The sequence below is a fragment of the Rhododendron vialii genome, chromosome 13a (assembly GCF_030253575.1).
Source record: "Rhododendron vialii isolate Sample 1 chromosome 13a, ASM3025357v1".
Classification (NCBI taxonomy): Eukaryota; Viridiplantae; Streptophyta; class Magnoliopsida; order Ericales; family Ericaceae; genus Rhododendron; species Rhododendron vialii.
The window spans coordinates 21206984-21276904 of NC_080569.1; the positions used below are offsets into that span (position 1 = coordinate 21206984).

At 36.6% G+C, this 69921-nt stretch overlaps 9 protein-coding genes across 11 annotated transcripts in view; 4 read left to right on the plus strand and 5 right to left on the minus strand.

The window, feature by feature from the left end:
* Nucleotides 1–1188: 1188 nt before the first annotated feature.
* On the plus strand, nt 1189–6738 carry LOC131312888 (uncharacterized). 3 transcript variants are annotated; one of them, XM_058340902.1, is made up of 8 exons: nt 1189–1312; nt 3590–3852; nt 3931–4184; nt 4330–4518; nt 4637–4729; nt 4818–4922; nt 5014–5371; nt 6310–6738. In XM_058340902.1, the coding sequence occupies exons 2-8, from the start codon at nt 3600–3602 to the stop codon at nt 6363–6365; spliced, it is 1308 nt and encodes a 435-aa protein (XP_058196885.1). In that variant the 5' UTR covers nt 1189–1312; nt 3590–3599; the 3' UTR covers nt 6366–6738. The 3 variants fall into 3 exon arrangements, with proteins under 3 accessions (XP_058196885.1, XP_058196884.1, XP_058196886.1); XM_058340901.1 differs by lacking the exon at nt 1189–1312 and having other exon boundaries at nt 2373–3852; XM_058340903.1 differs by lacking the exons at nt 1189–1312; nt 4818–4922 and having other exon boundaries at nt 3541–3852.
* Nucleotides 6739–7518: 780 nt separating this feature from the next.
* LOC131313979 (protein FAR1-RELATED SEQUENCE 5-like) lies at nt 7519–9065 on the minus strand. Its single transcript, XM_058342474.1, has 2 exons — nt 8818–9065; nt 7519–8353 (listed from the first exon to the last, which is right to left on the minus strand). The coding sequence occupies exons 1-2, from the start codon at nt 8976–8978 to the stop codon at nt 7519–7521; spliced, it is 996 nt and encodes a 331-aa protein (XP_058198457.1). The 5' UTR covers nt 8979–9065.
* A 19467-nt stretch (nt 9066–28532) lies between these two features.
* On the plus strand, nt 28533–30655 carry LOC131312885 (protein FAR1-RELATED SEQUENCE 5-like). The gene is made up of 2 exons (XM_058340897.1): nt 28533–30099; nt 30318–30655. The coding sequence occupies exons 1-2, from the start codon at nt 28573–28575 to the stop codon at nt 30396–30398; spliced, it is 1608 nt and encodes a 535-aa protein (XP_058196880.1). The 5' UTR covers nt 28533–28572; the 3' UTR covers nt 30399–30655.
* Nucleotides 30656–31976: 1321 nt separating this feature from the next.
* LOC131312889 (putative ubiquitin-like-specific protease 1B) lies at nt 31977–34129 on the minus strand. The gene is made up of 8 exons (XM_058340904.1): nt 33922–34129; nt 33723–33825; nt 33536–33631; nt 33231–33335; nt 32994–33131; nt 32411–32593; nt 32229–32332; nt 31977–32126 (listed from the first exon to the last, which is right to left on the minus strand). The coding sequence occupies exons 1-8, from the start codon at nt 33957–33959 to the stop codon at nt 32027–32029; spliced, it is 867 nt and encodes a 288-aa protein (XP_058196887.1). The 5' UTR covers nt 33960–34129; the 3' UTR covers nt 31977–32026.
* LOC131312890 (uncharacterized) lies at nt 34129–35111 on the minus strand. Its single transcript, XM_058340905.1, has 2 exons — nt 34832–35111; nt 34129–34708 (listed from the first exon to the last, which is right to left on the minus strand). The coding sequence occupies exons 1-2, from the start codon at nt 35088–35090 to the stop codon at nt 34263–34265; spliced, it is 705 nt and encodes a 234-aa protein (XP_058196888.1). The 5' UTR covers nt 35091–35111; the 3' UTR covers nt 34129–34262.
* A 57-nt stretch (nt 35112–35168) lies between these two features.
* On the minus strand, nt 35169–36654 carry LOC131313981 (uncharacterized). The gene is made up of 5 exons (XM_058342475.1): nt 36590–36654; nt 36450–36501; nt 36232–36363; nt 35527–36138; nt 35169–35351 (listed from the first exon to the last, which is right to left on the minus strand). The coding sequence occupies exons 1-5, from the start codon at nt 36652–36654 to the stop codon at nt 35169–35171; spliced, it is 1044 nt and encodes a 347-aa protein (XP_058198458.1).
* A 4805-nt stretch (nt 36655–41459) lies between these two features.
* On the plus strand, nt 41460–43398 carry LOC131312891 (uncharacterized). The gene is made up of 2 exons (XM_058340906.1): nt 41460–42561; nt 42861–43398. The coding sequence occupies exons 1-2, from the start codon at nt 42132–42134 to the stop codon at nt 42893–42895; spliced, it is 465 nt and encodes a 154-aa protein (XP_058196889.1). The 5' UTR covers nt 41460–42131; the 3' UTR covers nt 42896–43398.
* A 20475-nt stretch (nt 43399–63873) lies between these two features.
* Nucleotides 63874–66556, plus strand: LOC131312892 (cytochrome b561 and DOMON domain-containing protein At4g17280-like). Its single transcript, XM_058340907.1, has 3 exons — nt 63874–64718; nt 65204–65458; nt 66018–66556. Exons 1-3 carry the CDS (start codon nt 64104–64106, stop codon nt 66327–66329), a joined length of 1182 nt encoding a protein of 393 aa, XP_058196890.1. The 5' UTR covers nt 63874–64103; the 3' UTR covers nt 66330–66556.
* Nucleotides 66557–66762: 206 nt separating this feature from the next.
* LOC131312893 (inositol-phosphate phosphatase-like) overlaps nt 66763–69921 on the minus strand; it is a 5717-nt gene continuing 2558 nt past the window's right edge. The window contains exons 7-12 of the mRNA XM_058340908.1: nt 69811–69865; nt 69638–69681; nt 68515–68583; nt 67992–68092; nt 67859–67915; nt 66763–67132 (exon numbers count right to left, since the gene is read on the minus strand). Coding sequence (XP_058196891.1) covers nt 67036–67132; nt 67859–67915; nt 67992–68092; nt 68515–68583; nt 69638–69681; nt 69811–69865 — 423 coding nt within the window. The 3' untranslated portion in view covers nt 66763–67035. The remainder of the gene's footprint in view (nt 67133–67858; nt 67916–67991; nt 68093–68514; nt 68584–69637; nt 69682–69810; nt 69866–69921) is intronic.

Consider the following 69921-nt stretch of genomic DNA (forward strand, 5'->3'; position numbering starts at 1 on the left):
ATTGTGGTAAATTTGTTTCATACTAACAGTAAAAACATTTTGCGAAGACATGTGATGGTTGCAAAAAAGTTCAACAAAAAAACATGAGTATTATTTAAGGGTGACCCTTGGTAGTTTTATACTATTTTTGCCCTTTTTTAAAATAAATGTCATTATATCTTAGTTTTGCCAAAAAAAAAAAATTTATCAGAATAATATTACATTTTAAATAATATTTCAAGGTTTTGTGAAATATGGATTAATTAGATCATTCATTACAGTTAATCATGTATTAATTATTGTACATCAACAATTGAACAAGACTTTGTTTACCATCAATTGTGTCCTGATGAAGGGGCTTTCTAAACTCGATTGAGTAAAAAAAATTTACATGATTGCTATAATCAATAAGCCTAATAAAATCAACGATCTCGATCGTCATGATTGTGTCACGGTCGCGTGGCTACCATACATTCAACTACTGCACAATATTTAGTTTACTATCAAATAAGTTGAACGTATGGATTATAAAGATCATTGTGAAGTCTATTTTTGTAATGGTCGATCTAAACTGTTAGAATTTCACCTTTTACTGATTACATCATTTCTACTAAAATTTGAGATCATCGGATATTGATAATCACATGATCGGAAGATATTAATGCTTCTGGAGGCATTAAAGTCTTTATGGTGCATCACTTGAGCCCACATTGAGGTCATTTTTTGCCATCCGAACTGTCTATCTTTTTTAAATAATATGAATTCAATTATTTTTATACCAGCATGAAGTTAATCAAGTATCATTAGACGTTTGATCTAACGAAACGTATCATTTTATTAATGAATTTGTATCCCGATTGATGAAGAGGTTTACTGAACTCGATTGAGCCAAAAATTTATGTGACTGATTTCATCAACAAACGCAGTGAAATTAACGAGATCGATCGTAAAAAAAATTTATGTGAGAGATTGTGTTTGAATTGTTATATATGTAGCACTGTTGAACCAGAAATCAAATTCACAAAAACAATTCATTCAGCGAGGAATAATTTTCGTGTCATTCGTCCAAAAATTTCCAATTAGGAATGGCGGGATTGGGAAAAAAGAAAGGCGCGGGGGAGGGAAAAAAAAAAGCACAAAAGGCGCGGCACTTGGGCATAAAAAGGGGAATACGACTCCTACTCGCCTCTCTCTCTCTCTCTCTCTCCTCTCTGATGAAGTTGGTGAGAACGATGAACTCATAACGCACACTGACTTATTTTTCAATCGGAGCCTCAAGCAGCAGAACTGGGTTACTTTCTAATCGCTCGAGTCTGAGATTTTAGGTACGGTGGTAAGTTTCCATCTCTCTTTTCCCATATCTTCCTCCAAAGATCCTAAATCCCAGTTGATTTATTGTGATTATTTGGGGCAAAGGTCCCATAATCTTATACATACATATATATATATATATATATATGTTTGTACATGAATCTGTGTATATATATGCACTTATATGTTAGTATTTCTCCAATCTATAGTCACAAAACCCCATCTCATATGCACCAACGAGCAACCCAAGCCAAATCACATAAAGTAGGGGTTGGGATTAGGTTAGGCTTTACATTAGAAGACCAAAAATCCCAACTCACAATAATGAAAAGCTGAACCTACTGTGTGGAAATCAAGAATCTTGAAACTATATTGGAGAAATCCGTTCGGAGAGACCAAACATGCATGGAATTTATTTTTATTTTTTTGCTGATCATGAAATTAAGCACATGCAGGAGTTGCTTAGAAAAGTAAAAAATCTTTATTTCCTTCAAATAGGAGATTGTTCACAACCTTGACAAAAGCTGATTAGGAAAGTGAAAAATCTCTAGGATCATGAGGAATCATTTCCTAGGGCCTTTACTTTGAATGTCTTGAAGAAACTTTGTTGCCAATATTTATTTGAAGGTATATTGTTTGATAAGTTTTTGTTGCGGGACACTTCCTAATGCCCATAGTGAATTGAACTGAAAGAAAGTGTGACAACTATGATGGGAAAAAGGGCTATTGGCCCCTAGGATTTTGAGGCATATAGGGAATGACTTCGAAGTTCCAATTATGGCTTCCAAAAAAGGTCTGGCTATCTGAATAGAAACTTAATTGTAAGGAGAATTTACTTGCGTGACAATTGGAATAAGGTGAATGTGTTAGAAAAATATGTAAACCCAATTTGGGTATTTCCTTGTTTTACTTTTTGGGGGCTTTCATGTAATATCTTTATATTTTTGTCCTTAGTATGTAATAAGTGAAGTGTGTGTCTAGAATCTTGTACAGAAATATCAAGTGGATGTGTGTGTCTTTTGTCTTTAAGAAAAAAAAGAAAAAAATGTGAGAGACAGAGTGAGAAACAGAGAAGAGAAAAGGAAAAAGTGGGTTTTGTGTGCTCGTGTGGGCTGTGTTTGAAAGGGAAGGAAGAAGGCTTTGTAAAGCTTGAATCAAGTGAAGGAAAATCAGAATTTTTTGGTGCCCAGATAAGTTTATTCACTGCTGTATTTTCTGCTCTGTTTTGTGGCTGAAAACTGCATGTTTGTAGCTTGATAGAGTGCTGAAAATCTGATCTGTTACTGCTGTGTTTCTGCTGCGTTTCTGCTCAGTTTGTGACTGTTTTTTTGGTGATATTTGTGTGTGCATTTGGGCCCTTGTTCCCCCCAACAGAATGTCGTTTAGTGTTTTGTTTACCTTTCATATCTTCAATGCTCAACATTTAATCATTGATATCATTGTGGCAAAGGAAATGAGTGGAACATTCAAGCTAACTGCAAGAAATTTATATGGCGCAACGTGATGGGCTTTACTTTCCGACATTTTTTCCGTAGACGTATAGGGAATGCTTAGCTTATTGAAATTCCCTTGAACGAGTGTCTTCCATTACATTTAGTCAAACTACAACTGTAATCTTGCTCTCACAAAGCTTTCCCTGCTACTGGAACTGGACTCTTAACCGACGGGCCCCTAGTAGTCACTGAGATCAATTGCAGTTCACATAGCATTATCATTAGTGTTGGTTACAACTTATATAGATCTATGCCTCTTTTTTGCTAGTTGCTCTCCTGAAGATGAAATTTGGGTGTGTTATGTAGAGTGGCATGGAGGAAATAGGATCCCATGTTTTTCACCCCATACATTGTACACATGCGACTCTCGTTTACATGTCCTTTTGTCTCCTGCATCTATTATGTCTTGTGAAGTATCGTGACCTACCTCCTTTAATGTTTCTCATAGACTTCGTAATATGTTTCTTGTTTTAAAGCATGTTAGAAATCATGTTCAAGCAATATTTCTTTTCATACTTTTAATGCTTGGATCAGAGCTCCATGTTACTTTTTATATGCCATTGTAATGGAACTTTCGTGATGTTTGTATACCAAGTGTGTGCCTCATGAAGAAATCATCTAGATAAATCTTGGGATGTGCCTCACATTCACGAGAATAAATTATCATAATTTTTTCAGTTGGATGCTTTCAAGTTCAGCCTTTTCTTTGCTCGGGATTGTTTTAGACAAGAAGTAGGTATTACTGATTTTGCGCATCTTTGATGTATTTGATGGTTGGTCTATTCTTATTTTTTGTCGTCTTATAGATATGCAAAGATGTCTACTAGAGGTGGAGGACGAGGAGGACGAGGAGGTCGTGGAATGACAGGTCATGGAATCACTCCTCATGGTGTGACTACAAGATCAGTGCTTACTCCTGCTATGCCATTTACGCCAAATAATGGTGTGACTACAAGATCAATGATTACTCCAACTGTGCAATCTACGCCAAATAATGATCCAGAGCAAAACTCATCTGCCGCTCTGCACATATCTGAGTCTGAGCAACCAAATGAATCCTTGACACCCGGTACTTGTTAAAGAATGCATTTTTCACTTACAATTTATACAATGTAGTTTCATACAAATCTATATTTCCATTTTTCAGAAGATGCACCTGTAACTAAGCAAGTACGTGGGAGAACTAAAGGTTTAGCGCTAGCTAAAATTCGAAGGCGTGGAGAGAAGGTTAAGTTGGGATTTTCTAGAATGCTGGGACAACCAACGAGTGACAACGAGGATGACTTGACTAGGTACACCACAGAGTTAGGTATTATTATTCGGCAATTTGCTCCTTTACAGGCAAAAAGCTGGAAGGTGGTGCCCCAAGATGCAAAGGAAATGTGTATTGCACACATTCGTGTAAGTATTAGTAGCATTCTGACGTAGCTTTGATAGTTCGATGAAAAACATCGCACATAAGAAAGATAATGTGAATCTTTTACTTGACATTGAATTTGCTGTCTCTATATATGCATTTGACTGGATGAATTTCTGGGACAAATAGGAAAAATTTGATCTTCCTGAAGCAACTTATGTAGACAAAGCTATACTGCAAAGTATGGGTAAGCGATACTGTGATTGCCGATCCCGCCTCAAGAAGAAGTTTGAGAAAGGAGCTGTCGATTGCCCTACACACATAGACGGGGCAGATTGGGGATATCTGTCTAACTTATGGCAAGACAAAGACTATCAAGTATGTAGTACTAATTTACTCTAGTTAACATTTGGTAATATCTTCACGACCCCAACTCTTACTATAAATTCTAACATATAGATATTGTGGTACTCCTAATTGGCTATTGAAAATGCAGGAAAAATGTGACAAGTACAAGGATAGTCGATCTAAGCCTAGGAATCACCATGTTGCTGGATCAAAGGCTTTCTACAAGGTCAAAAATCATTTGGTATGTCTATTATTTCCTTACGGGTTTCAATATTTGTTGAGTACAAAAAAAAGTATGTGATTTTTTTTTCACGAACCTAATTCCCCAGAAAAAGAAAAACAATGGCTTGAATCCTGACCTTCCCGAGACTTGGATGAAGACTCATTACAGCGAAAAGAGAAAATGTTGGACAGATGGTTCAGAAACCATATATGTAAGTGAAAAACATCTCATAATGTATTAGTTTTATCTTCTAGAAAAATTTGTTTTCATTGTCAAGGCATAATTTACTGTGATATTTGCAGAAAAAGTTAAAAGATGTTCAGGATCAAGCGATGGCAAATGGATCTGTTCCTTTGACAGATGAGGAGCTCTCATGTACAGTCTTTGGATCCAAACCAGGATACATACGTGGTTTAGGACATGGTCCCAAGCCTAGCTTAACAAAATCTGGCCAAACTTCTCGAGCACAACTTATAAGAGATGCTGAAGAGGCTAGAGAAGAAACAACAGCAGCGCAGAAGAGGTGTGAGGAGGCTCTAGTTGAAGCAGCATTGGCTCGTAAAAATACAGAGCAACTAGCAGAAACCGTGGCTAATATGCAATCCCAATTAAATTTCTTGTTACAGCAAAATGGTCACAACATGTCTTCCAATGATGCTAGTGAGTATCTATTCCTCACTTTTTTTATTTTTACTTTTATAGACTTGTAGTTGGGCAAAAAATTAGTGACGACATAGTTTTATTTGTGCCATAGTTGAACATCTAATAACATCGCATACTAGACTAGACTGAGACTTATAACATCTAATAATATTGCTCAGTCTAGTAAACCCATGATGATATTCCTTGCGCTCTACCAACTTTAGACCTATCATAGAAAAGACTTCAAACATTACATACATGAGCTAAGCTTCTTGTTCATAAACCTACTTAGCAACTAAAGAAAAAAGCATGGAAAAAAAATCAGCGCAAGAAATATAAATAGGCCTTGTGTTGTGGTACATAGTGAACAATTGTTGCACAACTAGATTTAGCTGAGCAGGGTGTATAATCTGAGCTCTCCAAAGAAGGTAGTTTGGGTATAGAAACCAACATATATGAATCATGATCCTTTTAATATCATTGCTTGGAACACAACAACAAATGTGTCAAGCACATCTTTAGTGTGCCTTTTCAGACACTTCGCGCTTGGGTATCACTTGCTAGCTGCCGCAACGTTTAACTTAGTAACGCAGTTAAACCAGCTATGTATAATCTAATACGCGCCCACCAGTATTTAGTTCAGCCAGGGATGTCCAAAGTTTCAGTCCAACTAATCGAAACAGCCATGGTCCAAGAAAAAATCCACAAGCAATTACGACCAATAATTACAAGAGTTTCAAAAAACGCTTAAATTTACCCCTACTCTTTGATTTCTACATTGTTTTGTTGGGAGTCGAGGGAGTGCAACCCGACAATGGATCAATTATTGTTCGATATTTTTGGAGTTTAGAGTGGTGTATATATAGGTTTGGCCTTTTCTTTTTTTTTTTCCTCGCTTTCTTTCGTACATGGTGACTAGAATTTGTAAACCTTTTCATTGTGTAACATTTATGTAGATTACTCAACAAACGATGGTGATCGTTTGGTGGATGAAGATGCAATGGAGTACTAGATGGGAAACCAATTATATCTTTTGGTTGATGCAATAGAGTACTAGATGGGAAACCAATTATATCTTTTGGTCGATGAAGATGCAATGGAGTACTAGATGGAAACCAATGATGTTATCTTTTGATGGATGAAGACGCAATGAAGTGTTAGATGGGAAACTAATGATGTTTGGAGGACAAAACCGCTTCTTGCCTTTTGTTTTTTGGGACTTCTAGATGGAAGAAGGATATTGGAAGGATGCAATTAGTTTTTGGTATATAATAGTACATAATATAGTACTTCATTGCAGTTTTTGTAAAGATACTCGACACATGATATTATATTTTGGGGATTGAAGTACCAGGCTATGACATTTGTGAAATTATTTTAATGTTCCTGCTGTTAACTTTGAGTTTGATGGATTGTGCTATTTGAATTATATAGCAGATTATTGTATGACAGGAAGCAAAAAGTGTTATTTGCGAGGATGAGTTTCCTTGCAAAAATGTATTTCCTGTTATGGGACAAAACTTATTTCCTAGCCAAAAAGTCAATTGTTTGCAAGGGAATTTGTTTTGTTGCCATTGAGTGCACCATTTTGTGAGGAAATGTTTTGTCGCTATACATGTATATTTTGCGATGAAATTTGGATTGTTGCCATTGAGTGCACCATTTCGCGAGGAAACGCTTTGTCGCTAAACATGTATATTTTGCGAGGAAATTTGGGTCGTTGCTATTGAGTACACCATTTTGCGAGAAAACATTTTGTCGCTAAACATGTATATTTTGCGAGAAAATTTGGGTCGTTGCTGTTGAGTAAACCATTTTGCGAGGAAATATTTTGTCGCTAAACATGTATATTTTGCAAGGAAATTTGGATCGTTGCTATTGAGTACACCATTTTGCGGGGAAATGCTTTGTCGCTAAATATGTATATTTTGTGAGGAAATTTGAGTTGTAACTATTGAGTACACCATTTTGCGAGGAAATGTTTTGTCGCCAAACATGCATATTTGGCGAGGAACGGAATATTTATAGCGACTAATTTGTTTTACATCAGTGTCAAATGAATTTCCTCGCAAAATGGTTCACTCAATAGCAACGAACCAAATTTCCTTGCAAAAAATAGATTTTTGGCGAGGAAAATTATTTTTGTTGCAAAAAAGAATCAGAGACTACCCATTTGCGAGGAAAAGACGACGAATTAAATTTCCTTGCAAAAATGCTTTTGCGAGCAAAATATTGTATTTAGCGAGGAATATGCTTCCTCGCAAAAGGCTTGATTTCTTGTAGTGAATCATCTCATGGTCAGCCCAAAAAATATTGGTTATCTTCTCATCAACATCCAATTGAACCGCATAGTAGAAATATGGATTTTGAGCAGATTGATTACGAAAATATCCCAACAAAGCCCCCGATTCACCATACTTTAAGCTCCTTTGTCTTCTCGAACGCAAATAATTTTTTTGGTCCTCCCGCGTGAACCCTAAGCATTCCTTCCCCCCTGCTTGGGCACTTAAGAGATCGTGCGATGCCTTAAGCGATAAACCAATATCAGCAGCTATATCAATATTTATAGCCTGAGCCTCGCTTACCATTCTGTGGGATTTCAGCAAATGGGAATGTTCGAGAAGATGTAAAAGATGGTTGTGGTTTTCTTCAAACCTTTTCACAACCCATTTCGAAGTTCCTCGGTCCAATGATACAAACAGGGATGCAAGACAATTAATTCTGGTGTCTTTGTGAGGTCGTTCTACAACTAAGTTCCGTTTATCTTTTGCCTTTTGTCCTTCCTTATTACATGCAAATTTTCGACTAATCATAACGCCATCTCTCTTGCTTAAATTACTGTAACATATTTTAACACTGAAACCGGTAATCCTTGCATATTCATTGTAAAACTCAAACGCCGCTTTCACCGATTCAAACTCCATCTTAAGACATGGAAGGTACTTTTTGATCAATTCCTCACTTTCTTTGACATTCTCCTCACGCCCATCATCCTCCATTCTAACATCCAAATATATTTATCAAAAGTAGCACTAACATGATAAATAAATAACAAATTGAATGAATTAAAAAGTCAGTAATGATTCAAAGAGTTCTAAGTTGAGTGGAAACAAGTTAAATACTTTTTCTCAAACCATTTAAGAAGTCATTGTCACATTTCCTCAATAGAACACAATATCTTAGTAATAATCATTCATCCAAGTTCTGACAGCTTGAAATACTTAAATGCAAAACAGGAAATCTTTGATTATATTGTCTAATGGCACAAAAGAACAGAAAGATTGAAATAAAAATCTATGAAACCGAAGCACACTTATCACTCGGCTCTATTTAAAACAATAAAACAATGTTTTTGTTCTACTCTGTTTAGAACTCCTGTTACATGTTCTTGGTCAATAAAACAATCATTTTTCTTTTTCAAAGAACAACAATATTCTACAGCCAAATAGAGATGGATGCAATACCTGGTGGGAGATGATGATTTCGGCAATTCCGAAGGTGGATGATCGGCGAGACCTAGAGGGGATAGAGGAGATGATGATTCCGGCGATTCCGATGGTGGATGATCAACGAGATCTACAGGGGATGGAGGAAGATGAGCCATGGATGTACCTTCAAAGTCCATCTCAACTTGTGAAGCCCTCAGCCCTAATCGTTTGAATCGTTTCGTCGTTTGAGCGCGAATGAGCGGAATAAGGGTTTTGTTTATTTCCTTGGCTCAAAACGACGTAGTTTAGATGGCTTTAGTGACATTCCCATTTGGCACCAAAACGACGTCGTTTTGGTGCCCTGCAGTTCCAGCAGTTCTGCCTAGCTGCTGGATCCCCGGATCCCTCTCAATAGGCTCAATCGATATCTCATTATTGTGATCTAAATTGTTTAGATTATAAAATTCATTTTGTGGATTATTCAAGAAAAAAAAGTAATATTGATTGAATATCATTAGTCCAATAGTTGGACAACATTATTTACACAAAAATGAATGGTCAATAAAATTTCAAAAATATACTATAAAATTCCAAAAAATACTATGAGACAAATGTAAGGGAATGATTTTCACTCCCCTTGTTTTATACTGCAGTATATTTGTTGTCTTTTAACGAAAAAATTACACATAAAAGTTGCACTAAAATACAAGGAATGAAATATAATCATAAAAAAGGAGAGTGTAAAAATCATTTCCCCAAATTTATATTGATCATGTGAATATTAATGTCCGATTCTAATGATTTTACATCAAATTTGATGTTTAATGAACTCTACAATTGAACGGTTCAAATTAAGATAACGAGACAAGACGTTTTGGTCGACATTAGAGAGAGCACGGGGCTAACTCAATCATTCTTCCACCAAGACCCTCGTTCTCTCCCACTTGTAAATTTCAAAGAAGCAGAAGTTACGTTTATAAATTCACAAAACTTTGAAAATGTCAGAATTAAAAGTTACGTTTATAAATTCACAAAAATTTGAAAATGTCAGAATTAAAAATTACGTTTATAAATTCACAAAACTTTGAAGATGTCAGAATTAAAAGTTAAGTTTATAAATTCACAAAACTTTGAAAATGTCAAAATTAAAAGTTACATTTATAAATTCACAAAAATTTGAAAATGCCAGAATTAAAAGCTATGTTTATAAATTCACAAAACTTTAAAATGTCAAAATTTAAATTCTCTTTCCAAAAGATTTAGCATACCCCTTTTCTTTTTGTGAAACCATATGGCATATAACTTGCGAATGATATAAGGTTGTATGCAAATGCTATGGTGTCCCCTACCCAAAAGGGAACACCGGTTATGCCTTTCAAAAAAGTGTTATGCCTTCTAGTGGTTTGTTATGCTATTTTTGAAAAAGTATTATGACCTAATATAATAATAATAATAATAATAATAATAATAATAAAATGTTATGCCGTTTTAAAAAAATGATATGTCATTTTGTGGTTTGTTATACCGTTTATAACTGGTGTCCCCTTTAGGTATTCGAAAATATGTCCTAATAGCAGTATTTGTTTGAGGTACTGTATTACGGGGAAATGATTTTTATACTTCCTTATTTGATGAATACATCTTCATTTCTTGTCTCTTAGCTAAGTGAAACCCTTGTATGTACTAACTTTTTTCATTAAAATACATAAAAATGAGTACATTTATTAAAAAAGGGAGTGCGAAAATCATTACCTTTATATTGAAAAGTGTATGGTCCTACACAATGCCGAAGCACTAAGGTACAACTGGTGTAACTTGATCCTATCCATAGTTTGAAGCCAAATTTTGTTATCTTGATCTCACGAAATAAAATTTTAATTGTCGATCCAAACTTGCTTCATGTGTAGGGAAATCTCAAACGCTATGAAAATACAAGTATTAGAATTACAGCAAATTGGAAACAAGTCCACAATCAATCAATCACTAAAAGTTCAACCCAACTAATAGTTTTATTAAAGGGAGAAATAATCTCAACAAATACAAGAGGGATACCACCCATGTGCTTGGACCCCTGACCTTCTAGAGAGATCGATGCAGGTGCTCTAGCTAGCCAATTGAGTTAATCTCAATTGATGATACTCCCTCCGTCCCTAAATGTTTGGCACTTTTGGGAGTTCTAACTTTTAAGGAACAAATATTATTGTATTGTGCAAAAATCAAGTGTCCAATCTTACCCTTCTAGTGTACTTTGAATAGTACTTGAAAATTTGAATTTGAAATTTGGTACCCAAAAGAAAAGGGTAACATAGGAAATTTATCATATTTTGCTTTTGACTTTTCAAAATAGACAAATAATATGGGACAATAAAAAACATGAAAGTGCCAAACATTTAGGGACGGAGGGAGTAATATATAATGAATGAGGCCATAATTGATCGTTTTTTTATAAGTCATTCAGACTATTTGTAAAGCACCATAATAGAAGCAAGGAAAGGGAATTTTGAAAACGAGAGCGTAGAGCAAAGGGAATTTTATGGAAGAATTATGCAAGGGACAAATGTTATGCCACAGATTTTAACGACGGTGACTGTCGGCAGAGTGAGCAAGTGATGCTAGCTAGCTTTGGCCTATCGAGAAATTATTTTATGCTCCTGGTCATCCCTAGAGGCTAGAGCATGGCTCCACGTACAGGGGCATGGAATGATGACTCCGTTCCGTTAAAACGGAGTGTCGGCATGCAGTTCCATCTGAGACGAGACGAGACGTACGTCGTCTCGTCAAACCTCACTCACTGCCGCTGGGTGAATGATTCAGTACGTGCTGTGCTGTGGTTGTCAACGACAGGAGTCCGGTCCAGAGACAACGATCGCTCTTAAAGGGAAGGAAGCAAGGAAGGAACACGTGGTGCCACAGCATGCCAACTGGAGGCGATAAATGTTCCCATCTTCTCTGAGTGCCGTTGGTCTGATTAACCTCGTGTGCCGACTGAGCTCTGAATGAATGAATGAACGAACGAGAGAGGTCACACCCAACCGTGGGGCCTTTTTTTCACCTGTGGTGGGTACTACAATACTGGTGCTGTGCCTTTCAGTTTTACGCGAAAAGCACACTCAGTTCAAATCAGAATCCGGCAATCACAGGGTCCTACCTACTTTACTTACAAAACTTAAAAGCGACTAAAAACATAGTATAAATTTCGTAATTAAGCTTTTCATTGGCCTATTTACCATCAAAAAACTGCACATCGACGCATATCGGTTCGGAACTATTGGCTGTGAGTAAATCCTAAATGGTTTATTGGTTTCGGACAAATTTGTGTCTTAATGTGTGTACGTAGAACGTGAGTAGATCGATATGTACTGAAACTATCGTAAGAGTCGGCGTTAGTTTCAGACTTTCAGTACATATTTACTCTTATCGTAGAAATCATGCCTTAATTTATACTCTCTTTGTCCCAATTTATACTTCATCGGTTCCAATTTAATAGTCCCTCATTTTATTGTAATAATTTTTTTTACAATCTGGATCTTGTTTGATAGATATCGATGAGATCTTCTGAACAATACAAAAAATTGAAAAAATTATTTTCGTAAATACATTATTTTTAATTTCAGAAATGGCAAATAAATACTTATTTTTAAAAAACCCTTAGCAGAACATAACAGTTGCTTCCGTAAAAAATGAAAGGTTGTCCTATCCAACTGATTTTTTGCTTTTACAATTATTTTAAAAAAAAACTCGAATGACAGATATCAAAAGAGTTTATATATCTCAGGTCATCTCTAATCAATATCTATTTCTACAAACTACTAAAGAATGGATGTGATATATTAAGAGAATATTTTGTAATTTATCCCATCTGTTTTCATTTTTTGTACTTTTTTGGAGAATTTTGGGGAAACCCATTATCATAGAGATTTTGGTCTCCAAAATTTACTTTTGGATCTCCAAATATGGAGAGACCATACTTTCATTTTAGAGATCAAATCTCTAAAAAATACAATGAGTCCTTCAAAATTCTCCCAAAAAGTGAAGAAGATAGGGAGTAAATTACAAAATCTTCCCATTATGTCACATTCATTCTCTCTTTTGAAGAAATAGAAATGGGTCGGAGATGCTCTAATAGCCAATAAATCAACTGTCAGCGAAATCTAAAAACTTGGCATACTTTCAATTGATTGATTTGGTTGGATATGTCCGATAAATGTTCTACAATAATTTAATTTGTTTAAAAAAATGTAAATGTTTCTTTTAACATTATTAATGCATACGAAACATAGCTTCCCAGGTATAGTTTGAGGTGGAGGGTCAATCACAAAATTCATCCTAGTTAATCAAAGCCATTTGCTTATGAAATACTAAGATTTACCTTGATCGATCGGAATCAGATCGTCGAGATCGATAACCACCTAATCGAATCATTTGTCTCTTGAAAAAGGGACTATCTTTATTTAGCATTCATAAACTATTTGGGAGATCTAAACGAAAAACTACTCAAATCATCGAGATAGAAACCGTCATGACCCATCAATACAATTGCAACAAGTAAAAACATAACTTGAATATGATTGGAAGCTCATTTCTAAGTAATTCAAATTCTCAACAATTAAAATCTACTACTCTTTCCGTCCCTAAATATCAATCACGTATGCCACTTCTTTTAGAAATTGTGCTTTTTTTAATCGGAATTCTTTTAGATCTATTACTATATATATATACAGTATACGAGTTGTCATTTGTCGATAAAACTAATTAAACTAGGGAAAGTCTTCAATACACACCCCTTTAAGGTGTGTACCATATGCACCTATTGTGTGGTTCATATTGTGCCACCTCATAAAAAATTACTTGTAGGACCGGTCATTCATAACATTTTATTTCGTATCGTAACTTTTATACTAAAAATTCGTAACTTTTCAACAATATGATTCGTAACTTTTTAGCAATAGATTCGTAACATTTTTGAATTCATAACATTTTGGTGTATTTTAATAAGGGTGCATATGATACACACCCAAATAAAGAATGTGTATTGTAGCACTTCCCATTAAACTATTTTACAAAGTACCCATAAATTAAAAATTGTCATGAAAAATGTTGCAAGTGATATGTTGTTTTCTAGGGAAACATGTTGCGTAATAAATTACATATTCTAATGCGAAATGAAAAAGATAATAATAATGTTGGTCCATGTTTATTATTTTAATTATCCTTTTGAAAGAGTAGGTAAACTGTAGGATTAACCCATGCTTTACCACACGTACAAGGGATCATACGATGGTGACATGTCAATTGCTTTCTAACGGGTAACTAATGTACGTTGTGAAAATTTACTTGACAAGTCGTTAGTTTTCACCTTCGAATTTAGACTTGGAAAATGTCAGGATTTAATCCAACTACGTTACAAACCGATAACGGATGATATTATAACTCCAACCAAATATTACATCAAGATGAAAACTCGTCCTTAGATAAAAGACCAAGTAACCACGACGGCGAAGATTCATCTCACAGACTATACCCCAAACCAACTTGTAACAACCCGGATTTTCGACCCTATTTTTTTTTTTTTTAAATAATAGAGTTAATATTATTAATAGCATTTATAATATCATAAAAAAAAAGTATTATTCGTATTAATAATATATATATATATTTTTCCTTATGGATATATACAAATATAATTATCTTATCTTAATTATCTTACTATTATTATTTTTTTCAAATTACATGCATGCATGCATACGAAATTCCTTCCATCTCTTCCTCTCCTACTCAACCTCTACTTCCTCCCTAACCCTATTTTTCGTCCATATTCGGCCAAGAGTTTGAATCCCATTAAAACACAATTTTATCACCCTTCTTTAAAAATTTTCCTTTATATATACCTCATTATCCCGACCCTAGGGCATACCACGAAATTTCTCACGCCCCACCAGTCCATAAAGAGAGAGGAATCGGAGAAAAACCGAACTCCAATCCATGGAGTTCTAGAGAGAGAAAGAAAGAGAGAGAAAAGTGGGTTTCGTAGCCACGACCAACCGAGATCCGAATTGACCATTCCAATCTCTTCCTTCAATCCCAAGCATCCCCAAGCATCATTCAATTCGAGCCCAAAGTCCCCCGATCGCCAAAACCGTAGTCGTCTTCCCCAAAAGTTCAAGTTTCGGTTTTAAATCAATTCAATCCAATTCAAGGTAGTATAATCCCTTCCAAACACTCCTCTAAGTATATTTAGTGTTTTTATGCGTAACCCAATAGCCCTTATGGCTCCATGCATCGAAAACCGAGCCCAAAATAAAAAAAAATACGTTTTCTGCCTTCAACCTTGCGGCCGCAAGGTTCGGGCCGCAAGAACCAGAGCCAACGTTGCGGCAGAGGATCCAGCCGCAACCTCTGACCGGTCCAACCCTGCGGTTTTCACTGTTTTGGTTCGAAGCGACTTTTCGACCTTCCGAACATCGTTTTCGACCCCCGAACTATTTTTCCTAGACTTTTCACACTCCAAAGATCATAACTTGTTAAGGTCATATTTTTTTTATTTAATTATCTATTTATTAAATTATTTGTTCGTTATCTATCAAAGTTTACAAACGAAAAATAATGGTGACCTTTCAAATAATATTTTTAACATCCACACTATTTTTTCTTGATTCCTCACACCTCAAAGATGATATCTTGTTAAATTAATATTGTATTTATTTAATTTAATATTTATCGTTATTTTTATAGCGTTTCCAATTAAAAATTCTTTACGACCTTATAACCTTATTATAAATGCCCGAATAATTTTATTTAGATTCTCTATATTCTGAGGATGAAATCTTGTTAACAGTAGCATATTTTAAATTTGCAAATTATTTATTATCTATTTAATTCACTTTCGGCCACTTTATTTAAACGTCTTTATTTAAATTAATCCCGTGACCTTCCGGACCCAACTTTTGACACTCGACTAGTTGTATAGGACCTGTAAGACTTTTATTTAGGTCACGATAAATGTTTAAATATTTTTATCCAATTAATGTATTTAATTAGTTTTTAATTAATCTATTATCTTAGAATTAATTAATAAAAGCCTAGAAAATTTTCCTTTTAAATTCCTTTTAAAACTCTTACTTTATTGTTGACATTATGACTATACAAGATTAAGGGCAACGGCCCGTTCATAACAAGTTGTGTGATTACGTTGTTTAGTAATTGTTTTAATTATTATTGATTTGTTGTATATTGCATCGATTTGAGTGATAGATTGGACCCTAGAGACATGGGGTGGTATGCGAATAGAGTTCACATAGACGATACTAGATAATGGATGAATTGGAAAGTTTTATTTCTAGATTGCCTGCAGGCGTGATGTTGAGATTTGTGATGAGATTGAAACTGGCGGGTGTCCAGTGATAAATTGATAGACTGGCAAAGTAAGCCCAGTGTTGATCGATGAATTGAAACTGGCGGGAGTCTAGTGATGATATAAAACCTGGCAAAGTAAGCCCAGTGATGTTTTGATAAAACCTGGCAAAGTAAGCCCAGTGATGTTTTGATAAAACCTGGCAGGTGGTCCAGCGATATTTTGCGACAGTAAAACCTGACGGTTGGTCAGTGATGTTTGTGATGATAAAACCTGGCGGTGGTCCAGTGATATTTTCTGATGATAAAACCTGGCGGTGGTCCAGCGTTGTTTGTGATGATAAAACCTGGTGGTGGTCCAGTGATATTTTCTGATGATAAAACCTGGCGGTGGTCCAGCGTTGTTTCTGATGCTAAAACCTGGCGGTGATCCAGTGATATTTTCTGATGATAAAACCTGGCGGGCGTCCAGTGATGAATTGAAACTGGCAAAGTAAGCCCAGTGATGAATGTGATGAATGATGATTGGCAAAGTAAGCCCAGTGATGAATGATGAATTGAAACTGGCAAAGTAAGCCCAGTGATGAATGTGATGATTGTGAAGTGGTGTATAAGATAAGCGAACCCTAGTTGTGATTCAGGCATGATAAGCTTTCCCCTTGTTGTAGTGATTGGGGTGCACACGCTCGGTATAACTGCGACAGCAAAGGGAAGTGATCTCATGAGACCGAGCATGGCTAGCGGCTAGGGAGGAAAGATCCCGTGGATGAGATCTTAGATCGCACGATAGGATAATGGATAGTAATAAATCAAGTTATGTGAAAAATCTTTGTTTTACTTTTCGTACCATATTTATCCTGCTGCATGCTAACTGTAAAGGAGGGGTGATTGGGTTGGATTATATTACGGGGTGAACTTTTTCACTCAGGCACGGATTGTCTGGCATCCGTGTCAGATTTTGCAGAGAATCAGGTAGAGACTCAGGACCCTGAAGGAGGGCGATATTACCTAGAGATGAATCCGGAGATGGAGACTGAGCAAGTATACGCTTGGGATCCGTATCAATCCTAGAAGACGGCTCTGTTATTTTGTCTAAATTATTATCACGAAGACTATTTTCAGTATTCCGCAATGGTTTGTAATAGATGAATCTTTAGGGTGAATTATCTGTTTGAGATTTTGAATTTAATTTAATAAATTTTCAAAAAAATTAATATTTAATACCTCCGATTTTATTTCCGAAAATCGGGGCGTTACACAACTAAACCTTTTTTTCCTGCATAAACAAGAAACAACAAAAAACAACCCAACTGAGAGAAAACCTCCACAAAAGGGAGAAGAATACACAAACCAACAAGAAAATGAAAAAAAAAAAACCTCGTCATCATCATCCACCAACATAGATCTCCAACTCTGGTAACCCAATCATGCACAAAAGTTCCACACCCACAACCGCACATCTGAATCACATCACTCGAGACGAGTCACTGGCAAATATGATGGAGGAGGTTCGGCGATAGAGGAACCAGAGAGACCAAGGCGTTTGGAGGCAGGAGGGGACGATGAGGGTGGAGAGTGATGAAAGGAGGGAAAAAGAGATTCCGATCGAAAGTCAACGGAGAAAAAAATCTCCATAGGGGAGATTGTGCCCCCCTCCCCCTCTTTTTTAGGATGAAAATCCTAAGGGGAGGGAGAGGGAGGGAGAAACAAAGAGGTGCAATGGCTAAGATTAGAGAGAGAGAGAGCCGCTTGCACTTGTGTACTCCACATACATAAATTCTTAGAATCTTGAATGTTATGATTCTATGAAACACAGAAAACAAATCAGAGAGAGAACAAAACACACAGATATACAATATTTAACAACTGCCTACTCTACCAATTGGTGCTAGCGTTCAATTGGCCAAAACTCTTGCATCTCATTATGAGATCAGGAATTCGAATCTTTCCACCTGCGTGTGGGTATTTTTTCTTTAGAGAGACTTTTTCTTTTTTTCTTTGTACTTTGTTCTTTCTCTATGATGGTTTTATTTCTGGTATTAGGCCCCGTTCCAGAAACCTTTTTAAAAAATAAGCAGCTTATTTCATATTTTCAAACTCAAAAATAATGTAAATAAAAAATAATTTTTTAATTTTTTTTGCACTGTATTAAAGATCTTGATGAGATCTATTAAACAAGATCCATATTGGTAGAAAAATTATTTGCGTAAATACATTATTTTTGAGTTTGAAATTGTCTTTTTAAAAAATAAGTACTTATTTTACGTTCCAAAATAGGGTTTTAGTTGAATTGTTGGACTTGGTTATCCTTGAAAAATTCTAAACCGACCTCGCTTTTAGAGTTTTCTTTATTGTATTTCCCTTCCACATAGGCCCTCATGTTGATGTGGACATATATTATTACCTTTTTGCATCACAAACTTTGCAATGCAATATCTTTTATTATGTATATTTATTTTTTGTGCAATTTATATTTTTAGAACCTATTCAAGAGATCTATCAAACAAGACTCATATTAGATATGACATTATGTGAAAAAAAATTACGAGTGTGAATTGGCTGATATAGAGGGTGCGAATTACTATAAATGAGTGTGAATTGTGTATAACAAGATGTGCGAATTGTGTATAACAGGATGAATAGTCTGTTATTGTGGGTGTGAATTGTTGTGTATATTTTGGGTGTGAACTATTTGTTAAAAGCCCTGTTATTCGCAAGGAAGATTTGTAGAGAATCACGTAAGGAAAAACGCGTTTGGACCCGTTCTGGGTCCCACAAAAATCTAGAAAAATATCAATAAATTTTTCAATATTATTTTATGAGGCCCTGTAAAAAATCAACTCTAACGGATATCGGTAAGTATTACTTTTGAATTCGTAGGGGCGACTTTTGGATTCGAAGTTCGCCTTTACGAATCCAAAAGTAATACTTACCGATATCCATTAGAGCTGATTTTTTACAGAGCCCCATAAAATAATATTCAAAAATTTATGGATATTTTTCTAGATATTTGTGGGACCCGGAATGGGCCCAAACGTGTTTTTTTTTGCGTGGTTCCCTGCAAATCTTCCTTGAGATTAGATTTTTCGATTTTTTAATCAATGTGTGAATTATTGTATATGAGTGTAAATTGTGTATACAAGGAGGATGCCAATTATTTTTTTAGAGATGTGAATTGAGTAAAACAGGAGTTTAAGGTGGTATGAATTGGCCGTTATAGAGGGTGTGAATTGTTGGTTATAGAATGTGTGAATTGTTTGTTATAGAGGGTGTGACTTATCTGTTATAGAGGGGTGTAAATTATTTTGTATGGGTGTTAATTATGTATAAGAGGAGGTATGGATTGTCTGTTACAGAAGAGTGTGAATTATTGCATATGAATGTGAATTTTGTATAAGATGAGATGTGAATTGTCTCTTAGAAGGGTGTAAATATTGCATTTGAGGAGTGAATTATTTCACTTTGGTGGGAGTGAATTGTCTAGAGGGGATGAATTCTTCATTAAGAAATATAAATAAATGTTTTTACACATACATAATTAATTTCATATCGAAAATGGATCTTATTTAAAAGATCTCGTCTAGTAGATTTCTGATTTTTTTTTTTTTAAATTTGGATATGCACAACACAGTTATAAGTGTTTAAAGTTTTAGATATATATGAATTGTGCATTACAATCTAATGTTCGATCTACATAGGATAATTTTCCTAATGTTAGCGTTGTACATTGGGAAAAATGGCCTAGAAGGAAGTGCAGTGTTGCGGAGAGGGCTTCGAGGATATAATGTTACAAAACAGGCTTGGCTTGGAAGAAATTTCGTGGACTCTCATAATTGATGTAGTGTTTCAGATTTGTACTTTGTACTTCATATATGATGTAAATGATCTATTCTATCGATTGATAAAAAAAAAAACAATTGCCTACTCCAATTGCATACTCTTCCAGTGCTACATCAATTCAATATAGGAAGGAAAATTATTCAATGCCTCCAAAGCACCACCACGTGGTGTACCAAACTCTTCTTCCACCAAAGTGTGGTGGGAAAAAAATTTAGGGACATGGAATAATTACTCATATAGGAAACCCTCTCCGTCTCTACAAGTACAATTTTTTTTAATCAAGGATATGATGTTCTAACTCTAAAAAACTGATTCAGGGCTTTATTAGACTGTGCCCGATTATCCGGACAGAAGTCAAAACCATCCAAACTGAATATACGTAAGTCTCGTCACGACTGTCCGAAAGGGAAAACACAAGCGACCGTCCAGACAGACTTCATCCTGAGCCCATCTTGAGACCGTAACTCCTTCTTGAGTCCGTCTTGATCCCTACCTGACAGCAACAGCTTCAAGCGCAGAAATTGGCTTCACACCCAACATCAAATAACTACTAACTACCTATATTACAGGAATTATTAAATAAAAAAAACTTTAAAAAACTATGGGTAATGTAGAATGAATTGTGTGGGATCCATCTCGGAATTCCAAACAAATGATTAAAATCATCCAATTTGTTTTTAAAAAATGTTTTTAAAAATTCTTATAAAAAATCAGCTCATTCAAATATGAGTAAAGGCTTGATCCCTGCAGAAATAAAAAATAGATTAAATCGATCAATCACTTTTGGATATTCATACGAGGTAATTTTTTGCAGAAACTCTTGAATTAATATTTTTAAAAAATTTGAATGGCTCCGATAATTAATGTGAAACCTCGAGATGGGTCCACCCCAAATGGTGTACCCACTCCCCATAGTTAGGCTCAATTATCAAGTGGTATTGCCGTTCAAAAAAAATTATCAACGGTATTGGGTCCTTTACAAATTACAATCATACCAATCGTTTGGAATATATTAGTCGTGCACCTACACATATGTGCAACTATCGACGGTAGAGCATTACGTTTTGATGTCAGAGAACCACTGAATAATTTCCCGAGCAAGTAGTTTCTGTTTTTCTATTCTCTCCATTGCAGATACAGTGGTAAGGAGCAGGTCCACCTCAACGGGTCCTCGAACCTCGCACCTCAATAATTTCCCGGGTTGACAGTAGTACTTGATAGTATTAAGGGGAGGGCAGACTCGAACGGTACCCCGCACCTCATGCAAAGGGATAAGAAGCCGTGTCAATTGCACTGACACCCCACTTGCCAATTTTTAGAATGCTATATATATATATAAAGGGATTGACATTTGATAACAAATTAATACTCTTTCCGTCTCAAATTCTTGGTTCTTTACGGTTTTATGTGTAATTTTTAATGATTTATATCTTTCAACGTATATTGTTTAAAATATGCAATATGTATCTTATTTCATAGATTTCAATTACTTTTATAAAATAATGTTTCAAAAACATAAAAAATATATATATATACATTAAGAGATATAAGTAATTAAAAATTGCAAGTAAAACCGTATAGAACCAAGAATTTGGAACGGATGAAGTAAATAAAAATATTTGTGAACATACAAGAGAATATGTGGAACAAAAACGTTTTGACTTTTTTTGGACACTGTTTGCTTATTACAATTGCCCCATGGCCGATTTTTAGAATGCTTAAAAATCACAGCCTTTTGTCAGCATTGGAAATTTGGAACTTATTTGAGCTCTCAAGATCATACCTCCTCCCCTAAAAAAAGAAGCTTGATTTTATCTAACCATTACTAGTTCTTTAAAATCCTATTACAAGTTAGAGCCTTGTGAATATACTAGCCTAAAACAAGAGCACCTCTCTCTAACTCTAAAATAGCCATTACACTTTCTTTTTTCCTTCTCCTTGGGTTTAATATCTAAATTTGGGCGGCGGGAGGGGATGAACCAATCCCTGCCTTCAGATTTGGTTTCTCTTTCCCCTTCTCCACCAAAACCGTTTGTCGTTCGCCACCGCTCCGCTTCTAGGTTCGCAGCCGCGTGGTCGCCAGCTTGGGAGCTTGATGGGTAGGGGGCTAGGCAAGAGAAGGGCTGCTCAATGACAGAGGGAAATGTATTTTTTGCTTTATTTCATTTTTGTCCTGATTTAGTCCGGTTTATGTCCGGATTAGTTCAGTTTATGTATGGATTTACCTTGGCGGTCTGTTGGTCATGTGCTCGATATTAATTTTATTTTCTACATACTTGATCTCGCTAGGCAAGTTTGTAATTAGAGCTCCACATCATGTACTCTGATTGCCCTCTATAATAGTTTGTCCGGTCTATAGACGCTCATTTGCCTCCATTGGATTCCTCTCTAGCTATTGTGTAAGCTTTCGTCTCACAATTGAATATATCACACTCAAATGACGGGCTGTAAGAGGAATGTAATACATGTATGAACAAATTTTTGTTAAAGAAGGCCAGTATATATACACACACACGAGTATTAGATCAACTACATATCAGAGGTATCACATATTCTATGTTTGGTTAGAATTCTTCCACTCTGGATTCAAACACATAATATACACACACTCCCTTCGTCCCATTTTCTTTAGACTTTTTCGATATTTTTGTGTCGTTCTTTAAATTCTTATATCTTTCAATACAAATTTAAAAAATATGAAATATGGATCTTGTTTGATAGTTCTTGATTAAATTTATAATACAAAGTTTTCAAAATTATGAAATATATTATAAATTGAAAAATATAAGAGTTTAAAGAACGGCGGGAATATCGAAAAAGACCAAAGAAAATAGGAATGAGGGAGTATAACTAAAAAATATGAGATATAAAAGTACCATATAGATTTATTTAGTAAGCTTCTAATAAAGACTTTAAAATGAAGACCTTAAATGCGGACCTCATAGTTTGGAGCTTTCCGTATCATATTTTGATTATCCAAATTGTTCAACTTGTTTAGAGCATCAGCAGTGGAATAAGCAAATGTGAATAATCAAAACATGCCACATCAGATTTTGATTATTCATTTAGAGGTTGCTAAAGTTAACAACGTCAAATCCCACATTGGTTATTTTTTGCCCATAATCAAAACCAATGGGCCTTCTAAACTTTTTTCCTTCATTTCACGCATACTTTTTGAAAAAACGGTTTTTGAAGGAAAAAAAAGAGTTTATGTTAGAAACAGTTAAAAAAAAAAAAAGTTTTTCGAAACAAAAAACAGTTTTTCAAAAAACACACTTTGTTCACTTAAAAACTATAAATACAATTTTGAGAAATTTTGAAAGAATTGTATTTACACAAATAATTTTGAAATTTTAAAAACTATAAATACAGTTTTTTTAAAACATATTTTGTGTAAAAAAAATAATTTTCTATAAAAGAGTTTTGAAATTTCAAAAACAGTTTTTTGAAAAACACACTTTATTTACTTACAGTTTTTTAAATTTTTGAAAATTTTCTTTTTTGTTAAAAAAGGGGTTTCTGAAAAAAAAATCTGAAAGATACAGTTTTTTAAAATTATTTTTCGAAAACATTGTTGAGAGAGAGAGAGAGAGAATGTTTTTGTGTAATGTTGGTGTACTTGATTGAGAGATAAAATTTGATTATTGACAAAATATTACTTGTTTTGATTATTGAAGAGCCAAAATTTGATGAGTTGTTAAGAGGCTGCAAGGTTTGGTTATTCCAATGTGAGCACTTTTTTTATCCAACATTGCTAATTTTAACAATTTTTTTGTTTTGCTTATTCCACTGTGGATGCTCTTAAAACATATTTTTAAGGGTACCCGCGAGAAATCAGCTCAAATGTGACCGGAAAGTGCTTGATCCAAACAATATGTAAAAAAATGTTTGGATCAAGCACTTCTAGTCATATTTTGAGCTTATTTCTCGTTGATACCCCTAAAATATGTTCTAAATAAGTTGAACGGTTTGGATCATCATAATATGACCATGAAATGAAAAATTCGTATTTTAACAAAATAAGGGATCTCTTACTGGAAAGAAACTGTTATTATTACTAATTACGTCATTATTAGTATTTTTTTTGTCAATTGATAGAAGATATCATTTTACATCAAATCTGAAGTACAAATCCTGGACAATACATCAATTGTGAGAGTCCACGAGATAATCAAATCCAACAACTCAACCAATACAAGAAATAAGCCCATTATAGGGTAGAAACAAATAAAGAAAGAAAAGTCCTCTAAAAAAAAAACACTCATACGCAAGTAGAGAGACTCAAACTCTTAACCTCCTAATGAGATGTAAGAGTCCTGACCAACAAAGCTTACCTTAGTTAGTTATATTAGCGTTTGATTCTCTTTTGTGTTTTTTGGGCTTTTCGTGGAAAATTGACAAGATTATTGTCGGTACTCCTCCCGTACGACTTGTTTGGAAATGGATGATGGTACTTTAATTAATTAGGTCAATTAATTGTAATCGCTTTCGAACACGTAAACAGTGATATTTTGACATCATCCCAATCTCTCTAATTAAACAAAAGATTATGCTTTTCGTGCTTACTTTTACAAAGCTTAATTAATTGCGTGACGCTATGATTACAAGCAGACTTGAGAACTTTTTGGCACTTTTTGACAAAAATTAGCTTGTTGGCTGTCGCAAGAATAACTTATGCCTAACAGTATTTATCTTTTTGAAAGAGAGAGAAAGAGCATATATATATATATATATATATATATATATATATTGATTATTTCCTTATCTGTTAATTGCAAGGCCTAATTTTGATAATACAATTTAGCCTTTTGGTATATAATTATTTGGATAATAGCCAAATAATTAATATACCAATACGCTTTTTATCGTCATAGATTCATAAGAATAGAATAAAGCAAATAAGCTACATGCATGACTCAATAATTTGGCACCATGCATGTTGAATTCTAAGCGTAGCTTATCAAAATGTTCACGAATTTTACTAAGAAAATGATATAGAAATCCACCGAAGGTACTGACCAAACGTACCAATGGCCCAGGGGCTCACTCCGGATCCGTACAGATGATCCGAGTTGTTCACTAATTAAAAAAAAAAACCCTAGTGAGCTTGCGAGAAATCAGCTAACTTTAATATGTGTAGATGCTAGATTCAATCTTCCATTTTTTCATTCAGATTTCAGGATTCAAAACCTTAATAAAAAAATGAAAGATTTGATCAAGCACTTAAACTAATACTATCGGATTGAGCTGATTTTTCACAAACACACTCGATTTCTCTTTTTCTTTTTCTATTTTAACTATTGAACGGCTCGGATCAACCGTGCGAGACCTAGAGTGTATCCGCGTGGCCATCAGGAATTCCGGTCAATTTCCATAGCACGATCGATGCTAGAATTAAGGATATGATATTGTCAATATCCTTAATTCAGTAAGTACTTTTATTTTCTTCCTTAATTATAGGACGTTTCCCTGTATTCTTATTCTTTCATTGTAAATGTTTGTACTATATATAGGGTAGTCCTATGGTACACACCCTTTATTAGGAGATGTACCGTACACACCACAATTTTAAACCATTGGATTTAGATGTGAATAATCCGGACCACTCATTTATTAGGTCAATTAACAAAATAAAAAACTGGCTTAACAGGTAAACGGTGGTTATCCCTCCCTGACTCTCTCGCCCTCTCCATATCTCCTCACAGGCTCTCTCTCCCTCCCACTGACGATTTCCTCTGACGATTTCCTCCGCAATCCGAAGACCTCCATAATTTTAAACCATTCGAAGACCTCACTCGAATGATTTCCTCCGCAATCCTCCCGCATCTCAATCCGTCTGATTTCGCAGGACTATTGTCTCTGATTCTCTGTCCCTTCCACTGCTCGTTCTGGTTCGACGACCACGCACTCGGACGTCCTTCGCTAGCGTGACAGTAAGTCTCTCTCCCTTTCTCTTCGGGCCTGGTAATGGTGATTTCTCACCCTACACATAACGATAGAGGAGCAACCGCGGGCTCATTCCATCTTGTTCCTTTTAATTAAATCCTTTCATGGGTTTAGAAATTAGTTTTTTCTGTAGGGAAAAACTAGGGCTTTTCCATAGATAAGGAATTGGTTCAACCTTTGATTGTGTAGTTTTTTTTTTGCCTTCATCACATCAATGTTATTCATAGTTGAATGAAAATTTTGATTTTGTAGTTGCACTGCGAACCACGTGTTCGATGAAATGCTTCTGTCAACAACTATATGACTCCAATGTATGATGGAAATTAGCTCTACGTAATACATATAATCTTAGTTTGTGAGAAAACTGAACTAATTGATTCACACATAGCATCATCAATAACTGCCGCACATATCAACATTTCAAGGCTCACAGAAGAACAACGACAAAATTTAAATTTCAGCTTCAAAAGAATATCAGTAGCATTTCGTATTATCTGCAGTTCCGAATAAAATGGAAAAACGTTAAAAGTGTGAACCAAAGCATTTTATATCTGGTGAAGTTGAAGATACATAGTCAAGCCCTCGTGGATCTAAAGTTTGAAAATGATCTATACTAGAAGAGAACAATAGTACAGTTTGACTAGTGAATGAGGGGCTCCCCTACAAAGCAGAATGCCGAGATTTAGTCTCACTACTGCAAGCTGCAGCTTCACCTTGCAATGTTTCCTTCTTAGTTAATACCACTTATCAATGTTTTAAAAATTGCTAGGCACTAGTCAAGCAGAAAAGGGCTTGCCTAGCGCCTAGGTGCCAACTAGTCAGCCGTCTAGCCGGGGACTAGCCAGCTGACTTTTAGAACACTACCACTTACTTTAATGCTATTCATAGTTGAATGAAAATTTTGATTTCGTAGTTTCACTGCGAACCATGTGTTTGATAAAATGCTTCTCTCAACTATATGACTCCAATTTATGATGAAAATTAGCTCTACGTAATACATATCATCTTAGTTTGTGAGAAAATTGAACTAATTAATTGTTTATGGATGCTAATATCAGAATATGCTCATGCCTTTTGAGTTAAAATTCAGACCATGGTTCTTTATTCAGTTATTTTCCCCTTGGACAACCTGGTACAATTCTAACAATCACAAGGAGTATTTTTTATAGTCCTATGGTTGGACCATGGAGGGTACAACTGGTTTTTGATTTTCATGCATACAATAACCCACTAGGACACTGACATGCTTAGAAAATAACTCCACCAAATATGTTAAGTAAAATAGAGTAACATTTGATTATAAAATTGAGTAGAAGAAAGGGAAGACAATTAACCAGTCACCCATCTCTCTCCCTCTCCACGTCTTGTGAAAGAGTACTGATTCTCCAACTCTCTCGGAACTTCAATTTGAGACCAATTGGCTTAGGTCAATTAGTCAAGAGAGGAAAGAGAGGTATGCGTCCAATACATTTGGCTATCACTTTTTACACTTTGAGTGGATGTGCACGTCTCTTGTCCTATCGGAATTTCAATTTTTAAAAATACTCACGCTGTCAATTTAGAGACTTGATGAACTGTTTTTAAGCATTTGGTAAATATCATATATCCGTTAATTCTCAAAGCTTCTTATGATTGCTCATGGTTAAACTCAATCATCAATTGGGTATAGTTATCCATTTTATGTGTTTTTATTTAATTGTTTTAACTATAGCCCTTTACTTTTCTTGGTATGTAGATATTATGGATCAGTACGATGGTAGTCAGGGTGGTCATGCAAATGTCCAGAATGATAAATTTAATTCTAGCAGTTATAGTAAGAATGACATTCTCGAGCAGAAATTTGATTCGGAGGATGATGCACATGCCTTCTACAATGCATACGCTAAGGAAATGGGGTTTAGCATACGGAAAGATAGGTTGAAAGTTGACGAAGCCAATGTGCTTCGTAAGAGGAAATGGGTATGTTCAAAGCAAGGTCAAAGAGCAAAAAAACATTTGGACCGTAAGGATCGGAAAAGACCCCCTAGGGATGAAACTAGAGTTGGATGTCGAGCTACTTTCAGCATCCGATATGATAAAGGATTTGAAAAATATGTGGTGACTCACTTTGACGATGAACACAACCATCCATTTATAGAGAAACGTTGTGTGTCTTTCCTCCTCTCGCATAGGCGTGTGAGTGATGCGGTTAAAGCTCAAACAAAAGCTATGCACAATGTCGGTGTGAAGACAGGTCAGATCATGGATTTGAAGGTCAATGAATCAGGGGGGTACGGGGATGTGGGCTTCACTCTCAAAGATTTGCAGAACAAAATTGAAGTTGAGCGCAGAGTAGAACTCAAAGACGGGGATGCAGAGGGTGCTTTGGGTTACTTATCTGCGAGAGCCGATGCTGACCCGTTATTTTTCTTCAAGTATACCGTGGATGAGGACAACCGGCTAGGTAAATTGTTTTGGGCAGACTCGAAGTCTCGGATGGACTACGCTGCTTTCGGTGATGTACTGATATTCGACACAACCTATCGAACTAATGCATATAAGAAACCGTTTGTCATTTTAGCTGGCGTGAGTAACCATTTTCTTACGACTATTTTTGGTTGTGCCTTGTTGGTTGATGAGACGCTTGCAACATACACATGGGTGCTGGAAACCTTAATGGAGGCCATGGATGACAAACGACCTGTGTCCGTAGTGACAGATGGTGATAGGGCAATGCGTCAGGCAATTCAAGAAGTCATTCCGGATTGTAGGCATCGTCTTTGTTCGTGGCATCTGTCGCGAAATGCCGCGACAAATATCCACAAACCTGAGTTTCAAGAAGATTTCAAGCGGTGTATGCAAATGGATTGTGAAATAGATGAGTTCGAAAATGCTTGGGATCAGGTGGTGAAACAGTACAATATTGAGCAAAAACCTTGGGTGTTGGAGACTTATAGCAAACGTTCTTTATGGGCTCAGGCATACCTTCGTGGCTATATGTTTGCTGGGGCTTCGAGTACACAACGGGTAGAAGGCATGAATGCCTATTTCAACCAATTTCTAAAACAGAGACTAAGGCTATTTGAATTTATGGTACATTATGATAGGGCTCTTGGGCGTATTCGAAATAGAGAGGCAAAGGCAGAGGTCCGAACAGAGAATAGTTTTCCGGTTTTGATTACACCACTGAAGCGTTTAGAGAAACATGGAGCCGACATGTTCACTCGAAATATTTTCTTGTTATTTCGTGAGGAACTTGACCGAGCAGGAAAGTACATTGTGGAGAAAACAGTTGTGATCGAGGGGATAGACCATCACAAGTATTACTTATCTAAATACGGGTCACCTGAGAAAACATGGACAGTTGACTATCATCCAGCAGAGAATCGAATGATGTGTTCTTGCTTGAAATTTGAATCGTTTGGCATACCCTGCTGCCACATGATTTGTGTTATGAAATTAAACCATCTATTGTGTATTCCTCAGAATTGTGTCTTGCAGAGGTGGGCAAGGCAACATAGGCGTAACCATCAGGTACATAGTCATAGCAAAATTGATACCACACTAACTCAGACAGCATGTTACGGTATATTAAGCTCACTTTTCAACGAAGTATCGTATTATGCCTCACACGCAGACTTGGATTTCAAAGAGGCTAGGGAAGTAGCCGTCCAGTTTCTGTGGCGGTTGAAGAAACGCTTGGCAATGACAAAGGAGGATAACCCCAACAGTGTTCAAGGAAATAGGAAGACCAAGTTGTTTGGCATTGGGGATCCTAATATAGTCAAGACCAAAGGTAATCCGGGGGGAAACTCTTCTACGGGCAAACCCAAAAGGCCAAGGAAATGCGGAAGGTGCAGGGTTCCAGGCCACACAAAGAGAACGTGTCCAAAATTTCCTTCAGCTAACCGAGGAGTCGGTAGTAACTCATTCGATAAGAATGACTACCAACCATCGGCGACACACTGTCCTTCGGAGGACGGCTATCCAACTCCTCCTCCTTCCCCTTTTACACAAACAAGATGTAAAAGGAAGTCAACAGATCCTGCTATGACCCATCGTGTGAAAAGACAACTTTACACTAACCATGAGCGTACAGATTCAACTCCTTTGGAGTCAGGACATGACATCAATAGAGCAACTGCGAGTCGTGATGCTCAAGTGTGCCAAAATGGTTCATTCACAATTAGTGAAGCTAGTAAGGTATGTCTACCTCAGGTGTAGTTTAAATTTTTGGGATTTTAATTGCACTATTATTTTCTACATAATGTTTGTGTTTTCCCAAGCAAGCACCAGTACTATTGTAAAGAGAGAACACCTTTGATCGCATTTTTACAAGTTAAATTTTTTTGGAATTTTTCTTGAAAAGTAGTACAATGATGTTCATCCTATGGGTAATTTTATCATTTGTGTTCTCACAGGAAGATGAAGAAGGAGTTGCAACAAATGGAGCTGTCCAGTCAAGGTTCCGAGGGAGAGGCACATGTGGACAAGGCAGTTGATAGTGATGATGGTTTTTTTATTTTACTTGATTTCTGCTTGTTCTAGTGTGCGAAGTTCTAGTGTCTTATAGGTGGCATTATCTTGCCTTTATGGTGTCTTATGAGTTATTTTAGCTTTTTTTAACTGCTTCATTGAGTTTGGGCATGTAGACTAGCTTATCAATGCTTGTTAAGTTTTTGATTCTGCTTGGCATAATTGGTGAACTGGATTTTTGTTTGACTATATCCTGCCTATATAAAAAGGAAATCCTTGATCGTTTTTGAGTTTTAGTTACAAATAAAATGACACCGGAAGATTTTTTTTTGCACATTCAACAATTCTTAGGTTTGACTATTTAGTGGAGTTCAAATGTCGGGCATACATTCTCTAAGCATACTTTGCATAGGGAGTTCGAAACGCCCAGCGTGGGCTCATACATACTATTGTTTTTATGTTTGTTGTTGTTGTTGCCATTTTGAGACGTAAGGCGTCGGGCTAGGCCATAAAGCAAGGAAGCCCTGTCGAAATTTTCTCTGTTTGGATTAGTGTTTGGTATTTTCTCGGGGTTGGTGTCTATGTCTTAGGGTGTTGTCTTCGGCTGGTGTCTTGGATTGGTGCTTGTGTGTTGGGTTGGTGTCTTGTTTCATCTTATATTGGTGTGGACTCCCGTATCTCTCATTAACAGCATCTTGTGGCTGAGTCTTACATGTTTTAGGCTCAGTTTTGGGCCTTAATCCCTCATCTCCTTCTGTACTATTTGTCTACTACTTTTTGGCTTTCATTTTTTGAGGATTGGACTGTTGTTGCTGCTGCAATTGGATGAACTATGTTGTAATATGCTGCTGGGATTGAAATAAAATTCTCCGTTTGTTGTGCATTTTGGGATCTTCCAACTGATTAGTTTCTCGTCCATCGGGTAATTTTTCTGTTTGATCGATCCGAAAATATCTACAGGACTAGAATCGGGGGCGGAAAATTATCTATTTTTTTCAGTCAGAAATGGAGTTGATGAGGAGCGAGACGAGGGATTTGGAGGAAATGTTGTCCAAGTTGAACCCTATGGCTGAAGAATTTGTTCCGCGGTCACTTGCGAGCTACAGACTAGTGCCGTTGTCTCCCGGCCACTTCGGTTATACTAATGGTTTAGACAGTATTGTGATACAAAATAATCGTGGCATTGCCAACGGAAATATTGCTAGACGGGCATGCATAACTAATCCTCCTTTTTTGAGATAAAAAATAAAACCAATTTATCTAATGTGGTGTCATTAATTTGGGAGTTTCCAATTCTATCCTACATTGGGCCTAAACAGATAAAAAAATAAAACCAAAAACTCCTCATTTGTGGGGTTTCTCTCACTCTCTCTCTCAAAAAAAAAAAAAACATAACATACGTATCCTGCAAGTGTTTAGCAACATCTCATAAAAACCACATGGCAATGAAAGGTTTCATTATGTGCCAAAAACTCAATAGGACACGACATGACCCCTACTTTTTATAAATCAATCAAATTCTGTTCAGTAATTCACGCCCAATTTCAAAGTATCCACAACTAGTCTTGGATTTTGAAAAAAAAAAAATTTTGTCCTAAATGTTAGTCGATGTTATCCGAAATGAAAATCGCTTGATGAAGAGCATTCTCAACCCCTACTTTTTACCACTCTTGCGACGAGGAACACACTTTTTAGCCTCAATGCCAGTCATACTAGCCTTGTCACCCTGAAGTATAGCCTTTATTCTACTATCCCTGCATAGAGGAAAATAGATTCCATAACGTAGGCATAAAAAAAAGAATAAGTCAACATTACTCGAAATATGGGTTGTAATGTAATATTCTGTGTTCACCTACCTCATGTTATACATGTCAAACTGAATTCTAAACTCCAAATAACGTCTATTATTCACATCTTTCAACAAGTCTACCAGCAACCTGCGCCTTTCAATTGGATCGAACTTTGTACAAAATAAATTAGTGTATACAATCATGTCGACTTATATTCTGTTTAAGAGATATTGATAATCGATAGTTACCTTTTGGTAACCAGGCAACAACGGTGCGCTCTGCATGTATTTTAGAACAAACAACCCACAGTCATAATTATCTTCATCAAATTGCAAAGGTTGTTCTGAGAGCCAGTCCACCTTAAATAGGCTCACATCTTGGACATAATCTGACCCGTACGCATGCTTCAATACCTCATGCATGTTTTCAAGCTGTTCAAGGGAATAAACTCGTAACAGAAGTTAGCCATAGAAGCGTTGAGATAATTTCTTCATGAAATAACTAACAGGATAAGCTTTCGATAAATTAGTTAAACGAGAACCGAAAGACTCGAAGGAAAAGGAAAGATAACGAATAAACAATTATTAGGAACCAACAAATAAGGCTCTTGCATCTCGTGTACAACTTATGGAAACAAGCTATAATCTGCTTGGGATCAAATACATAGGTCTGTCAGCCAACTTTTTTCCCAAGTCATATCCTCAGCCAACTTATTGCTAATTGACGAAGGTGATTTACACCACAGCCAATGGAAACAACAAATAATTCCTATTGCCTGAAAATTTTCTTAATAAGTGAATGTCAAGAGTAAAGCAAAGAAATATTGTATACCAGTAGTTCACCGATTTTTTTCCTGTCTTCACCAAACCTTCGAGACGGCTTCGAGTCGAATAGATAGGCTGCATGTTGCACCATATCAATCTTCAAGCACAACCAATGATCTTTGTTGTGGTTGAACGGTATATAAATCTACACATGCACCAAAACAACTTTATCGTGACAGTGGTCATCTAACCATTTTGGTTGTACTTATTTTAATGTTAGCATACAAATACGTAGCGATATTACCTCTTCACAAGCATCAATTGGTCCGGTGTATCCTATATTTTTGAAGAATAAGTCTGCTACACGTTTATTGTTTCCCTCGTATTCCTCATTCTTAATGATCATTTGCTACATATACATGGTGAATACAGTCAATGAACTTCCAATTAGGACATGTATGGTAAAATGAACAAGGAAAGAAGTTTAAAACTGCAAAATATGAATGACATAATATAGACCTTTTTTTTTTACTCCGTGCATAGCATTGAGTCCAATAGGTAGGCTTATATAACATATTAAAGATTACTGACAAATAAAAGAGTACGCACCGAGGCATATTCCGATATATACCAATTCCTATGCCTCCCATCCGGGTACTTCGTCCTTTGTTTATTTGTCAATTGAATAACTATCAGGTTTATGACCTACATTGATTGTTCCAAAAGTTACCACACAATGTAAAATTATTAAAAAGAATGAAATGGTTAATCTATGAGAGGCAAAGACAATACTTACGGTAGTACATATCCAGGCATAGGGTTTCAGACAACACATATACTGACGAGTACCAATTTCAACCGATTTCGTAAAATGAAGCCCCATTTCAATGACAGATTCCCTGGAAGGAGTAACATCATATAAGAATAGTAAGAGGTTAAAAGTAGAACTAACTCATAAATTATTAACAAATTTAATATGGGCAATGCTTGAGTACCCTTGTATGCAATTCTCATCAAATATGAACTTCACCATCACTTCTTCCTCTGAAGTTAGAAACGTACATGGACTTGTTTTTTCGATCAACGGGGACTTGTTTTTGATGTAACATAAAAGAACAAAAGTTACATTTATACGGTAGAATTTTTCAAATTAAAGCAAATCAATCCTAGTAACAACATCAATAAACACTAATTACCTGTGGAATAATTTTTTCATTCGATGGTCCAAAAAGATTATCCAAAAATTTACCCACCTGCCAAAAGGTTACAAACACAACGGTTGTTAAATGACTTCGAATTAGCCCAATTATAAGAAGACCTCGGACAAATAATGTTATTAGTTTTGGACTTGGTTTACATTTTTAACTGCGGCATCCCCATCATCATCAGTAGGCATGCTGGTGGTTTGGACTTGGTTCACCTTTTGGACTTTTTTGACGCCATCAGCAAAATAAGGTGAACGAACGCATGGAGCAGGCCTTCTCTCCTCTTCTGATCGAGTAAGTGGAGCAACATAGTCATCGTTGCATGATGACATATCCCCCATGTCGACCGATTGAGTAGTAGCATGCATAAGGCTAGATTTATTTTGCCACCGACCTCTTCCACGACGACCTCTTGCTCCTACTCGGCCTCTTCCTCTTTGACTTTCTAAGATTGGCAAACTGTGTTCAGTAGAAGGTGAACCCGTGGCCTCTTTTTCTTTTATTACTTGATCTTTTCTACCCTTTTTTAGGGCCCTCTCCTTCACGCCCAAAAACTCTATTGATGGGCCGTCACTTGCTTCCCCATTATTTTTTTCTGACATGAGATCGTGGGCAATCTTTGTTTCTGTAGTCGCACCTATTTTATTTGCTGCCTTCACCCCCTCATCATCATTCATTTTTCCCACCACTGAATTGAAACAATCAAGCCCATTTGCAGCGGCCAATTGATCTGGACGCACTATGTGCTTCATGATCACCTCTTGTAAGTTATACACTACATCTTTAAGCTCGCCAATTTGTTGACGTGTCTCTACCCCATACCCAGGTGTATTGGCCTTTTGTTCCCAAATCATGATTTTCTCTTTCATCGAGAGCATCGTATGCTTCAGCTCACCAATATCGTGGCGCATGTCGTCATAAATTTCAGTTTTACCCACATCGACATGATGATCGTTCATTTGATTCAGCTTACTGAAAGTAACCTTCACCTAATCATACAAACATACCCACAAATTCAGGTTCACATATGGAATGAATCAAAATGCGTATGTGTGCATGTGATTGAAATGTACTACCTCATTATGGAATCCCCCCAACTTTCGAAATAGTTGAAAGGTCTTTTTGAGTTGTGAATCACCCCAATCATTCAGGCGGGGAATCGATCGCGTAGTAGCATATGTACTCTCGAAAGTTGGAGAAACATTATCCAAGTAAAACAACTGCATGACAAAAAAACAACAACTGCATAACAAGGGACCTTATGAACAACAAACATAAATTAAAAAGTTAACGCATTAATTTGTGGGTGCTTTTTCATTTGATGGAAGTACATCTATATATTGTGTAGGTAACACATGAACCAAGCAATTGTTAGAATATAATTGAGGTACATACCAATAGGAGAAACAAACATCCACTGATATTAACCCTTTTTCCGTCTTGGTAAATGTTGATGCCGCAGACTAGGGAGTGCAATGTTAATTTCCCCCAATTGCAATTCTTCATGACTTCAACATCCTTCACGAAATGAAGGGAAGAAACATTCAGGGATACTTTCGTGGTTGGGCATAAAAGTGCACCTAATGCATATAAAGCGAATTTCCGCTTGAACTCATCTCCAGCATCAACGGTCTTTTCGTCTTCGAGATACTTTCTTAATCCATCTAAAGGAATTACCCCATTGACCACTCCAACACTTTCATGCAAACTCTCCATTCCTTCAAGAGATCCCCGTACGTCAATGTCACAGCCGTTGGATCGTACTCCCAATATATCACTAACGTCTTTCAATGTGAGGTTAATTTGACGATCATGTACATCCAAAGAACAAGATTTGGGATTGAAGTTATGAACAAGGAATTCGCACAACTCAAGATTTAGTCGTGTGCACCTTAACCCCAACAAACCTCCCAATCCAATTGCGGTCACCGCCTGTCGTTGTTGTTCGTTCAATTTATTGACTATTAGCACAATTGATCCCAGAGAAATTCTTGTTTGGATTCTCCTCTAGAAACGAAAAAGACAAAAAATATTTAGCTTTTTTTGGTAGGCCAATGGCGTTAGTTATGAACCATAACAACTATGTATCGAGCCGGTTACCTGTCGAGCTTTTTTTGGTAGTCCAGCCTTGTCTAAAAAATATTGCGCCGAGCTCGTCTGTTCCATATCCAAGAACTTCTGTTTCTCATCCTGTGAAAGCAACTTCCACCTATCCCCAATATTCTTCATGACCTGAAAATATTAGATTAAAATAACAAAGCTAAGAGACAAGCATCACTTATAGAACACAAGTTAAGAATTCTTGTTTAAACGCTTACCCCTTTGTTTAGTCGATGGTTTCCTTCTTTATTGTGCTTCAACTGTTCATGACTACAAACATTATCAATTCAATAATGAGAACATGTGGCTAATGTGAAAAAAAATAAAAATTTGAAGGAAAGAAGTTCGTAAGAGGTACCTATAAAATAAAAAGGCATTGGTATGGTGCCGTTTTGGCTGAGGGTGCTGATTTGTAACAACCATTGAGGTCTGAAAATAACTGTAACGCTCACAAATGACAGCTCAAAAGTTAAAGATGGAACTTGTCACAATTTTAAAATTGCAAAAAAATTGTAGTAAAACCAACCATGTTCATTTCCTAAGTTCTCTGCTTTCCCCACTGAACAAAGAGGACTATATAATTGAATTCCAATTGTATGAGGCATTCTTTTTGTGGGTAAATATATGAATTCCAATCCCCACCCGTTGGATTTACTACCATAAAGATTTGTATGTGCTTTTGTTTTGCGAGTATTTTTATGTGGTTTTATGAATCAATATCCGAGGTAATCACATTCAAAATGTTTGGGTTAATAGTTAATACTGACCGAGAAACATTTTTTAAGGATATTAAATATAACCTTTTTATTTTTATTTTTAAAGGAATTGAGCTTTTAGTTTAAAATATCTTTTGGAAGCAGTTAGATTAATGCTTTAGGATGTGATGTTCGCCTTTGCCTTACTGGATCGTCCTTTGTAGATTTTTATGTTGTTGGGGTGCGAGTGAAATCGCCGATTATGTTTGGAGATAAGTAACTGTGCTTAAGATTCTTGTTTGCTTTACTTGTATTGCTAAGTTTGTTTAAGGAGTCAATTCACGAGGGTTCTTACTATATGAGGCATTCTTACGAACACATTCAATCCAATAATAGAACCAAATATAGAACAACCATTACATTTTCTATGAGCAACGATTTCATGGCTAGAATGATACTAAATTTTGTTATGATTATGCCATGCACCGTTAAGAGCCCTAACAAGAATATTTGCACAAAGGCAGTAGAAAATCCCAACATATAGACACTCAAAATTTCCAAGATGAATTGATACACGGCTTCTTACCGATTGTGGCAACGATAGTGGTTTGCGGTGGTTTGAGGAGCGGCCTTCGAACCTCTGCAATATCAGGTTTCACCCAATTATCAGGTTATAGAGAGAGCGAGAGCGAGAGCGAGAGTGAGAGAGAGGACGTGGGATTGTTGGGGTTTTGCAAGGTAATCGAGAGAGAGAGAGAGAGAGAGAGAGAGAGAGAGAGAGAGAGAGAGAGAGAGAGGACGTGAGACTGTTGGGATTTTTCAAAATGATAGTATGAACGTGGGGAGAGGGGGCTAGGTTTACTCCAATTATGAGAAGAAAAAACAACTTTAATCCAACGACTCAAATATAAGTTGGCAATAGGAGCCCTTAGATCGGCGTATTCTCCTAGAGATACCACCCAATTTTATTATACCTAGCTGCTAGATACATACAGATAGCGGGGAAAAAAAAAGATACATACCGAGAGATGCGAGAGAGAGCACACATGATGTTCTCAATAACTTTGGGATGCATTAAATGAGACACAATAGTGACAATCAGGTTTAGAAATCCTCTTCATTGGCTCCCTATTTCGATTAAAAAAGAATATTTTCATCCGATTAATTGTTTAACGATAAGCGATGAACTTCATTCTTGGTACATTTAATCTAATTCAAATTATGTAAAAGATAGATGGGTCCGATCGAACAAAAACGGCTTACATGGGGCTCAGCTATTGCATTATTAGACATTAATATGCATCTGGATACATTAAAAGTCTTTCGATTACGTAGTTGTCGATATCCGATAATCTCTAATTTTGGTGACAATGCTTAATATCGTATAACTTGACATCCTAACAATCCTGATCGATCATTCTAAAAATACACTCACTAACAACATTTAGATTGTACATTCAATTTATATTTGATATGAAACCTAGTGATATGTTGTAGTTGAATGTAAGGTAACCATGCGACCGTGACACAATAATGACGATCAATTCCGTTCAATTTTTTATGTTTGTTGATTAAGTCATCTACGCAAATTTTTTCCTCGATCTGGTTTAGGAAGCTCCATCATCGGCATGAAAAAGGCATAATAGAATGATATTTTTCCATCCAATTAAGTGTCTAGCTATAAGCCATCAATTTTATTCTTGGTACAAATGTCCTAATTGATATTATGTAAAACATAGACGATTTCAATAAATAAAAAAAATTTCCTTAGGTGGGGCTCAAATGATGCATTGTTAGATGTTAATGTTGTTTTCAAATTGAATAACTAGATTTGTTGAAGTTTGAAACTAGAAGGACTATCTATGTAATTTAACCTTAAAAAAAACTTTAAAAAAAAAAAAAGGAATGAAAGGTGCAAGACTTGAACCCTGAATCTCATGTCCAAACTGCAACACCTTATCACTGTAGTACACAATTGAGAATTTGAAAATTTGAAGGTTATTAATTATATAATACTTTCTTGTACGTATAAGCCTTATTTTTAGGTTGAAAATTTCAGAAGACAGTGGCCTCAAAAGCCTCCGTCTTACTGTTGGGCCTGCATTTGTAGATCATCATATTATAGCATATGTCATTGGTGTAAATCAGTATGTCGACTATAATAATTTTAGATTGTACTTCCATGACCTATTTCCAAAGACCACCATTAAATTTGGATTTGTATGCATAGGGTGAAGGTTTGACACCGATCCGCATGTCAAAAATATAGTGTCAATTGTTAAGTGCACCTCCCTGAATATCCGTATCTTGAGACAGTTGGATAATTATTTTGTTTTAGTGAACTCTCATTTTTTCACAAAAAATTGAATAAATTATAAGTTTTTGAATTAAATTTTGTAGAGAAAGAATTTAAATTAGACTAATTTGAGAGGAAATTGTAGTTGTATTCGAAAATTTGGGTATAGTACTTACTTTTTGGTGAATTTATTGGATGAAAAATTTGAGCAAGAACTTTATTTTTAGTTTCAATTATTGAGGTATTGTGTAGGGACAAATAAAATTTTGAAAAAATAGTGTGGAGGGAATCGAAAATTAAGATAATATGATGTAAAATTTAAAATTTGAAAAAATAATGTGGCGGGAATTGAAAATAATTAGTGGTATGGTATTTTACTGATTATAACTATCATTTACTGAACATTCCGATTGAATTTTTTAATTCGACACCTTGGGAGTATGAAAACGTAAATTTATGGTGTTGTCATAACAAATTTGGTTATATTACTGAATTTGTGGTATGGTATTTTGCTAATTATACTATTGTTAATTGAACATTCCGATTGAATCTTTTTATACGACACATTGTGAGTATGAAAACGTCAATTTATGGTGTTATCATAACAAATTTGGTTATATTACCGAATTTTTGGTATGGTATTTTGCTAATTATATTATCGTTAATTGAACATTCCGATTGAATTTTTTAAATGACATGTTGTGGGTATCAAAACGTCAATTTATAGTGTTGTCATAACAAATTTGGTTATATTACTAAATTTGTGGCAAGGTATTTTACTGATTATAACTATCGTTAATTGAATATTCCGATTGAATTTTTTTAAACGACATGTTATGAGTATAAAAACGTCAATTTATGGTGTTGTCATAACAAATTTGGTTATATTACTGAATTTTTGGTATGATATTTTACTAATTATAACTATCGTTAATTGAACATTCCGATTGAATTTTTTTAAACATGTTATGGGTATAAAAACGTCAATTTATGTTGTTGTCATAACAAATTTGGTTATATTACTGAATTTGTGGTATGGTATTTTGCTAATTATACTATTGTTAATTGAACATTCCGATTGAATCTTTTTATACAACACATTGTGAGTATGAACACGTCAATTTATGGTGTTATCATAACAAATTTAGTTATATTACTGAATTTTTGGTATGGTATTTTGTTAATTATATTATCGTTAATTAAACATTACGATTGAATTTTTTAAACGACATGTTGTGGGTATAAAAACGTCAATTTATAGTGTTGTTATAACAAATTTGGTTATATTACTAAAATTGTGGTATGGTATTTTACTGATTATAACTATTGTTAATTGAACATTCCGATTGAATTTTTTTAAACGACATGTTATGGGTATAAAAACGTCAATTTATGGTGTTGTCATAACAAATTTGGTTATATTACTGAATTTTTGGTATGGTATTTTGCTAATTGTACTATCGTTAATTGAACATTCCGATTTAATTTTTTTTAAACAACATGTTATGGGTATAAAAACGTCAATTTATGGTGTTGTCATAACAAATTTGGTTATATTACTAAATTTGTGATTTTTTTGTCTTGTTACGGAATATTTTAATCAATTTCCTTTGCTATGACAGTTGTGGGTATGAAAATGCTAAATTATGGTATTGTCATAACAATTGTGGTTTGTTATATAATTTGAAGTATTTAAAGATGTTTTCTTTTGATACAACATGTTGTGGTAAGAAAATGACAATTTTAGGTGTTGTCATAACAAATTTGGTTATTTTACTGAATTTGTGGTATTTTACACATATATTTTGTTTGGGTATAATAATTATTGATTCTGGTACGACATATTTTGATTTTGTTACGGAATATCATACGTGTTAAAGAATTTTTGGTACGACTCATTGTGATAAGATAATGCCAATTTATGGTGTTGTTAAAACATTTGTGGGTAGTATTATTTAATTTTTGATATTGTACACATATATTTGGTTGGGGTACAAGTATTATGGTTTCTAGTACGAATAATTATGGTTACATAATAACTTTATTTTTTAATTATGGGTAACCTGCTAATGACCTGTTCAACAGGTAAATTTTAAAGTAGACGTCGTAACTAGCATCAAAAATATGCATTAGAAAACCAAAAAACGTCATAATGAAAATCACAAATTGTCATATTTTAGACATACGGTATACCATGTGTACCATAGCTTCCTCCCTATATATATTGTAGAACTACAATGAATGAAATATCATAAAATTATTCAACAATTGTGTTTTTTACATGGTATCAGAGCCTCCTTCAATCTCCTCTTCTTTACCCTAGGAATTGAAGTTTGGTTATGTATTCACAATTGTTGTTTATATTCTTACTATTCCGCTGCAAATTTTTTTTTTTTTTAGTGTATTACCACTATAACTAAAGTAAGTGGTGATGTCTCTAAAAAACAGAACGAATCTATTACTATATCGGATGGGTTTCATATGCAGGGAACTTCTTCTCGAATCACTCCGGAACTGCTTGATGGTACCAATTATGTTGAGTGGTCTTTGAACACTCAAAATAAAATCCGTGGGAGAAAACGTTGGGGTTTTATTTCGGGTACTAAGGCTGCTCCAACAGATGTTAAATCGGAGGAATATGAAGCATGGGAAGATGAAAACTGCTTGGTCAAATCATGGTTATTTGATGCGATGACAAAGGATATCCGTTCTCTTTTTCTTCGATTGGCTAGGGCGAAAGAGATATGGGAGGCAGTTAAACAGACATATTCTATTGACCAGTATGCATCAAAGGTTTATCAACTACACTGTGAGGTAATTTCTGTTCCCAGAATGGAGGTTCTGTTATTTCTTATTTTGGCAAACTACAGAAAATATGGCATGAACTTGATGATATTGATGATTGTATTATGGAGTGTGCCAATGATATTGTGACATATAACACAAAGGTTAATTCCCAACGTGTGTATCTATTTTTGGCTGGTCTAGACCCTCAATTAGATGGGGTTCAAGACCTCGTACTTGCTACCAAACCACTTCCCAATATACAAGCTATTTATGCTATGGTTTGTGCAGAAGCTAATCGCCAAGAGGCTATGCTTGGAGGAAAGATTGGAGAAGGGGTTGTGATGGCTTCTTGGAAGATGCCTAGCTCAAAGAAGGATCGAAAGTGTACTCACTGCAATGGTATTGGTCATACCGTAGATACATGCTTTCAACTCCATGGGTATCCAGATTGGCATCCAAAAGGCAAGACTGCGTCTTATGTGTCTTCCAATGCTAAGGAGCTTGATCCGAAGGGGAACCTAGCCATAACTCCTGGATTTACTGCAAAGTCTGGTATGTCTTTTACTAGTAATAGTGATTGGATAATTGACTCTGGTGCAACGGACCATATGACTTGTGATCGTTATAGGTTTAGTCACTTATCTCTTAAATGTTCCAAAACCACCATTACCAATGCCAATGGTGTATCATCTCAAGTTATTGTAGTTGGTACAGTTCATTTATCTCCCACATTGGCTATCAAAGATGTCTTATTTGTGCCATTATTAAATTGTAATCTTCTCTCTGTAACTCAATTAACCAAATCTCATAATTGTGTTGCTCTATTTTTTCCTTCTCATTGTATCTTTCAGAACATCCATACTCGGGAGAAGATTGGCAGTGGTAGACGAATTGGAGGATTATACTATCTGGAGGATGGGTTCCAACATTTCAGCAAAAAGGGGAAAGCTTACGTGGTGAATGAAGATTTGGTGAATTAGAAGGAGGAAATTTGGTTGTGGCATAGGAGACTAGGACATCCCTCTTTTAGCTATCTTAGGAGATTATTCCCCTCTTTGTTTAGTGGATGTAATGTTTCAGATTTTATTTGCGAAAATTGTGTGAGGGCAAAAAGTCACCGTACTACTTTCCATTTGAGTAAATAATAAAGCAAATTTTCCCTTTTCATTAGTTCATTCGGATGTTTGGGGACCGGCACCAATTTCTATTCTTAATGGGATGAGGTGGTTTGTATCTTTTGTAGATGATTGCACTCGCATGACTTGTATTTATCAATTGAAGCACAAGAGTGATGTTTGCTCGGTTTTTCGCATGTTCCATCAAATGGTGACTACTCAGTTTGGCATTCCAATAAAAGTCCTTCGTTTTGATAATAGCGGAGAATACGTCAAGCAAGATTTATTTTTTTTATCAGACAAGCAAGATTTATTGGACTTCATGCACTCAGTAGGGATTATTCACCAAACAACTTATCCAGGCTCCCCTTAACAAAATGGTGTTGTAGAGCGGAAAAATAGACATTTATTGGAGGTAACTCGCTCTCTCTTGATTGGGGGTCATGTTCCTGTTTACTTGTAGGGTGAAGCTTTGAATTCGGCAGTCTACCTAATAAATCGTACACCATCTAGTGTTCTCAATTTTAGAAGACCATTGGATGCTCTCTCTGATCACTGCACTCTTCCACCGGTAGTCCTTCTACCTCCTCGAATTTTTGGGTGTGTAGTCTATGTCCATTTGCATTCACACCAACGGACTAAGCTTGAGTCTCGGGTTTTGAAGTGTATTTTTGTGGGATAAGGGAGCAATCAAAAAGGTTACAAGTGTTATGATCCATCTTCTCGGAGACTTCATGTTTCCATGGACATTACCTTTCATGAGCAAAAACTTTGACTACTGAGTTACCACTTCAGGGGGAGAATCAAGAAGAAGTGATAAATTATGAAGAATTGGGGGCATTTTTTTCAAGAATTTTAGAAAATAATTCTTCATCCAGAGATGCTACGGAGAAGAGTGAATTTACGAATGAATGGAAAATGTTACAAAATGGTGATCCAACGACTTCTAATGCGGAAGATAATCCCCTCCATGATAGTACAATGTCTCCCAACAATCCAACACTAACACTGGGCCAATCTTCTTCTGAGATTCCTTTAGAGGTACCTACTAATCCTAATTCTATTTTTGACAATGGTACTATTTTTGAATCTCAAGTGTCACAATATCATCTTCCAGCTCGTTCTAATCGTGGTATACCACCCATTAAATATGAGCCTGATCCTAAATCCAAAGCGAAATATCCCATTAGTAATCACGTGTCTTTCCAAAAACTGTCCAAGTCATATGCGTCTTATGTACTACAGTTATTGTCTATTCCTATTCCTAGTAAAATGCAGGAAGCTTTAGCAGATGATAGATGGATTCAAGCCATGGCAGAAGAAATGTCAGCATTTGAAAAAATTCTACTTGGGAGTTTGTGCCTCTACCAAAGGGAAAGAAGACTGTGGGATGTAGATGGGTGTTTACAGTCAAGCATAAGGCGGATGGGACCGTTGAAAGGTATAAAGCTCGGTTGGTTGCAAAAGGATATACACAATCTTATGGGATTGACTATCAAGATACTTTTGCACCGGTTGCCAAACTTAATACAGTTAGAGTGCTCTTATCTTTGGCAGCAAATCGGGATTGGCCACTTCTTCAAGTTGATGTAAAAAATGCTTTCTTACATGGAGAGCTTGTAGAAGAAGTGTATATGGATCCCCCTCCGGGTATAGACAAGTACTCAAATGTTACAACGGTGTGCAAACTCAAGAAGGCATTATATGGGTTAAAGCAATCTCCAAGAGCTTGGTTTGGCAGATTCACCAAGTCTATGAAGAACTTTGGATATAAACAAAGCAACTCAGATCACACTTTGTTTTTAAAGCATCAAAAGGGTAGAATTACTGCTTTAATTATCTACGTTGATGATATGGTGGTGACAGGTGATGATCAAGATGAAATTGAGAGCTTACAGCAACACTTGGCCTCAGAGCTTAAAATGAAACAACTTGGAGACTTGAAGTACTTTCTTGGGATTGAGGTAGCTCGCTCAAAGAATGGTATTTTCTTATCTCAACAAAAAAAATATTCTTGATTTGTTAACTGAAACATGTATGCTTGGATGTAAGCCTGCAAATACTCCTATTGAACAAAATAATAAATTGTTCCACTGTTTGAATGCAACTTCTACTGATAAAGCAATGTATCAAAGACTTGTGGGGAAATTGATTTATTTGTCCCACACTAGGCCAGATATTTCTTATTCAGTATGTGTAGTGAGCCAGTTTATGCATGATCCTCGTAAACCTCACATGGATGCCGTGGAATGTATATTGAGGTATTTGAAGTCTACTCCAAGTAAAGGGTTATTGTTCTCCAAGAATAATCACTTGAAGGTAGAAGGTTACACTGATGCAGATTGGGCTGGTTCAGCTAATGATAAAAAATCTACTTCAGGATACTTTACTTTTGTAGGGGGAAACCTTGTGACTTGGAGGAGTAAAAAGCAACCGGTAGTAGCAAGGTCAAGTGTAGAAGCTGAGTATAGAGGCATGGCTTTTGGAGTATGTGAGTTACTATGGTTGAGGAACTTGCTAATGGATTTGGGTGTTGACTCTCAGGATGCAATGAAGTTGTATTGTGATAACACTTCAACTATAGAGATTGCTCATATTCCAGTTCAACACGATCAGACGAAGCATGTAGAGGTTGATAGACACTTCATTAAGGAAAAACTTAACGCTGGGATAATTATTTTTCCGTTTGTGAAGTCTGAAGATAACCTAGCCGATGTTCTTACCAAAGCTGTAGCCAACAATGTTTTGTGCAACTCTTTAGACAAGTTAGGCATGTGTGATATCCACGCTCTAACTTGAGGGGGAGTGCTAGAATTAAGGATTTGATATTGCTAGAATTAAGGATTTAAGGATTTGATATTGCTAGAATTAAGAATTTGATATGGTCAATATCCTTAATTCAGTAAGTACATTTATTTTCTTCCTTAATTATAGGACGTTTCCCTGTATTCTTATTCTTTTCTTGTAAATGTTTGTACAATATATATTGTAGAACTACAATGAATGAAATATCAGAAAATTATTCAACAATTGTGTTTTTTACAGATTTTACTAATAGTTTGATTTCCGAAACAAATATAACTACTATTCAATACAACGATGGACTTGTTTGTTGCTGCCTCGATCGGGGTTTTCTTGTGGTGCACAAGTTCTTTAGTTGCAGAAGCTGTGGCATTTCGGCATGGCATTTTGTTGGGATCATATCTCGGGTTAGGGTCAGTGATTATAGAAAGTGATGCTCAATTGATGGTGAATATGCTTCATGGCAAAGCAACTATCAGTCAAGAGGTGGAGGTCATTATTCATGATATTTAGGTTTTGAGCAGAAATTTTCACTGCTATAGTTACTCTTTTGTACGTAGGGCTAGTAACAAGGTTGCTCATGTGCTAGCTGGAAAAGGTGTGAATGGTTCGGGGTCTTGCCTTTGGACTGAATCTCCACCGTTGTGGTTACTCGATCTTTTTTGTTGGGACGGGTCTTTTGCTTGATGTTTCGTTATTGGTTTTACTATCTGTTATCGTTGTGGCAAAAAAAAAAAAAAAAAACACAACGATGGACCAATGTGTAGATGAGTAGGGCACTCGCTCTATCCAAGTTTTGAATTTTTTTGGTAGTTATAGCCATTTTTGGTTAAAAAATTTAGGGGAGTGATTTTGCTACTCCCGAAATTATTAATGGCACCATTTGGGGAGTGCCAAAATCAACTCATATTGATTTTACCAATCTCCAAAAGTTAACAATTTGAGAAGTGACAAAATCAACTCAGAAGAGTGCCGTCGTTAACAATTTGGGAAGTGACAAAACCACTTCTCAAAGTTTAATAATATATCAAGTTTCCCAACCCAGCAATTTTTTAAAATACCTAAACCCGACTGTCTAAAAGTTTTATGTAAAATTTAGCATCCCCTTTTAAAAGGGAATTGATTCCAGAAAGTCTACTAGTACTGATTTTAAAGGACAAACAGCATGCACATATAGAAATTGCCCCGTCTCGGATCCTTCAAAGATGATCGGAGTCGCTCATTTTGTTCAAAACGTCTCCATTAAGGTCTTTGAAAAAACCAGTTCAATAGGATATCTTTAAGATGGTTTACAAAACAGCCAAACTTTGCTTCAAAAAAGGCCTATTTTCTGAAGCAAAGTTTGGGTGGTTTGTGAAACTCCTTAACGATATACAAATGAACTGATTTTTTACAGAGACCTCAAACAAGACGTTTTGAACAAAATGAACGACTCCAATCATCTTTGTGGGACCCGAGACGGATTCAAATCCCATCTGTGCACGCTGTCTGTTTTTAGAAATCTGTACGTATAGCAGCACTCTTGATATTCATACTCCCTTTTCTGTTATTCACACTTCCAGTTTTTGTTTTTTAGTGTTGAAATTATTATTATTTTTTTGCTAAAAGACAAAAAATGAAGTGTGGATATCAATTCCCTTTTAAAAGTGTTAGCATATATATATAACCTTAACAATAGATTCTATATTTTGCTTTTTAAAATGGATTCGAGGGGATGTTTCCATTAACAATTTTGGGCTATAATGTATTGCATTTTGATGAGTCGTTCACACTGACTCACAACTTTTACAAATTATGTGTTAATGGAAACAACTAAACATTTTTCAACACCAAAAAGTGGTCCATACTAACAATTTTGCCCTACACTTATTGCATTTTGACAAGTCGTTCACACTAACTCACAACTTATGGATTAGTGGAAATAACTTAGGCATTTTTCAACAATAAGAAGTGGTCCATAAGCTATTGCTTACTACCAATGGGCTTGTAGCCCAATTGGTAACTCCTGGCTCTCCCTTATGGGAGACCAAGGTTCGAGCCCCGTTGTAGGCGGTTTGTGGGTTCAGGGCTATGGATAGCCTTTGAACCCCTTGTGGACTAACTTCTCTCTCTAATCACCGTTGATGTATACAATATTAGCAAAAAAAAGAAGAAGTTATTGCTTACTGGAAACACACCCTCAATGCAGTGGCGGAGTTAAGATTTTAATTCAGAGGCCTAGCTTAAATAGACATATATATTTTTTATTGGAACATATACTTATTATATCATAAAGTGTTTATTTTTCAATACATTACATTTGTTTATTAAAATGATTATAGCCTAATGCAGTTAAAGTATACCAATCATTTTATTTTTTCTTTAGGTTACTTCAATAGTCACGTGCATATTATTTATTTATGAAAAAAATTGAGAAATGAGAATGTAAAATAATCAATTTTTTATCAAATCAAACAAAAATAATTAAGATTATAAATAGCTATACACGTATAATTATCAATAATATTCAAAATCAGGTATATGCAAAATAAAAATTTTAAAACTCGGGGGAGCGGGAGGCATAGCTCTACCCTTGTTTGAATGCACTTGATTGTACATGTAAAGTTATTAATTATCTCATTCAAAACTAGTATATATGAACCTAGGTGGCCTCACTCATAACCAATTGGTTTTGAGTTGGATGCCTTAACAGGACTAGGGGATCCTGCAGTGCGACTTGCACTGCTACGTTTTGGTGCCAAATGAGATGCAAAAATGGTGCTAAAAAAATCAAGTGCTTCAATTTTCAATCCATTTGAACCGGTACGAAAATTTTGTTATTCTGGTCATATAATTCTAAAGGGTTGTAATTTAATTTAGTCTCCAGCACCATTTTTTCTTTTCATTGCTAATTAATTTTGAATTAGATGGAGTTGTGGAGGTTATTATATTAATTTGTCATACATATTTAGTGTAATAATCCCATTTACAGGTTCATGTTTTTGTATCAATAGAAATTCAGTTTTTTTCAAGAGATATACTTATTCACGGCTCCTCCGTGAATAAGTTGTTTGAGCGTCTGTATTACCCATATTTAAAAAAAGAAAAAAAGAGAGAGTGATGTAGTTAATTGGGAGATAAAGATGTGTATTTTGTCACTAGTATGCCTTTGGACCCTAGTTAGAGAAACGTATAAACTATGGGAGGAATTTACTATCTTAGTTGTAGTAATTTTGTAGGCTTGTGGGTGCATGAGGTTTCACGTGGCTTCTTACCTTTGGCATGGTACAATATATATAGGAACGAGTATTCCTTTGCAAGGTTAGAGAATAGTAAAGAAGTTCGAGAGGAAACCGAGAGAAGAATTGATCGGCGAAGGAATCCAACGTTGTTATGGGATTCGAGTGACGGTGAGTGTGAGATACATACTTCTTGTACAATATTAGTGTTGGGTTTTTGTTCGTTATGTTATGTGCGGTGACTGTATGTCGTGAAACTGTTTCTAATAAGCTATGCCAAAAAATAAGTTGGCCAATAGGCTGTGGTGAGGCTAGTAAGGTGGTACGGAACCCGTCATATACTGAAAAAGACCGGATATGTGGTTCCGTTTATGTGGAATGTGTTATATTCGTGGTTAATTAGTGTTATACGTGGTGGTTGATGTTGTGCAGTTATTTTTGTGTTGATATTATACACGTTATTATGCCTCATACAGTCTTGGGGTCCTTTGGACTCCAGGTTGCAGGTTGGTTTGCGAGTCAGGTGCTGGTGGTGCGAGCTTGTCTGAGTTGCTATGAGAGTGGGTGGTGGTTTTTTTTACTTTAGAGATAGTTGTAAATTACATAGTTTTTAGAATAAAAGACAGATTATGATCTTTCTAATATTGTGGTTGTAACGACCCTGATTTTTGGTAAATAAAAATTTTGTTAAATATTTGAATTTTATTTTTAATTACTTGGATTGCTTTTAAAATTTCTTTTTAATTTCTAATAATCCGTCATAATTAGATTTTAGTCCTTAAAATTTATATTTCTTGGCTAAAAGCCCTACTTGGCTAGTAAAGTTAGTTTCCAACCGACTAATTGGAGGAACCGAGCTACCAATTCACCTAGTTACATTATCCTAATCCTAATTGGACCTTTTTGACCATCTTTGAGCCTTATGAACCCCTCCAAACCCTATTGAACCTTTAGGCTATAGAAGTAATCATTATTACCCCATGACTAGTCATTCAAACCCATGTCTAACTCTTTATTTCTTTAACCATTGGTTAATAATTGTTAGGAAAATTTTTATCCCTTGAATAATAGACCTTTGACTTGCCAATAAACTTGACAAGACAAGTCATACAAAGGAGTCATCATTTGACTTCAAAAGGAAGCACCCCTAGTCATGCATGCATGCAAGCCTAAAGACTCATAGGCCTAAACCTAATTTGTCCACCAAAGTCACTTTTCTAGATTCTTTAAGTACATATAACCATATATGTAGTCATATATATATATATATATATATATATATATATATATTCATTGGACAAGAGAGAGAGAGAGAGAGAGAGAGGGAGTGTGGTGTGTGCATGTTACTTTGGTCACTCCCACAAGCTACCCTTTGTAGCCTTAAGCCTATTTGACAACTTTATAACCCATTTCTAGTCTTCCAAAGTACAAACTAGCCTTATCATTTTGTTCTTTCTTACAAGATAACCCATACTAGGACTTGACAAGCCATAAAAATCATAATGATGAACTAGGTATGGCTTAAAGTAGAAATGACAAGCCATGGAAGGCTATGACTTGATTGAAAGGCTTGAAATGACAATTCAATGGAACAAAAAAATGAGGGAAAAGGAGAGAGGGGGAGGCCGGCCATGGGAGGGAGAAAGGGAGCCATATTTTGCTATAAATGGCCCCCCCCCCCCCCCCCCCCCCCCCACACACACACACACACACACACACACACCATTCAACTCACACCTTCATCCTCCAACTTCTCTATCTAAGAAAGTTTGTGTTCTTACTTGTTCTTACTTAGTTCTTTCTTGTTCTTGAAGTTCTTCTTGTGTTCTTCAAGAAACTCACCCAAAAACACCTTTTCGATCCATAAAATTTAGTAGTTTTAGTCAAGATCAAGTTTCGAGAGCAGCCTTTCTCTTTCGAAGCTACCGGAAGCCAACCGTAGAAAGTTACTCCGCCCGACGTACTTTTTCTCTTCATAATCGTCACTACTGTCAAGAAGAAAGGTAGAGTCCCTTTGTCTACCAACTCCAAGTATAACATAGAACCGTATGTTGGAAGTATAAGTAGAATCCCTAGTCCACTAACTTTACGTATAGCATAGAACCGTATGTTGGAAAGTAGAATGTCCTTAGCTTAAAGTATAAATATCCTTAACCGTTTTCCTTAAGTAGATATGGTTATCTATCGTTGAGTTTTTCTTAAGTAGATACGGTTATCTATCGTTTAGTTTTCCTTAAGTAGATAAGGTTATCTATCGTTTATAATAGTCGGAATGCATGATTGGCAACAAGTTTATCTTGCTAATGGAAGTATGAACATATTGAATGAACGACTTTTACTCTAATAAACATGTGTTGTTTTGAACTTCTCACAAAGAAGGAAAGAATGATTTTCGAAAGATAGAATTTAACACTTGATTAGTAGTATTCGAATTTTGATCTTTAAGATGGATATGAGTATGTATGCATAAATTGCTTGTATTACTTGTGATAAAGCATAAGTGATTTTCCCTCCAAAGTCATCCGTACATGTGGCGTTATGCTTTAAGTGGTGATTTGAGCATGATTAGTAATATAGAGTTGGATGATCTTGTTAGTTTAGTTTCAAGATTACAACGAATGATTTATGATTACGTATATGAAAAGTCCTACCGCGGAGTCTAAGCATGAATACGTGACAGGAAAATTGAGAAAGTTAGAGACATGACACCTAGGGTGTGTTCAAGGCAAGGATTTGAAACCCCAATGTGGCCGGACTTGTCCATTGTGTGGTATGTGTGTGTAAATGAATGATTTTGAAAACCAAATGGGAACCCGGAGTGGCGGAACCATTGTGGTATACTTGGGAACCCGGAACGGCGGAACCGAGGGATGAATTGTGATTTTCGAAAACCCAAATGGGAACCCGGAGCGGCGGAACCATTGTGGGAATACTCGGGAACCCGGAGCAGCAGAACCGAGGGTTTGAATTGTGGATTGGTTATCCGTGGAGAGGAGCCAATACCAAATTTCATGTTTTTGTGTGCTAATGGGAATCCGGCACAGCGAACCGAGGTTGGGTGTGTAAAATGACAATTTTGAAAATGTAGATTTGGTAAATGAAAGGTGAAACCAGTGACACGGTTTACGAGTTGTCGCGTAGGAGAAACTCAGAAAATCACGGACACAAATGTTAGTGGATAGTGAATGTGGATGTGTCATTGTTAAATGTTTGGTCAATTATGCATGTGCTATGTGATCTACTATTGGTAAGTTAAGGGTTAGTGGGTATGAATTATTCTATTGAGCTCTCGTAACTCATGGTGTTACCTTTGGTGACTCTGACATATTATACTGGTGGCGACGCTGGTATAATGTGTCAAACTTTATAGATGATCGAGGTAAGCTGTACACCTTGGATGTCTTTGGACCTGAAGAGCTGACTAGGATGGAGGAGCAGGTGGAACTGTAGTTAGGAACCTTAGTTTCCCTCCCTTTTGTAATAAAAGGACTCTTATGGAGATTGTGTTGTAATAATGAGCCAGACTCTATTTTGAAGTTTCAATAAAAATGTCATTTTAACGTTCCCAAAATTCGGGGCGTTACAGTGGTGCTTAAGGATCCAGGTTGTTATAGCGTCACCCAATCTCGCGCGTTCAAAAGTGTATTGGGCGGTCCGGATTTTAAAAGAACTCTTACGTCCAAAAGTGTATTGGACGGTCCAGATTTTAAAAAAAGTGTTCTTTTAAAATTTGGGAAAATGACGGTCAATGACGTGTTTGATAATTAATACCCGCTAAGGACATTTTTAGCATTAACAAATGTTCTCATCATGTCCTTAGCGGATATTAATTATCAAAACACGTACTGGACCGTAATTTTCCCTTAAAATTTGGACTGTCCAATTCACTTTTAGACGCGCTCTCCGTAAAAACTTATTTACGGCCCTCTTTTTTCAAATGTTTGACCATTCAACCTTAGAGATCTTAGATCCGTCATTTATCAAACAAGAAGATTCGAACCAAACTAAATCGGAAACAACCGTTTAGTTCAATTCGGTTAATGATGTTACAAGTAGTAGGTTTTTTTTTTCTAAAAAAACAAAGAAAAAAAACTAATTCAGAATCTTTTTATTTTCTCAAATAATTCAGATCTCACTTAATTGGAGTAATCCTTTTAAATTTGTGTTCGTACCCAAGGAAAAAGATGGAGACTTGTAACGAATGATTTAGGTTCTGTGTCATAACCGGATAACCCTGTAAAATAGAAGTAAAACTATATGTACAGTAATAGTTTTGCTAAGTTTTACTCCAAAAGCAAACCCTTTCCTTAGATTTTTAATAAAAATAAGCCAAAATCGCACGGTTTGACTCAATTTGAACCGGTTCAACTTTAAGAAAAATCCAGAAACGGTTTACCAAAAAAAAAATTCATTTCAGAAACAAACAAACAAAGCTGACCTTTAATATTATTATATTATATATATATATTATATAGATAGAGATGTTGGTTGGAAGTCATAGTCATGGATTTACGTCATAGAATAAATGAATAAGGAAACTGGTCTACATCTCACACTATTAATAAGTCAAAATCACCTGACATAATTTGCTCTTCTATCTCCCACACTCATACTTCACCCTCAATATGTCTGAATCGTTCATGTACATTTTAAGGATTTATTCTTTATCCATAGCACAACCCGTTTAACAGAAAAGCAAGAAATCTAAACTACTCGGGCATAAGGGATTCGGATGTAGTGGGTGTGGTATGAAATTGGGCTACCACTCAGAGAGCAAGAAATCTATCACCTAAATGCATGAGAGTATGAGGTACTTATAACTGGGCTACTACTCCGATTGTAAAATGATCTTTCATCCCTCGTAAATTACGTAATTTTAGGATTCTATAAAAAAGGTAATTTTAGGAAAAGATGTTAAAGTATTTTGGAAGGGAGGCTTATGAATGGTTGGGCCACATAGTTTGTATGAATGATATAGGCCGATTTATTTATTTTTATTTTTTGTATAGGTTTCATTTGGTTGTCAACAACGCATCATTCTTTGAATCTGCTAACCCACCCATTAGGATGGTCATCAGTTCACCAACCTTATTGGGCCCGGACCTAATAATAGTGATATTTAGACAAAACTAGCTAGCTAATAACTCTACACCGAGCCCTGCTATGGGTACACTATTTGATGTATACCGCCTTCTATAGGACCTACTTAAGAGTTTCACAAAAATGATCGGATTTGCTCAATTTTCTTAGAACACTTTTTTAAGCATCTATGTAATTGACAAGAAATTGGGCTCATACCCAATCAAGTATTTACCGACATTCGACAGAGCTGATTTTTTACAGAGATTTCGGAAAAAATGTTTTGAAAAAGTTGAGCGGCTCAAATAATTTGTGTGGAATCTCTAAGTGGGTCCCATAGAAGACAGTGTACATTGGTGTACCCATAGTTTTATTGCTCTACACCTCCCATTTTATTTTTGAATCATTTTGATTTGGATATACGAAAAGTATCATGCACTTTGAAAAGCCAAAAGATGGATATTGTTAAATTCCAATCTATTACTGATAGTAACTTTTACTGGAGTGGGTTTGTTTGAAATTGGAATTTTAATGCATTTATTTGATGGTTTTTTTTTTTTTTTTCAAGAATCTGAAGACATAAAAGAGTGAAACGAAATGAAACGGAAGGAATGGTAATAAACAAAAAAAAAAATACAATTTAAACGGAATTAATGGAAGGTGAATTTGAGATGAGCTCACAACTAGTTTTTCGTTTTGCCTGACGGTAAGGTGTTAGTAATGGTTATGTTGGATCAGGTGTTAACCAACTCACCTAAAAGCAATTGTTATTAGGAGAAGGCGCAACTTAATCTTTAAAGGGCAACGCAGAACCTTACACTAAGCAGCAAACGGACATGAGGGGCTTCGCAATGCTGCCCATTCATCACCGACGGGTGAAGACGGTTAGTCCTCCTAATACACTTGTCCCACGCCAGCAGGGGGCGTCTCAAGTACAGGATGAATGCTAACCCCGATAAATCCTACAGGTTAGAAGGTTATGATAGTTACAGAGGGAGCCGGCATCTCCTCCATAGATCATGAGAACTCGGACTCAAGACCTTTCTCTCGAAAGGACCGGGACAAACCATCCACGGTGTCCAATCAATCTAAATTGGTCCTTGGGCTGGCATACCTTGTACTACATATACCAGGCCCATCCCAGGATAAGGAGATGGAATAGTCCAGGTTGGTCCGGGCCGAGCCAGTGATTGGATGTCCATTGGTCCCAAATAAGGTGCTGTTGGGCTGAGTTTGACGAAGTTTCGATGGCCTTGTTCTACAGGGCCCATATGCCTTTTGACATATTCCCACTGTTACGGAATGAACTTTTACAAACTTCACAGTGATACTGTAAATGATAGGAAATTGATTTTCACACTCTCATTTTGTCTAAGTACACTATATTTTTTGTCTTCATTCATGTAGATTACAAAATTACGTGCTCTTCATACATTTTTCCTTTCACACATAAAAAGGGTAATCATGTAATTTCATATCACGACAAAATAAAAAAAAAGGGAGTGCATTTGGATAAAATGAGAGTGAAAATCAATTCCCTAAATAATATGCTAAAATTTTATTTATCGTCGCTGGTTTGCGACAAGATTTCTTAGATTCCCGTTGATACACAAGGCATACCAAATTGCTGTGAAAAACTGTTCTGAAATTGGGCTTCGATTACATTTATATGGAAAAAGCTATGGATACATATGAGCTTGTACATACCATGTACATATGAGTTTTGTGGGGTCCAGTTTCGTCCCTACAAATTCAGAAAAAATCTTTACTGATATCGGTTTGAGCTTATTTTTTTCAGGGCTTCATAAAAAATGTTTTAAAAATAATGGACCGTTCAAATCATCTGTGTGGAATCCGAGATGGACGCCACAAAACTCATATGAACATTGCATATGTACACATAGCGGTACTCATTTGGATACAATAGTTTTTTTTTTGGTTGGGGGGGTGGGGTTTGTTATGTTTTTGGATACAATAGTTGCTTGAAAAGTACAAGACTTTTTTGCGGTTTCAAATGGTTTCCCCCGCTAATGGACAATGAGATTGGTCTCTCAAAGATTAATGACAAGGTGCGCGCGTAAAATGAATTGGTGGTGCTAATGCAAAAATTGTTTTTGTTAATGTCAAAACTGTTGTTCATAAATAACTCGTACCATGTGCAAAGTATGAGACTCTTATGCATGAAACCAATTGAAAAGGGTTAATTCCCATGCGAACTGGCTACGCCAGAGAATCTCATGTTCTTCCACGACGAGAGAGAGAGAGAGAGAGGAGTTTATGGTGGATTTAGAAACAGATGGTTGGAGACTTTGTATAATAGTAGAAGATTTTCTCGTACTCTTGTTTAGATTCATTCCTTTGATTGATGTTGATGTAGAATTGACATAGGAGTTTGAGTTTTGGTTTAATTTAATAACTATATATGGAAGTTCAGATCGTAGATTTTTTTTTCCTTTTTTAGTAATTGATCAGTCTTACTCTCACCAACCTTACGAAAGTTAAAGGTATTCATTCTGTATTTCTGTTCAATTACTTTAATTGATTCTCCATTCAATGACCCTATGTTACGTACTCTTCTTTGTGGTTTGTAGTTGTTTAAATTCCATACCATCTTTTGATATGGATCTAGCTAGTTAGCTGTTACTATGATAAAGTGATGAAAACATAGTAATGAATTTTAATTTGTTATATATCATCTTAAAAAAAAAAAATAATTTGTTATATATAATGTTTCTGTTCCAGTGCTTTATTAAAACAGGAACTTCTTAAAAACATTCATGGCTTTCATACTGCTTTAATTTTGCGCAACAATACGTGAATTAGATTTCAAAATATACAGAACGTCAAAGAATGTTTATATAGTGTGGGCATGCGTGCCCGTTTTCGGAATTTCCGGATTCCGAGACGCGAGATGCCCGGGTCGAGGGAGCGCGAGCGAAAGTACAGAGTCGCCACTCGGGTTTTGAAGGTCCGACACCCAAGGAACCGTATTTCAAAGCACTTGCCGCGCTGATTGATTTTGAAAAAGTTAAGGAACCAGTCCGTCATAACCATATCTGGGTTCGGGAGCCAGGTTACGAGAGGGGAAGGGTTTTATGGCACCCCTCTCGCCCAATCCGGAGATCGGTCTCTACTTAGGCATTTGCGAAAAATGTTTGTTTGCGATTCTGTTTGATTAATCAATTTTTAGCCAATTAAGGCGGGGGAACAGTTAATCGGGGATTAAAACTGTAACAGGTTTGCAGGATGTGATAGATAGCATGGATGAGCAGTTAGTATAGGATGAGAACAGACTGCTGTGGGAGCTTAAACAAACTGGGGGGCCCCTGTTTTGGAGTGACGTGCGTAGGAAGAAACCAGCATGCACTGAACGAGTCACTGCATGCTGTTTACTCATGCGCGCACAACTCCAAGACACGTGCGCGTCGGTGAGCTCAAACCCACAGCTCTTATTCTCAAACCATCTGGGCTCTGGAAGGACCAGTGCACACCCAGGACAAACCACGCAGTTCATATAGCAGCATAATATACAGTTTAAAGGTTTTAAAGTCCTACAAATTAATAAAACACCCCATAAACAGTGTGGGGACAACATAATGGCCTAAAACTAAGCTACCCGTGCAAGGCCACTCACTGGTCTGAGGCATACTGTCGCGCGATGGTTTCAGATTGGCGCGCGAGGATGCGCCCAGGCGCACTGTCGCGCGATGGTGCGCCCTGGCGCACTGTCGCGCGACGGAGCCAGTCTGGCGCGCGATGGTGCGCCCTGGCGCGGACCAGTGTTTGGTTTACACATTTCTTGGTTCTGGGACAGGTCCAAAATGATCCCAGGGGTACTCCAAAACAGAAGACATGCAAATTGAACTACGGCTAGCAATTTCTAACAAAGGAAAGCAGTAAACTGGTTTTTAACATGCTTAACAGAGTGATCTATACATAAAATAAAGCACAAAATAGTAGGACACCAATCCCCACGCGGTCCATCGCATGCAGCACCGAAGTGTCGCGCGCGAGAGTGGGACCATCGCGCGTTGGTTCCTACCTCGACGGTTTTTGAAACCTTGCCAGCTTTAGGACCAGAACTGGTATTGATTACCAGCCTTGGCCCTGCCAGCCCCCCTCAGAGATCAGAACAGAAAACAGAACAAAGGTAAGCTATACCTTCGGTTTTGAGTTTGAAAGGTGTTTGAACTTTGATGTTTGAAGGCTTGATTGAGGAGTTTGAGTGGTAGAAGCAAAGAACAAGCTTTGTTCTTGGAAGGTTGAGGTGTGAAAATGGGGAATGGTGACCCGAAGTGTATTCTTTTGAAATTCTTGAACCCCTTTAATGGAAGAAGAATGGGGGTATTTATAGAGAAGGATGGAGGTGAATCTGGTTGGTGTAATGAGAGGAGCTCAGCCAGTCCACGAGGCTGGTTGAGGTTTGCTTGGTGGCTAAGCATCCCAGCTGATAAAGGTGATGGGGACAACTTTGACCATCGCGCGATGGAGTGAGTGTGTCGCGCGATGGTGCGCCCTGGCGCATTGTCGCGCGATGGAGTGAGTCTGTCGCGCGATGGTGCGCCCTGGCGCATTGTCGCGCGATGGAGTGAGTCAAGCGCGCGATGGTGCGCCCTGGCGCGGGATGGTTGCGCCCTGGCGCACATCAGTAGGGTTTTTGGTTTTTGAAGTGGCTTAAGCTAGGTTAGGTTCAAGGGTTTTTCAAACACTCAAAGCTCAAACACTCGACATTCCCGGGGTGTTCTTGATCCATTTCATCATCGGGGAATCAAAAACCGTAAGTAAACTAATCTGGAAGCCCAGATTGGGGTGTCTACATATAGTTTATCAAAAATGAAAAATTCAAACAAATAAGCAGAAAAGGTACCAAACAAAATTTATGGAAAAGCAACAAAATCCTATCATAGCGATAAAAAGATAAAGTCACTCATGAACATAATAATTAGTAAGGGAAGAATTAAACGAAAAAGATAAATTAATTGACAGATTACCTAAATGACCTAATATTCTTTGACTCTGAGACTTAGGTTGTATGCTGAATATGAAACAAAAACATTAGAAACTGGGGAGTTGTACCTCACCTAATTATTACTAATATAATTGTCAATATCTTTCTTGGATCCCACATTTGTCCCTCAATCCCTCTTCAAGATTCGAGAGTTTTCTCCATCGATTGACCATGGGAATTACATATGGATGAAATGGGACAAGACAATTGAAACTGGCCTGCATAATAACAACTATTGCTATGTTTGGATTTTGAATAGTATGTAGGAGCTAGGAATGAGTAGGAAAGAAAAGCTAGCCAAACCGGGGAGGGGATTAATTGATTATTGAGGTGCACGTAAGCTGGTTCGGAGATCCCTGACCGTTGAAAAAAAAATTGGAAGAAAAGGATGTGAACCAAGGTTTTTGTTGTTCCTTTGGTAAAGATGGAATGAATAGATTTATCTTTCTGGGTTCGATAAATATAGTTGATCCAGGTAATAACAATCTACTCCTCACTTAAGTCGCCTTCATTTTGGTATTTTGTGTAATGAGCGGAGAGAGATAGAGAAATGAGACAAATAATTGAAAGAAAATTTATTGAAGACCGAACACAAAGAGATAATCCAAATCCAAAAACTCAAAACAAAAATGGTAATAATTCAATTGTTCAAGTCATTGAGTGAGGAAGCCTTCTCACTTATTAAGCTCGAGTGATCAACCCTGAACCCTCGGAAGCAAAGTGTTAGTGGCATATCTGATCGATGCTTCATCATGTTGTGTTTGGTTTGATTTTTGAATTTTTTTTAAAAAATAGTAGGGGTAATAAGTGGAGAGAGAGAGAGAGAGAAAGAAATGTTGAAAGTATGAGAAATCTAAAGGTAATGTTTTGAATTTTTTTTTTTTGAAAAACAAAAAGAACAAGGCATGACAACCTCTCAAAATGTAAACCTTATGTTTATGAAGCTCTCAAATTCTCATGGTGATGATGCAGGCTTTTGTCATGCTTATGTGTGCTATCTGCAGATGTAGTTTCACATGTGAAAGTTTGTCTGTGGCTTCACTGTTCCCAATTTCGATACAATATTCATTTTCTTTTTCGATTACCTTAATCAAACAAAAAGCTAAATTGAATTTTTCTATCCATCTGAAATTGTCAATTAATATTGTTCAATTTGTACAAAATATATTAAAAATTTAAGCGTGAAAGTACTGCAGTATTGAATAAGATTCATAACACGTTTCTTGTAAAAAAAAAAAAAAACCAACGACTAGTATTTTGACACTTTTGGTGGAAGTTTAATGGAATCAATCAATAATTTGATGTCATTACTTGAGAAACAAAACGAACCATAAGAATATTTTCTTTTAACCGACTGGTTAATTACCCTTTGATCATTTGAGAAATAAAAACGAAACATAAGATAATACTCCCATTCTTTTAAGTGACTTGGTTCAGGACTCTCTGGTCGAGAAATTTTATCTTTTATTTTGGGCTCTTTTTCAGGTCCATAAAAATAATCGAAATCGTTCACTTTTTAGAACTGGCCGAGAACAGAGACCACAACAAAAATTACACTGATCGGATACCTGGTTGATATGATTTTGAAATGCATTAAGCTTGAAAAAAAACAAAGTGTGCAACTCTAGATTGCAACACATTTGACATAATTTTTTTGAATCCTAATGCATTTCGAAATCATATCAAACAATAGCCGATCAACGTAATTTTTGACGTGGTTTATATTCTTGAGCGACGAGCTCTAAAAAGTGAACGATTCTAATAATTATTGTTAGCCTGAAAAAGACCGACAAATGGCCAAAACTGAACCCCAAATTCGATTCTTAGAAACTGGATGCATGTTTTGACCAAAAAAAAAAATGGATGCATGGGAACCGCTCCCAGAATGGAATGGAATGGTTTTGGTGATAGTTCCTTCCCATGTAGTACTAAATATTTTGTTAGTCCAACAACTAAATACTCCGTAAAAGGTAACGTATGAAGCTCTCTAATTCTCATGGTGATGATGCAAGGTTTTGTCATGCTTATGTGTGCTATCTGAAGATGTAGTTTCACATGTGAAAATTTAGAATCTAGCTTGTCTGCAGTCCAATTTTGGACTGCAAATGTGCTGTCTGAGTGATCGCAATCGTCAGATGGTATTTTTAATGGTCCATATTTATTTTCAATCTATTATCGGTAATAAAAGAGTTTTACTGGTAAAAGATTCAACAAATTTAAACAATTGATTATTAAGATGAACGGTTCAAATTGAACCGCAAAAGTCGGATCCAAAATTTATATGGTTTCATTGTTCCCAATTTCGATACAATAATCATTTTCTTTTTCGATTACCTCTCATATATAATTTCTAATTTTTCTATCAATCTGAAATTGTCAATTAATATTGTTCAATTTGTACAAAATATATTAAAGATTTATGCATGAAAGTACTGTAGTATTGAATATGATTAATAACACGTTTCTTGTAGACAAGAAACAACATCAGTATTTTGAGACTTTTGGCGGAGGTTGTTTAATGGAATCAATCAATAATTTAATGTTAATTAAAAGAATATATTTTCTTTTATTTGATTGGTTAAGGAATAAGGACCCTTAATTTGATCATTGAGAAATAAAAACGAATCATAAGAGCATTCTTTTAGGTGGGTGGGCGGGGGGGATCAACGAGATTTATACTACTAAAATACTCCGATAATCTTCTCTTCTGTTAAAAAATCGTCTTCGTTAGGAGTAGAGTAATAATTTACTACTAATCCTCACGAAAACAAGCCTATACGTCGTAGTACTAGAGTGAGTGAATCGTGGAGCCTTTGTGACGTGGGGTGAGAAGAGGGCAAGAGAGTGGCGACAATCAAGTGCGGCGGTGATATCCCGCCAAGATACTGGTGGGATTTGGTAATCTAGACACGTGGGCGGTGGGTCCAAATGGTTGACACATTCATGATCTTGGGTTTCGTACTGACGTTGACCCATCAAAATAGTGTAGAATGCTCTCATGGTTGACACATCTCTTATTTGGATGTGTATCATATGTATCCTTAAAATGTTATGAGTTATAGAGAAAATGTTACGAATCGTATTGCTAAAAAGTTACGAATCGATAAAAATGTTACGAATAGTACTACTGAAAGATTATAAATTCTAAAATAAAAGTTGCGAAATACATTAAAAATTATAAATAAATTATAAAATAAATACATATGATATACTCTTTTAAAGGGGTATATATGGTTGGTTTCCCTCTTAAGCATGTACCTAACACAACTCATCTAGTCTTCCTTCAGTTGGTCCAAAGTCCTTTAGAATAATGGATTTGTTTGTTTCTCGATCTTGTAGTTGTAGAGTGGTTACAACTTACAACTCAAGTCAAAAGTTGGACATGTCACTTGTGAAAATCTTCTTTGCGGGGAGGTGCTGTAAACTTGACATGTGAAAATCTTCTTTGCGGGGAGGTGCTGTAAACAAAAGTTTACAGCACTCAATTGTGACAGTTCAAAAGTATTTTGGACAGTTAAGATGTTAATGAAATTTTTCTAAAAAAGAGTTAATTGTGATCGGTCATAATTGAAAACGAATTTCAGCCATTGATTGCACGAATAGATGGCTGAGATTGCACTGCTAGCCTCCGTGAAAAAGACTCTCTCCAAGTCACTTTGATCTTTTTGAGGTTTTCTTTTCGACTTTGTTGGTACTTGGTACATTGGTTGGGATGGTTTGAGGCTTTGAGCTGCTGCCTTTGCCATTTCTTGTGTTTTTCTGGTCACCAATCACAACTATACATTGACAAAGTTTCCTACTGTGTCAGATTCCATTTAAATGCTGGGAATATTGGAGTATTATTAAAACATAGTAGTATCGTTTAAGTCAGTGACGACTCGAAGAATTCACACAGGGTATTATTAAAAATTACCAATTTAAACATGAATCCATGTACTCACAAGCACTAAACGTCCAGTATTCACGTCTGTCAAGACAAACCAAATTTACCCAAGAACGTAGAAAACTTTGCAATTTAGTGAAACACAAAACCAACCTCCCTTTTCCTATGTATAAATTAGCGACTTAACATTATTTATGTTTGTAACGTACAAAAGGGCTTAACATTATTTATGTTTGTAACATACAAAACTGAGAAATTTTTCAGTGTCGGTTGGGCACGGCCGCATAGTGTCCGTGCGCGCATCTCAACAATCCAAACGTGTTTTGTACAGCTCAAATATTTTTGAGTAATGGGCCGTCCAAAACACGTTTAGACGGTTAAGATGCGCACAGGCACCACGTGGCCGTGCCCACCCGGTACTGAAAAGTTTCTCCCAATTACTAGGGGTCAAATAAAACAGTGAATTTATGCCCATCTCTTTTGGCTCGCCGCGAATATAGCTACTTGTATCGTTATTACAGGATCAGAAGTTAGGAAATCTATAACGCGGCACACTGCAGTTGAAGTTAGACATGGGCAGGTAGAGAAAACGAGCTGGTTGTTGAAACAAAGCAGAGATGTAAAAATTAAAAATAACTATATATGAAGTCCCCAATATCCCCTGTTTAAAAAACGACACCTTCTCTCACATTTTTGGAACCTTCTTGACCATACTGTTCAACTACTCCCACCCCACACCAAATTTCACTATATTTATAACTCCCACCCTCTCTGTTTCTCTTTCATCTCTCTCTTGTACCCTTCTCCCAAACACCATCTTCATTTCTCATGCCAAAAACACACAGAGAAGGAATCTCTCAGAATCGGTTTTGCCTGAATATTTCGAACTCCCCTGTTTCCATTAATTGATCATCAGATTCTGGGTCTGTTCCGATTCCATATTTTGGTTTAATTTCTGGCTGATTTGCTGAGTAATTGAATTGGCTGAAATGTTGAGACCAATCCTGTTTTGCTCTGTTTTGATCACTCTGTTTTTCTCCTCCTCTGCTCAATCATCATGCCAAAAATATGCCTTTACAAGCAACAAGGTGTTCAGTGCCTGCAGTGATCTCCCACAGCTAAACTCTTTTCTCCATTGGACATACAACCCATCTTCGGGAACCGCCCGTATCGCCTACCGCCAGACCGGGATTACTTCTTCCAGATGGGTTGCGTGGGCCATCAATCCGACTTCTACAGGCATGGTTGGGTCACAGGCACTTGTTGCTCTCCTGAAATCTGACGGGACCATGAACGTTTACACGTCGTCCGTGGATAGTTACCAGACCCAATTGCAGAAAGGGGAGTTGAGTTTCGATGTATCGGATTTATCGGCTACGCATTCCAACAACGAGATTGTTATATTTGCTACTGTGACGTTGCCAAACAATAGCACTACTGTGAATCAGGTTTGGCAAAATGGGCCGGTTTCGAATGATGCCCCCGGGATACATGCTACCTCTGGTTCGAATGTTCAATCGATGGCGACTCTGAATCTTCTTTCTGGGGCGTCAGCGGCATCAGGAGCATCAGGAGCAGTAAGCTCGAGACTCAGGAAAATGAATGTAAGTCATTTCTCTACATTACATCCCGCGCGTTTTTTGTCTTTTGAGAAAGTATAAGAACTTCATGGATCGAAAAAGGGAGAAAATTATATAAAGAAAGGTGCAGCTGAGACAAAGCAACTCCATTGATTGGGTTTCGGAATATGTTGCATTGATCAGATATATTTCGCATTTTTTTTCTTAATTCCAAATCGAATTAAGTCAAAATTCTCTTTTCTATTTCATGGAATAGCTACACTCTTTGCTCTGTTTTGTGTGCTGTTTTTTCAATCCTGATTTACTCTATTTTCAAGTCCATATAGATCGTGGGCAACCGTTATCGTTCATATTTCTGTTTATGTTTCTTAATTCCAAATCAGTTTGTGATGAATCTGCCTTGTGTGAGTTGTTAGATTTGAGCTCTGTGTTTTTACACTGTCCGTTGGCTCACTTGTTAACACAGTTATTAATATGGATTCTTACACTGTTGTCAAAACAAAATTCAGATTCACGGGGTGCTGAATGTAGTCAGCTGGGGTATCATGATGCCTCTCGGAGTCATAATCGCAAGGTACGTGAAGGTGTTTGAATCTGCGGACCCCGCCTGGTTTTACCTTCATGTAACTTGCCAAACCTCGGCCTACATCATCGGAGTTGCTGGATGGGCAACCGGTATGCAGCTCGGGAATGAATCTCCTGGCGTCCAGCAAACTGTCCACAGAACCATCGGCATTCTTCTCTTCTCTCTTGCCACCCTTCAGGTATCCAAATTTGTTTCCCTTGCCGAAAAATCTGCTACATTATGCATTTTTATTTAGGAATTTGGCATGGTGTTGTAATCGAATCAGGACAGATCTATTGACTTCCTGAAACTTCGTTTTCGATAGCTATTCACGAAAGATTGGACCTGCATGTCTTGTAAAACCTACTAGGAAGGACTTATTTTTGTGTTTGTGTAATGATATAAATACAAAATTGGACCCTTCTGCGAAAAAACTTATAAAAGTCTCCCATTAAAACTTGTGAGAGGATTTGTAAGGGTTTACGTCCCTACCATTTAAACATATGAGGAGATTTATTCTCCGAAGTAGTTCCACAAACTTGAAATCGGGTTTTGGTGGGGCGTCTGAGAGGGTATTGCAGAGTAAAACTCCTTTGTAGCTCTCTCGAGCATTCGTTCTGTACATCCGTTTGATAGTGACGACTGACACCCTTCACTCGCCTGGCTGGCTACAAAGTACTAACATAGGATAGTGCCAAACCACGTAAATTTTAGTCTCTTACGTTCCTTTTCATTTTGTTCCTTTTGCTTGAATCCAGGTGTTTGCTTTGTTTCTAAGGCCAAAGAAGGATAACAAATACAGACTGTACTGGAACATCTACCACCACTCGATTGGATACACAATCATCATTCTTAGCATCATCAACATATTCAAGGGACTGGACATCTTGAAACCGGCTAATAAGTGGGAGCAAAGTTACATTGGAATCATCGTGAGTTTGGGCATTGCTGCTGTACTCTTAGAAGTTTATACGTGGACTGTCGTTTTGAAGAGGAAGAAGGCCGAGAAGGCACCTGTCGGCACAAATGGGTTTTACGGCTACGGTGCCAGGACACAAAACGTGGTGTAGATCGATTCAGTTGTTAAATCTATCATGATGCTAGTTATGGTGTTTTTAACTAGTATTGTTGCAGCGGAGCAATATATACTGGTTTGGTGTAATCTGGGGAGTTCACAGTTATAGCTGTACTTTGTTTCAGGATTGTAGCTTAGTGTGTGTGTGTGTGTGTACTCTGGAGAGCTACATGTGTATTTTACACTTCATATTTCTATATACCCACTTCATATATTTCTTTCTATGCATGTGGTTTCCATATCAGTGCACAGAGTTTTAATAGGACGAGCGCGAACGTGCGCGCAGAAATCCGGCTCAGGAGTGTTGGTACTTTTATTATGTTGACATCATGTTCATGGAATTTTATGTTTCCCATCAAGCAAAGACTAGGACTGGACTCAAGAATGAGTTCAGCTTACTGATGAAAAAACAAAAAACACGCAAAGACTAAAAATTCAGATATGAAATTTGATCGAGCCTCATGTAAAATCATAGTCGCAATGGTTCCAAAGTACCATGGATTCAGTTGGTATTACTAGGTATGAAGATGCCAGATTAACTGGAAATTACAATTATGTGCACTGCTTAGCGCCGCAGATCAATGATCATAAGAATTACCTGTTGTTCTCTAGGCTCACAGTATCTCTGCAAAACCAATATTGGAAGTCAGGATACCTTTTGCATGTTTCATTGGTCAAGTCACACTTTCAGCACCCATATTTCATTCCAATTCTCTCAATGCCTCCACAAATGCATCCTTAAGAAGTGGATTTGATGCTGCTACTCGCTGAGATGTGATGTCAAATTCTTTACCAGAACTGATCAAAACAAAGGATTCGCAGATGAAGCAAGGACAGGTTATCAATATGTGTGTGTGTGTGTGTGTGTGTGTGTGTGTGTAATAAATCTTTTCAGATTATGAAATATGAGACAATTGAGCAAAATACGGAATGTCAACGTAAGAAATTAACCCTAAAAGCCTACGTATGAAAATGTAGGAAAGTTCATTCCTTCCAAAAGGTAAAAATTTGATATGTTTGTATGCCAGTAAATCTTGAAGGGAAATGGGAATTGATTAGAGGAATCAAATACACAGTAATTTTATGCCTGAGGTGATTGCATCCAAGTGGTTGGATTTAATGCAGTAATCTACTAATCTTATCTAGGTAACATCTTTTTAGGTAAATTTTCAGTGTTCTATATTTTCTTATCTTTATGGATTGAGCACAGAGTCTAAGATTAACATGGGTCCTTAATATATTGACTCTGGGGTGGATAGATAATCAGGAATCACTTTTTCCATTCTGCTGCAAATGAAGGAATCATGGTGATCCGCACATTCGCATCCTCCTCAAGATTTCTACAATCAACGCAGTGCCTTAGACAGTCTCGGACCCACCCGTTATCACCCGTGTTCTCGCACCAAAGCAAAAAACAAAAGCCACCTATTATTTCCATTTCCACAACTTTAAGTTTGGAAGAGCAGGGTAAAGGGAGATACTGGAATAACAATTGCAGAGGTCATTGAAAAATATTATTCTTACGGATCAAATATAACTCCTCCAGCTTCTTTAACAATCACAGCACCACCAGCTACATCCCTGATAAGATGGGAAAAAAATTGTCAATCAAGTGGATTGTGGAGTATCATACTTGAGCTAAAGATGGAACTCATACCAAGGGCCACCAAACCCAAGCTCATAGAAAAGGTCAAGCCTTCCGCATGCAATGCCACAGAGATCCAATGCACAAGATCCACACATCCGGAGGGATCTGACCTGATCACATCAGAAAGTCATACCATCACCTTCGGTTGCCAACACTTCCTTTCACTGAACAATTTCGTTCACCCTCAAGGGGCGAGGGTGAGCATCACCCACATTGTGTGGGGAAGCCCGCCTTGGGTCTCACAGATGATGAGAGCTGTTCAATTTTCTAAAGAATTGCTTTTAGACTACGATAAATGCTTTGATCGATTCACCTAGTTAATTGCTCAGAATTCTACACTATGAATTGATCAAGCACACACTAATATCCGATTGAGCTGTTTCCTAACAAGATAGATTAAAAACTATTCTATTCAAAATGAACGGCTCGGATCATTTGTGTGAGGCCTGAGACGGGCTCCATACAGTAAGGGTGACACTCACCCTCGCCACTGAGGGTGAACAAAATTGCACTCAGCAAGTTCTGGTCTAACCTTGAAAAGCAAACTATTAATTCTGTTTGTAGTGGCATCCACAGTTGGCTTATCTCGTTTCGTTCCAGCCTGCTCCAATCAGAGAAAACAGTATTAGTTCCTTAAGTGAAACATTGCAGCTTATTTATATTCCCCATGAAGCTGGATCTATTACGGATGCAAGGGCAAAACTTGAAACTTAGAAAAAGCCTATTCGAAATGCTGAAAGCATATCCTGGGTGTTTCTCAGATGCAGGAAGCTGGTGGTTAGACAAGATTTGAGAAGATCCTTATGACAAGTTATTGATGGGACCAAGGAACGTAATTTTTCACATTTCACATCTACTAACTTCAGATAGACAACAATGTTTCTACTGCAGCACCTCTATTAAAAAGCACCAGTTTCGCATCGAATGTGCTATTCATAATTGCTTGGGAGTACATTAAAACGCATCTTCAGCAGCATGGTAGCCTCATTGTATATATCAAAATAAGTTATTTTTCTAACATAGGCTATGCTAGACCTTTGTAAGTCAAGGAAACATATGAGAGCCAGGCACCAAGGCTCTGCCTTTCTCTCTCTATAGTCTATACTTTTACAGATTTAGGGTTTCGCTTGGGGGGGGCTGCCACCTCACCCCGCTCGACCTCCCCCCCTCCCTTCCTCCTCCTCCTCCACACCCCTGGTTTTCTCCTCCTCCCGGCGCCGTAGGTCTCGGATCTGTTGTTCCCCACCCTCTCCAGCGACGTAGTTCCCTGCTCCAGCGACTCCGACAACGTAGTTTCTGCTCTGGTGACATGGGTCTTCCTCAGTGACTCAGCGTCAGCGTGCTCGGAGTGAGAAAACATGAACCCAAAATTCCACATGCTCTTTGAAGTTCTGAGCATCATATTCACTTTTAAATCTCGGGAATATGCAGTGGAGGGGGTCAATTTAAGTGGTTGAGACCCTCCATGTTGAGAGTCAAACTGAAGAACCAGTCCTTTTCCCTTTCCCTGATGTAGCATATTCACCTTTGAATCTAGTAGCTAATGTAACCATAAATGAAACCGTTGCGCCTTAGTTTTGTTCTATAGCAACTCCAGAAAGAAGAGGACAAGAACGTGAAAAGAGTGACCTTTAAAAGAGTTCCGAAGCGCATACCTCAGTACAAAGGAGAGACTTCACAAGTTCGGACTGAGAAGAAACTGAAGAATCCCACAACAAAGCATGAAATTGGAAGAGATCCATCAAAGAAAAGCCATACTCTTTTTTTGGTTAATGGGGGCAGAATCCAAATAACAGCCTGACCTTGATGATGAAAATCATGAATTTACCTTTTATGGGGTTTCCATTAAGAAAAGCACCTTTTCCATGAATGCCGGTGAAAAGCTGCATGCAAACAATTATTCTTCATTACTCAACCACCACAAGTTATCAAACCACGA

Bases quoted from the DNA above. Each gene is read 5' to 3' on its own strand.
- LOC131312891 (XM_058340906.1), top strand. From the start codon at position 42,132: ATGGAGTGTGCCAATGATATTGTGACATATAACACAAAGGTTAATTCC. The intron at 42,562-42,860 runs GTATGTCTTTTA...TGTATCTTTCAG, and splicing joins TGGATTTACTGCAAAGTCTG to AACATCCATACTCGGGAGAA.
- LOC131312890 (XM_058340905.1), bottom strand. From the start codon at position 35,090: ATGAACGATCATCATGTCGATGTGGGTAAAACTGAAATTTATGACGAC. The intron at 34,709-34,831 runs GTTTCAATTCAG...ATAATGGGGAAG, and splicing joins CGCTGCAAATGGGCTTGATT to CAAGTGACGGCCCATCAATA.
- LOC131312888 (XM_058340902.1), top strand. From the start codon at position 3,600: ATGTCTACTAGAGGTGGAGGACGAGGAGGACGAGGAGGTCGTGGAATG. The intron at 4,185-4,329 runs GTAAGTATTAGT...TGGGACAAATAG, and splicing joins TGTGTATTGCACACATTCGT to GAAAAATTTGATCTTCCTGA. The intron at 4,923-5,013 runs GTAAGTGAAAAA...TGATATTTGCAG, and splicing joins ATGGTTCAGAAACCATATAT to AAAAAGTTAAAAGATGTTCA.
- LOC131312892 (XM_058340907.1), top strand. From the start codon at position 64,104: ATGTTGAGACCAATCCTGTTTTGCTCTGTTTTGATCACTCTGTTTTTC. The intron at 64,719-65,203 runs GTAAGTCATTTC...AACAAAATTCAG, and splicing joins CGAGACTCAGGAAAATGAAT to ATTCACGGGGTGCTGAATGT. The intron at 65,459-66,017 runs GTATCCAAATTT...GCTTGAATCCAG, and splicing joins TCTCTCTTGCCACCCTTCAG to GTGTTTGCTTTGTTTCTAAG.
- LOC131313981 (XM_058342475.1), bottom strand. From the start codon at position 36,654: ATGGTTGTTACAAATCAGCACCCTCAGCCAAAACGGCACCATACCAAT. The intron at 36,364-36,449 runs GTAAGCGTTTAA...TAATATTTTCAG, and splicing joins ACCATCGACTAAACAAAGGG to GTCATGAAGAATATTGGGGA. The intron at 36,139-36,231 runs GTAACCGGCTCG...TTTCGTTTCTAG, and splicing joins TACCAAAAAAAGCTCGACAG to AGGAGAATCCAAACAAGAAT.
- LOC131313979 (XM_058342474.1), bottom strand. From the start codon at position 8,978: ATGGACTTTGAAGGTACATCCATGGCTCATCTTCCTCCATCCCCTGTA. The intron at 8,354-8,817 runs GTATTGCATCCA...TTTGGATGTTAG, and splicing joins AAATCATCATCTCCCACCAG to AATGGAGGATGATGGGCGTG.
- LOC131312885 (XM_058340897.1), top strand. From the start codon at position 28,573: ATGGAGGCCATGGATGACAAACGACCTGTGTCCGTAGTGACAGATGGT. The intron at 30,100-30,317 runs GTATGTCTACCT...GTGTTCTCACAG, and splicing joins CAATTAGTGAAGCTAGTAAG to GAAGATGAAGAAGGAGTTGC.
- LOC131312889 (XM_058340904.1), bottom strand. From the start codon at position 33,959: ATGGTGAAGTTCATATTTGATGAGAATTGCATACAAGG. The intron at 33,132-33,230 runs GTAATATCGCTA...GTGCATGTGTAG, and splicing joins CAATTGATGCTTGTGAAGAG to ATTTATATACCGTTCAACCA. The intron at 32,127-32,228 runs GTAGGTGAACAC...TCCTCTATGCAG, and splicing joins TTTGACATGTATAACATGAG to GGATAGTAGAATAAAGGCTA.